Source organism: Heteronotia binoei, chromosome 17, assembly GCF_032191835.1.
Source record: "Heteronotia binoei isolate CCM8104 ecotype False Entrance Well chromosome 17, APGP_CSIRO_Hbin_v1, whole genome shotgun sequence".
Classification (NCBI taxonomy): domain Eukaryota; kingdom Metazoa; phylum Chordata; class Lepidosauria; order Squamata; family Gekkonidae; genus Heteronotia; species Heteronotia binoei.
Genome location: NC_083239.1, coordinates 9,004,358 through 9,075,680, shown reverse-complemented (window position 1 = coordinate 9,075,680; position 71,323 = coordinate 9,004,358). Strand labels below are relative to the sequence as shown.

Sequence of the window (71,323 nt, the reverse complement as noted above, 5' to 3'; positions counted from 1 at the left end):
ACCCTTCCTGAAGTCCCACATCATGCACCTTTGGGTCTAAATAGGGATAATGCTTGGCTTTTCATTACAGTGCAGGGAATGTGTGCATGTGTGCATGTATTTTTCAGTACATCATTGAGGCTTAGCAGTCCAGAAAATAGTCAGAATTCCTCTTTGGTTTGGGGTAGGTCTAAATGTTCAGTACCATAACTATCAGGATACAGGTTGCATTCTAATTGCAGCCGCAGGGCCTAGTAAGGAGAGGTCTTACAAAGAAAACACCACACCATCTTTTTGGAACAAAACCAGGCCACAGCTTTTATTGATCACATAAGAACATAAGAGAAGCCATGTTGGATCAGGCCAATGGCCCCTCCAGTCCAACACTCTGTGTCACATAAGAACATAAGAGAAGCCATGTTGGATCAGGCCAATGGCCCCTCCAGTCCAACACTCTGTGTCACATAAGAACATAAGAGAAGCCATGTTGGATCAGGCCAATGGCCCATGCAGTCCAACACTCTGTGTCACATAAGAGAAGCCATGTTGGATCAGGCCAATGGCCCCTCCAGTCTAACACTCTGTGTCACATAAGAACATAAGAGAAGCCCTGTTGAATCAGGCCAATGGCCCATGCAGTCCAACACTCTGTGTCACATAAGAACATAAGAGAAGCCATGTTGGATCAGGCCAATGGCCCCTCCAGTCTAACACTCTGTGTCACATAAGAACATAAGAGAAGCCCTGTTGAATCAGGCCAATGGCCCATCCAGTCCAACACTCTGTGTCACATAAGAACATAAGAGAAGCCCTGTTGGATCAGGCCAATGGCCCCTCCAGTCTAACACTCTGTGTCACAGAAGAACATAAGAGAAGCCCTGTTGGATCAGGCCAATGGTCCATCCAGTCCAGCACTGTGTCACATAAGAACATAAGAGAAGCCATGTTGGATCAGGCCAGTGGGCCATCCAGTCCAACACTCTGTGTCACACAGTGGCCCAAAAAATTATATATATACACACACACACTGTGGCTAATAGCCACTGATGGACCTCTGCTCCATATTTTTATCTAACCCCCTCTTGAAGCTGGCTATGCTTGTAGCCGCCACCACCTCCTGTGGCAGTGAATTCCACATGTTAATCACCCTTTGGGTGAAGATGTACTTCCTTTTATCCGTTCTAACCCGACTGCTCAGCAATTTCATCGAATGACCATGAGTTCTTGCATCATGAGAAAGGGAGAAAAGTACTTCTTTCTCTACTTTCTCCATCCCATGCATAATCTTGTAAACCTCTACCATGTCACCCCGCAGTCGACGTTTCTCCAAGCTAAAGAGCCCCAAGCGTTTCAACTTTTCTTCATAGGAAAAGGGTTCCAACCCTTTAATCATTCTAGTTGCCCTTTTCTGGACTTTTTCCAATGCTATAATATCCTTTTTCACAAACCAGGGAGCATTGGTGAAGCATGGGGATGGATCCTAGGAGACTGAACGACCCGCTTGCCACTCAATCACAGCATCCCACAGCCCGCCTGCTGGGGAAAAAACCCAGGAGTGATAAATATCACTGGTATCATAAGGGCGGGTGCTGCTGAGTGGTACCAATTTGCCACCTGGATTGAGCCTGGGCAGAGTCCCTAAGCTAGGTATCCCTGTTGGTGACTCAAACCCCTTAAGGGAGTCCTCAAAAGGGAGAGGTGAGCATGCAGGCCTGTCTCCCCCAAAAGGATCCGCCCAAATGTGCAAAACCACCACGGAGTGAAAAAGGGAGGAGCAAACCCCCTTTGATGCTCCCACCAAGGCTCTGAAGCCTGTAACCAGCAAACCACAGCGCCCCGAATGCTGAACAACCACATGTCCATTCCCCATTCTGAGAGATGAATGCCATCCTCCCTGTACAAAGACTTCCGCCAAAAAGGAATGTCCACATGCTTGATGATGGAACCACACAAGGCTGCAGTGATGTTTTGTGCACACTTGTAAACCTTCCTTCTTGCTATGTCCGCCTTCTCTGGGATGACAGCTGCTTCTCCGGCTCCAAGAGTTCTGATCGGAATAATCTGGTGTGAGGAAGGTTTGCTGCAAGGATCTCCATATCAGATGCTATTGTATGTCATAAAACAGAACACTTTGTGGTGGGCAAATCATTCTCTCTGAGCTGGATAATTACAGCATACCATGTTCAAAAACATGCTGAGATACCGCTTCCAACAGAGAAGACAAACATATTCCCCTATGGCCCAGCCAGGTATTGCAAACATTCCTGCCAAGTTCAAGCAATTCCCCTAACCAGACAAGGTGGCATACTGACCAGCCCAGTAGACAATACTGTGCCCAAAGAGCCAGACTGTCTTGAGCTGACCTCTACAGATGAAAAGAAGCAAAGCCATTAAGCCAAATGCGGATGAATATAGACCAGAATATCACAGAGTGCCAGCAGCCAATGGACTGGATTTTCATGGCAGGAAGACCGAATTTTGAGGCAGTGGTAGTAGCACTAATTTGAAAAGAGGGGGTACTGAATTCTGATGGAGTCGCAATCCTGCCAAGCATTTGCGCAACATGCTTGCAAATTGGTATCTAAATAGACAAGACCAGGGCTTTTTAGGAGCAGGAACACAATTCCGGCAGGCTTGATGTCAGGGGGTGTGTCCTAATATGCAAATGAGTTCCTGCTGGGCTTTTTCTACAACAAAGCCCAGTGCAAAACAGGGGTGTGGCCTAATATGCAAACAAGTTCCTGATGGGCCTTTTCTACAAAAAAAAAAGAGCTCTGGACAAGACCCACTAGCATGAATAAAGAATGCACCCAAGACAGGGGGACAAACGGCTACGTACTGATGGGTATTAGCAACTGGGCATGAGCAAAAGTAATTAAGGCACCTTTTCTCTGCTGGTCAGTCTTGGACTAGTGCAGAATTATGTGGAGTTTGCTGTCAACTGTATTTACATCCTTAAGTGAAAGGGAATGCTGGTCAGAGCTCCAAAGGTCCTCTGGGAATGGATCTGGGTCCTTCATTGCATTGGGGGCCAGATTCCAGAACCGCTCCTCCTGAAAGCGAGATAGCGCATCCGTGATGTCACTATTTTGCTGTGAAATAAATGTTACCGTTAAGGCAAGTGAGAACAAATTTCCGTAGGAGGTGAATAAGCTGCTCAGAGCTAGAAGTCTGGCGATTTAGGACACTCACCACGGCTTGATTGTCACACCAAAAAGTGACCCATGTGTTATAAAATTGCTCACCCCGAACGATTATGGCCACTAAAATTGGAAAACGCTCAAAAAATGTTAAGCCTTTCCAAATATTGGATTCCTGCCACTGTGCCAGCCGTTGCTGAACACACCAACAACTTGACAAATAAACACCAAAACCAAGGCTCCCTGCTGCATCTGAATGGACTTGCAAGGAATCCCTGGGCAAAATTGGGCACTGCCAAATGTTATCTTTCCAAGAAATGCAACCATACACCAAGATCAGCCTTAATCCCCTTTGTAATCCTAATATGGTGAGGGGCTAACACCCCTGCTGTGGAATAAGCAAAACATGTGGAGAAAGCCCTACCAGGTGCGACTATTTTACATGCAAAATTAAGACACCCCAACAAGGATTGCACCTCCTTCAATGTGCATTTTTTTAGCAACTGTCATTTTCTGGATCAATGAACAAAGGGTGACAAGTTTATTGTCCGGTAGCCTCGAAATGCCCAACTCTGAATCCAGTAATATGCGCAAGTATGTAAGTCGTGTCAAAGGGTCCTCCATCTTTTCTTTGACAACGCAGCGGGACTCCCAATTCAGATGCCAATGATTGAAAAACAAGAAAGCAAAAACCCCACGTGAACCAGCTTCTATATCCAATTACATAACAAGAAAAACCATTCAAATATAAATAATTGTATTTAACCCACATATATCACTTTCATCAAAACAACCATAATACTCAGTCCTTTGAACAAAAGGAAGCATTTACACCAAGAGTTCTTTTCCTTTATATGGTAAAATTGTCCAGCTTCTCCATGTAATCCTGGTGTGATATTCCCAATGATTCATGTCTCTCAATGGATGCAGCCAAATTTTCAAAGAGGAAAGGGACAAGGTTGTACTAATACCCTTGTTTCGCAAAAGCTTTTTCAAGCTATAAAAGACCTCTTAGCAAAGAATTCTTCAAGCTGCAATAAATCCCTTGGTAGAGAGCATAGTCAAGCTGTAATAGACATCTTCGCAAAGAGCTAAGATTATTAGTACAACCTTGTCCTTTCCTCTTTGAAAATTTGGCTGCGTCCATTGAGAGACATTCATCATTTGGACTATCACACCAGATGCCGACAAACCATCCTGCAGCTCTCAGCTTCCAGGAAGCTGAGTGTCAAGCATGTGGTTTCAATAACGAGTCGAGTTTGATACAAAACTACGTTTATTGATAGACCGATACTTTCAGTGCAACAGATTCTTGAGAGTGATGCTAAAGATACATTTATACAATACTTTTAAGGCTTACTTCAAAAGGATTCCAAAAGGTGGGGGCGAGGGATGAACTCTCACACATAAACTATCATAAATGTCTACATTCTCATGGTGTTATCAGGACTCCGTCCTTGCTCTCCCCAGATGTGTCACGCTCCGTAACAGGAATGTATGGGAAGGTACTGATTACTCTTTCTCAAGTTAGTTTCGTTTCTCTCTACTTCTACTTTGCAAGCAATAAAGTAAGAAGGGGAAGGGAGAAAGAATAACAGAGCTAACAGACCTTGGTCCTCCATGATATTTCACAGACCAGCTTTATGGAGGACCCTAAAACAATCAATTACCAATGGAATTTTACCATGCTTGACACTGAGATCCACGGGGTGGGGGGAGTGGGTGCCTGGCGGCATCCTGTAGACAAAGTGGCACCCCATGCAGCTGCCTACCTCACCTACTCCCTCCTGCCAGCCATGGTAATCATCTAGACCAATGTTTCCCAAAGTGGGCAATATTGCCCCCTGGGGGGCGCTGGTACAATCCAGGGGGGCAGTAGTACCCTTGGGTGCAATTGGGGGATGGTGAATAAAAATAAGGGGGCAGTGGAAGCTTAAAGGGAGAGGAGAGAGGAGAGGAGAGGAGAGGAGAGGAGAGGAGAGGAGAGGAGAGGAGAGGAGAGGGTGGGAGGTGTCAAAACACGTTTCTGGGTCCAGAATTTCTAATTTAGAGAAAAATTCCAATTAACAAAAATAGAGGATTCCTTTTTGTCTGTTACTTAGTGCGAATTCACTCAATTAGACTAGTAATGAGGACCAGAACTCCGTCCAATTAAAATATAAGAAAAATGCAGTTTATTTACAAGACAGAATAAAAAAATAGAGGTGTACAGACAAACAAGAAACACAGAAACAAAAAACCTTACTAGTCTATCCTAGCCAATACTTGTTACAGATAGCAGCTTCTCAAGGTTGCTTGCAGTTTCTCTCTCAGCAATACAGTTTAAATCAGGACAGTGGAAGCACTGAGGCAATTGCACAAACCTCTCTGAAGAGTTCCAACCTGTGGCTTTCTCCTCACAAAATTTTCTGTAGAGTGTCACACTTCTTACAGTCCTCTGGATACCAGTTGATTGCTTCTGTTGATTTCAGCCAACTGCAGTGCCCCAGACTCAGTGTCTTCTGCAGGGCCAGCGCATGGGAATAGGCAGAGTAGGAGACCACCTTGGATGCCACCCTGCCAGGGGGTGCTTCTGGACGCCCCCTTACTCTCTCTTCCCATGTGGCACAATTGTGCCAGCCAGCAGGCAAGCCGAGAGCCCTGGGCGGTTTTCTTTGCAGGGAAAACGTTGCCTTTTCCTCGCAGGACAAACGTTGCCTACGCTTGTTGAAGGCTTCCAAGGAAGCCTCTGAAGAGCACCCCATTTTACTGCTGCCTGCTGCTTTTGGGTTTTGGGCGGCACCTTCCCACTGCACTAGTTGGAGCTGACGAGCGCAATGGAAAGGTGCCGCCCACCCAACTGCTTTCAATCCGAAAGCAGCAAGCAGCAGTAAAACTGGGCACTCTTCGGAGGCTTCCTTTGAAGGCTCCGACAAGCACAGACGTTTGCCCTGTGAAGAAAAGTGGCATTGCGGCAGCACTTGTGTGCGTCACCCAGGGCTCTGGGCTTGCCTGCTGGCTGGCGTGATGACATCATCACCAGCATGCGAAGAATATCTCCCCTTAGGAGCACACCGGGGGGGGGGAGTGCGTGGGGTTCTGCCTAGGGTGGTAGAACCCCTAGTGCCGGCGCTGGTCTTCTGTTCCTCTTCTTGAGTTTTCATATTTTACTAATCCACTTATATCCCTGACTGGCTGTCAAAGAGCTAGAATTGTGCAACCAATCATTGGTACAAAACAACCAACTTAGCTGGGCCCATCTAGATCTTCTCCTGTCAAACTAGATGGCCTCCTGTCAGTTGGAATTGAAATTTTCAAAAATTCCCTGCGAATGCAAACGTTACTATAGTTGATTTGATAAAACAATTTTAGAATGTCACGCTTCGAAGTGCCTTCTTACAACATCTTTGCTTACCCTGTGTGCAAATATGTCACTGCATCTTTTAGTCCACTTCTTGGAAGGTAGATTTCCAGGGGGGCGCTGAGTAATTTTTTTTTTTCAGAAAAGGGGGCGTTAGGCCAAATAAGTTTGGGAACCTCTGATCTAGACAATGTGTGACAGGTGGGCTATTCGCCCTGCCCTTCACCACAAACTCCAAAAATGAACTTAAGGCCTCAAAGGTAGCTTTCCAGGAACCAGTGCTGGCCTGTGGGCGCGTGGCACCCGACACCCCTCAGCCACACACACACCCCCAGGCTGATCCTTACCCCTGCCGCCGTCCTCCTTCCCTTCGCGGTGCTGCTCCATTGCCCCCCCCCCCAAGCTGATCCTTACCCCCACTGCTGCTGCCACCCTCCTTCCCTTTGTGGTGCTGTAAGCCAGCGCCGCACTCCATTCCCCCCCCCCCGGGGCAGGTCTTTACCGGCTTCAATGTAGCTGGCGCGGTATCTTATCCTTTGAAGAGCCTGCGGGAGGAGAGTTCCTGGAACAGGGGGTGGGGGAGCGAAGTCTCCTCTCGCAGGCCCTTCAAAGGATTAGAAGCTGCGCCAGCCGCATCAAAGCCACTCGTGGCTCGGCTCTGGGGGGAAGGGAGGGGGCGGCGATGGAGCACGGCGCTGGTTTGCAGCACTGTGGAGGGAGGAGGCAGGGGGAAGAGGGAGGCAGGCAAACTAAGCGTTTGCCATGGAAACCGGGAGGGGGGGGAGCCCGATTTGGTGCCCCTGCCTCCCGACGCCCTAGGCAACCGCCTAGTTTGCCTAGTGGGTGAGCCAGCCCTGCCAGGAACCTTCTCAAGAAGCATCACTGATTGTAATGATGCTGCTCCAGATAATGGGCTCTGTGGATCATTGCCTCTCAGCAGTAATTACACCATATTTCACAGCATAAGGATCAGGGATTGTGCATGGATCATGGATCTTTCCCACATTCCTTTCCCTCAGAAGCCATTTCTGAATCTGGGAAAGCTGGGTAAGGGCTTGGACTACATGACCTCCAAGGTCCCACCCAGCTCTCTCACACTATGACTTTAAGACCCCAAACACTCCTTATGCAATGAGCAAAATGTTCATTTAAGTAAGCAGTAGGTGCTGTCTTCCAGCAGGTGCCCACGACAGAAGTTTGTACACTCATTCCCACCCCTGAGGATAGCAGGGATGGGTCAGGAATCATTCATTACACCTGGGAGGCAAAGATTACATAACAGACCAGCTGTCTCTCTTCCACTTTTAGGTAGTTCCTGCAACTCGTGAACATGCAGCACAGCTCACACGTCAGAATTTTTTTAAAAAATGTAACAATATTCTCTCTTGGAGCAGTCACGTGGTACCAGAAGTTCAACCCAAAAGAGCCCAGATGATAAACAGCAATGCTTTAATCTGTCCAATCTTTGACAGTCTGTAAGTGGTCATTATTCTCCTTACAGGAAAAAAAGCTGCTTGCTTGAGCATACAGATTGTGAGAGGTTGTCATTTCTGTTCTCTTCCCACACACACAAAAAAAACCCCTCCAAAACCTTACATATCCTTCTCTATCATTTCACCTTCTTGCGAAAGCAATATAATTTTACCAAGAAATGTCTACCTGCTTGCAATTAGAACTGCTTAGACTCTACAACATGATCCGCAGGTACTTGAGCATGGATAGGTGTTGTCTATCCACAACCTGTTAAAAAAAACCCTGGTCCGTCTTTATTTTCAGCATCTTCAGAGCTTGAAGAACTCTGCTCTTTAATTCAACCTATTCTCACAGTAAACTAGCTTAAAGTGGAGTTATTGCAATATGTACAAAGCTTGGATTTTTTTTAACGCCATACCTCCAAACCTATTATTAGCTGCAAAAGGCTAAGGCAGGGGTCTGCAGTCCTACAGCCAAATGTAGCTCACTGTTGGAGAAGGACTATTGGAGAAGTAGGTTGGATGGCTGAGGAACCAGAATATGACTAAAGGGCTTCTTAGAGATATTTTACAGAAAGGGAAATCATACAGGTGAATTGCTACCAGGAATCCAAGCATGAACCATGTGCACATTTATACCAGTGCACTAAAGCGATTGTGCTAGGTACTCCAGTGATATCGTGACACTGTGAAACCTTGTGGGTGACCCTTCTTAATAAAGAGCTTAATAAAGAGCTTAATAAACAGCCTAGTATTTGGGCTGCAGGAACTTCCATTGATTATGAATCGACTGAGCTATCAGTAACATTAATATGCTCACTTATGCAAACGGGCTCCCTTGACACTGGCTCATTGTTGATCACTAGCTCTGAATGTTGTAGACAGCTGGCTCTTGAATTATAAAGAAATAAGGGCACAGCCCCTTCGTGCTTCTATCCAAAGCTGGATGAAGTGAATGGGGATCAAGCAAGACCACTGGACAGCATGTACATGGCTCCCATTCATTCCAACAGCACTTGGATAGGAGCACTGTATCACCAATTGTGAACCAAAACACTACCCTGTGGAAACCGAATGGCAAACAAAACACCATCTATGTCCAAAGTGCTATAAAAATGTTTTAAAGCTTCCATCAGCTAACTAGCAGCACGGGGAGGGGGGTGGTGGAGTTAGCTCTCGTTACATTCAAAACTGTTTGCTTTCCTTTAACCAGGAAAATATTTTCAAGATAAGAAGCGATGCTATTTCTGTGTGCCGGACTCTGTGCATTCAGGCCAGTAAGAAAGCCCTGTGATAAGTTAAGCACTCTACAGGAGGCCATGAAAACACTTACAATACAATCATCGGCAATGGAGTTTCTTAGTCCAAATCAGTGCAATGTTCAGAACAACTGAAGGAGCAGTTCAGTTTGCCTCTGGCTTGGGGCACTTCCAGAGCTAATTTTCCCCAGGTGATAACAGAAGGTTTCCTATATGTATAAGGGCAAAATTAAGGCAGGTGTATTGGATCTAGTTCCCCATGACTGAGAAAGGGAAAGCAGTCAAGGAATTATAACTAGTAGTGTGGGCAAAATCTTGAGCTGGAGCTAGCGAGAAAGTTTCTGGTGACCATGTGAAGACATCTGGTAAGACATCTGTCCTTCCACAATACCAGTTCTTCGAGTCTGACCTTGTGGTAAATCACATGCAAGCCAGTCCACATAACACTGGTTGGCCTCCTTATCAACCAGAGTTTCCTTCTTGACAGATGCAATCAGGTTTTAGAAGCAAGGAGAATGACTGGCCATTTCAGTTGCCAAGGGGCCACCAGTGGCTATGAGCAAGCTGAGCAGAGCAGCCTGTGCAATACCGATGGTGCCACATAATCCATTTGGCTTAGCCTCAAGCCATAGTGATGGCACCTTGTGATGCCACTAAGGGCACTCTGCTCCGCTTGGTCCAGGGCTCATTTAATGTCCCAGTCTGCACGCTTAGAAGGGGCGATACCAGGATACAGAAAACGAACTGGTGTCAGTGTTACACGAGCCCAGCAGAAATGGTTCTAGATTCTGAAGAGACACGGCACTCTTACAGGACCAGACTCAAGATGGGCAGAAAATAACCGCCTAAGAACACAGCTTGTATTTTCCTTCTGCTTCCCAAGGGGTAGCCTGGAGACCCATTTCTCCCCGGATCTCTGATGCAGACATAGCCCGGATCTCTGATGCAGACATAGCCCGGATCTCTGATGCAGGCATATCTCCATGCCAATATTTCCTAAGGATGACATTTGCCCTGAGAATCAGACACTGCCTAGGGAGCGCAAATGGTTTTCAGGTGGACAATGACTAAAAGAAAATCCAGGACACCTACATGGGAAGTCAGCAGAATATCGGTTACGGTGCAGCACCAGGATCTGGAAGACTCAAGTTCCAATCCCCACTCTGTTGTGGAATCTCACTGCATGACCTTGGGCTAAGTCACACAGACCGCCAGCCTATTCAGCCTCAATGTTGTAAGGGTAAAATGGAAGAGGGGGGCTGTGCCACCCTGAGTCCCTTGTTGGAAGAGCAGGGTAAAGTTTCGAGGTTAATAAATGTGGTTGTCATTAGCATGGGCAACTTCAGCAGCAGTCAATCCTCCACGGGCCTCGGCAAATGTACCACTTCCAAGGCCACAATGCGACACACACCCAGACTCCCTTGGTAGAGTAGGGTTGCCATGTCCAGTTCAAGAAATATCTGGGGACTTTGGGGATGGAGCCAGGAGACTTTGGGGGCGGAGCCAGGAGACATTAGGGGCGGAGCCAGGAGCAAGGCTGTGACAAGCATCATTGAACTCCAAGGGAGTTCTGGCCATCACATTGAAAGGGACAGCACACCTTTTTAGATGCCTTCCTTCCATAGGAAATAATGGATAGAGGCACCTTCTTTGGGGGCTCATAGAATTGGACCCCCTGGTCCAATCTTTTTGAAACTTGGGAGATATTTTGAGAAGAGGCACTAGATGCTATACTGAAAATTTGGTGCCTGTACCTCAAAACACAGCCCCCCTAGAGCCTCTGATATCCGCGGATCAATTCCCTAAAACTGCCGGAGATCTAGAGCTGTGGGGGCTGTGGAGGGGTGGGGCTTCCCCCCCCCCCCCCGCCGGCTAGCTGGCTGGGGGGCGGGGGAAACTTGTAAAACCAGGTGATCCCCCGCTGGGAGCTGAGGATTGGGAAGCCTACGGTAGAGGGCCTTTGCTCAGCAGGGCACTGAAGCCAAAGGAGCTCCACAGCCCCGGGCCGTTCTAAGGGAGGCCTCTCCCCGGAGACAGCGGCGCCCCTTGCAGGCTCTTCTTGAAAGGCGACTCGGGCGGCTCCGGCGCTCCCCCCCGGCCGCGGCGCATGCGGCACTCCGCCCAGGGCACGCAGCCGCCGAGTCCGAGCGCGGAGGCGAGCAGGGCCGGGGCTCGCGCTTTCTTGTAGCGCCGCAGGCTCTTCTTCAGCCGCTGCCCGCGCGCCGCCAGGTAGACCTCGGCTTGAGCCGCGCCGCTCCCCAGGCGGCCCACGCTCTCGGCGCGGTCGGCCAGGCGGAGCTCGGCTTCGACGAAGACGCGGTGCAGCTGCTGCACGCGGCTCTCCAGCTCCGAGACCAGGCGGCGGCGCCCTTCGGCCTCCAGCAGCTGCCGGCGAGCTTCGGCCAGCTCCAGGGCTCCCCGCACGGCCGCGGGCAAGGACGCCGCCGAGCCGCCTCGCCCCTCCAGCTCTCGGCCGGCGGCAGCAGCCCCCTCCTCCGCCTTGGCGGCCTCGGAGCGAAGGGGAGGGCGCGGCGTCGTGGCTTCGCCGCCAGGGGCCGCTGCGCCGCGGCCGGCCATCCGAGGCGGGCGTGTTGGAGACGTCGAGGAGACGTGTTGGAGCCGGGGACGCGAGCGCAGCTCCGCTCTCCTTGCAGCCGGGGAGCCCAATGGAAACGCCGATTCCTTGCGGGAAGCGCTCCCGGGCTTGGCGCTCTTACCTCCGAAATTGCAGCGCGGCCGAGCGGTGGGCGCCCTGGAAGGCGAGGCTGCTCCAGCCCGGGCGCGCCGCGTTCGCTCTGCTGCGCGAGAGGCGCCGGCGCCTGCCTCGGAGCGCTCTTATAGCGGGATGGGGGAGGGCGCGGAGAGAGGCTTCCCTGGGCCAGTCACGGCGGCTGCGGGAGCATCACTCGGGCTGCTGAGCCCCACCCGGGGCCCTCCCCGCTCTGGCCGACGCGCAGTTCCTTCATTCTGCCTGGTCTGGCTGGACGATGCGTCGCTTTTGCACACGCCCACTGGGACGCTCTTCGCTGCTGTGCCGGCTCCTCCCTTCAACCGATAGTTTCGGGGGGAAATGAATGCGTAGAAGACACCAGATCAGATTTTGAGGGGGGGCGCACAGGTGCACTGACGTCACAATTGCCCTAAAACACTCGCACGTGGGAAAGACCCCCTCCCCTCGACTTAGGGTTGCCAATGTGGGAGGGGACGGTGGCTCAGTGGTAGAGCATCTGCTTGGGAAGCAGAAGGCCCCAGGTTCAATCCCCGGCATCTCCAAAAAAGGGTCCAGGCAAAGAGGTGTGAAAAACCTCAGCTTGAGACCCTGGAGAGCCGCTGCCAGTCTGAGAAGACGATACTGACTTTGATGGACCAAGGGTCTGATTCAGTATAAGGCAGCTTCATATGTTCATATGCTTCATATGTTCAATCCCCAGGTGGGGGCAGGGGATCCCCCCGGTTTGGAGGCCCTCCCCCCCCTTCAGGGTAATCAGAAACGGGGGGGGGGAGGGAAATGTCTGCTGGGAACTCTGTTATTCCCTATGGAGATTTAGGGGAGGGACGGTGGCTCAGTTATAGAGCATCTGCTTGGGAAGCAGGAGGTCCCAGGTTCAATCCCCGGCGTCTCCAAAAAAAAGAGTCCAGGCAAAGAGGCGGGAAAAACCTCAGCTTGAGACCCTGGAGAGCCGCTGCCAGTCTGAGGAGACAAGACTGACTTTGATGGACCAAAGCTATGATTCAGTATAAGGCAGCTTCATATGTTCATATGTTTGGGGAGGGACAGTGGCTCAATGGTAGAGCATCTGCTTGGGAAGCAGAAGGTCCCAGGTTCAATCCCTGGCATCTCCAAAAAAAGAGTCCAGGCAAATAGGTGTGAAAAACCTCAGCTTGAGATTCTGGAGAGCCGCTGCCAGTCTGAGAAGACAAGACTGACTTTGATGGACCAAGGGTCTGATTCAGTATAAGATATGTTCATATGTTCATTCCCATAGAAAATCATGGAGAATTGATCCGCGGGTATCTGGGGCTCTGGGGGGGGGCTGTTTCTTGGGGTAGACGCACCAAATTTTCAGTATAGCATCTAGTGCCTCTCCCCAAAATACCCCCCAAGTTTCAAAAAGATTGGACCAGGGGGTCCAATTCTATGAGCCCCAAAAGAAGGTGCCCCTATCCATTATTTCCTATGGAAGGAAGGCATTGAAAAGGTGTGCCGTCCCTTTAAATGGGATGGCCAGAACTCCCTTTGGAGTTCAATGATGCTTATCGCAGCCTTGATCTTGGCTCCACCCCTAATGTCTCCTGGCTCCACCCCCAAAGTCCCCAGATATTTCTTGAATTGGACTTGGCAACCCTACCTCGACTCCGGTTTAGTACCTTTCCTGGAGTGTGCTAGGGGCCGTAGGGAGCCTGAGCTGCTTTAGAGGGAGGAAGAGAGAAGGGGTGGAAATCGAGTGGAGAGAAGGTATTACTTTGATGTGCTTGACTACAGTTAGATGGCTGTGGTGTCTGTCCTGACTCTGTCCTGCACTGTGTACACACCTTAAATGGCTCAGTCAGAACCAGAGACCATCATTTTGAAAGAATAACCAGGAGCTATTACAACAAATCAATGCACTTCCATCTTAATTAGTGTCGCCCATTCATTGTTTTGGCATGGAAATGTATTTGAATTTACAGTAGTGCGATGAGGATGGCTTTTTCCCATTGCTTTTAGCTGATTATTGGCAGTGGCTGATAATCAGGAAAATAGATCTGCAGGGGGGGGGATTATTTATGTAACCTTGATGTGAGCATATAAAACCCCCGTCACATGTTGTTATCTGTTTTGCCCCCACCCAGATCCTGTTATCTGTTTTGCCCCCACCCAGATGGTTTTTATCATGAGTTGGTTCTTTAGTGACCTCATCATCTGGATGACAGGCTGAAGCGCAGTTATAAGTATACTGACTTTATTCCTTGTCTCTTATGGCCATTTCTTGAACAACTTTGCACAACTAGACTGTATCAGAGATTCCTTTGGCACTTGCTTGGGCATGTTTCTTGGAGCACTCGTGATGCTGTTCTTTTTCCCTTGTTGATTTTTTTAAATTTTTGTTAAGCATTTAACAGGTTTTAAGCACCTAATATTTCAGGCAAGAGTTATGTGCAAGTTATGCAAAGAGAGCAAGAGTGCCATCTCGCACACAGCTGTCTCTGCATTATTGGCTGACATGAAGCTGCATTTGATTAAGACCCTTGGTCTGTCAGAAGAAGAAGATTTTGAATTTATATCCCGCCCTCCACTCCAAAGAGTCTCAGAGCGGCTCACAATCTCCTTTCCCTTCCTCCCCCACAACAGACACCCTGTAAGGTAGATGAAGATACTGGATTTATATCCCGCCCTCCACTCTGGAGAGTCTCAGAGCGGCTCACAATCTCCTTTACCTTCCTCCCCCACAACAGACACCCTGTGAGGTAGATGAAGATATTGGATTTATATCCCGCCTTCCACTCCAAAGAGTCTCAGAGCGGCTCACAATCTCCTTTACCTTCCTCCCCCACAACAGACACCCTGTGAGGTAGATGAAGATATTGGATTTATATCCCGCCCTCCACTCCGAAGAGTCTCAGAGCAGCTCACAATCTCCTTTACCTTCCTCCCCCACAACAGACACCCTGTGAGGTAGATGAAGATATTGGATTTATATCCTGCCCTCCACTCCGAAGAGTCTCAGAGCGGCTCACAATCTCCTTTCCCTTCCTCCCCCACAACAGACACCCTGTGAGATAGATGAAGATATTGGATTTATATCCCGCCCTCCACTCCAAAGAGTCTCAGAGCGGCTCACAATCTCCTTTCCCTTCCCCCCCACAACAGACACCCTGTGAGGTAGATGAAGATATTGGATTTATATCCCGCCCTCCACTCCAAAGAGTCTCAGAGCGGCTCACAATCTCCTTTCCCTTCCTCCCCCACAACAGACACCCTGTGAGGTAGATGAAGATATTGGATTTATATCCCGCCCTCCACTCCAAAGAGTCTCAGAGCGGCTCACAATCTCCTTTACCTTCCTTCCCCACAACAGACACCCTGTGAGATAGATGAAGATATTGGATTTATATCCCGCCCTCCACTCCAAAGAGTCTCAGAGCGGCTCACAATCTCCTTTCCCTTCCTCCCCCACAACAGACACCCTGTGAGATAGATGAAGATATTGGACTTATATCCCGCCCTCCACTCCAAAGAGTCTCAGAGCGGCTCACAATCTCCTTTCCCTTCCTCCCCCACAACAGACACCCTGTGAGGTAGATGAAGATATTGGATTTATATCCCGCCCTCCACTCCAAAGAGTCTCAGAGCGGCTCACAATCTCCTTTACCTTCCTCCCCCACAACAGACACCCTGTGAGGTAGATGAAGATATTGGATTTATATCCTGCTCTCCACTCCGAAGAGTCTCAGAGCGGCTCACAATCTCCTTTCCCTTCCTCCCCCACAACAGACACCCTGTGAGGTGGGTGGGGCTGAGAGGGCTCTCACAGCAGCTGCCCTTTCAAGGACAACCTCTGCCAGAGCTATGGCTGACCCAAGGCCATTGCAGCAGGTGCAAGTGGAGGAGTGGGGAATCAAACCCGGTTCTCCCAGATAAGAGTCCGCACTCTTAACCACTACACCAAACTGGCTCTGGCCAGGGTCTGGACTGTCTGCTCTGACTGGCAGCGGGTCTCCAGGATTTCAAGGGAAGGTCTTTTGCACCACCTTCTACTTGATGGTTTTAACTGGAGATGCCAGGGATTGAACCTGGGGCATTCTGCATGCACAGCAGATACTCTGCCATAGAACCACGGCCACATCCCTTAAACAAGTTCAACCAAACACTTTCCCCCCCTGCAGTTAATCCTGGTTAGTTAAGCAGTTCAAGATATTTTTGATGGCTGGCCAGCTCTTTCTCTGCGTCTTGCAAAATGCAGGGGGAAATGCTGCAATGAGATTCAGGGAGTTTCATCACCAAGCTGCCTCTTCAATCCATCTCTGCTGTCCTTCAGTTGTGAAAAGGAAGCAGAAGCGAGGATGAAACCTTGGCAACTTCCTCAGGCGGAGGTTTCTATAGAGATCCGTGCAGGGCCAAAGGAAAAAATACCGGCCTCTGGAGGGAGCTGTTGGCAGTTGCCCAACCCAGTGTGTATCTTTGTACTATTTTAGTCACCCGTATCTCTCAATATGAACAGAAGCCCTCGAATCCTGCTGTGAAGCCCTTTGGAAAACAGGGCTCTCACTCTGAGTGAGCACGGTTAGGTTCATGCTGCAAAACAGCCCCCCTGCAAACTGCTGCTGTGGTAGATTCACGCTGCAACCCTTGACACATTGACACAGAAGCAAGCAGCTTCAGGTTACATTAAAACCTGAGGGACATTAAAACCTAGGGGAGGGACGGTGGCTCAGTGGTAGAGCACCTGCTTGGGAAGCAGAAGGTCCCAGGTTCAATCCCTGGCATCTTCAAAAAAGGGTCTAGGCAAATAGGTGTGAAAAACCTCAGCTGGAGACCCTGGAGAGCCGCTGCCAGTCTGAGAAGACAATACTGACTTTGATGGACAAAGGGTCTGATTCAGTATAAGGCAGCTTCATATGTTCAAAAGGAACGACAGACAATACCTAATGATTTCTTAAAAAATATTTGCCTCTAAGAGGTTTTTTTTTTTTTTACAAGCTTCAGGTTAGGATGGGGTTGTGGGGGAGGTCCCTCAATTAGCTCCCTTCAGCCAAGAGGAAAGGCAAGATATGAATTCTTAAATAAATAAAAATCTGGGACGGTATTGTGAGTCTATGGAGAGAGGTGGGTTGCAGAGGTACACACATCCCTTCGTGTAGCAAGAAAACTGGCTCAGCTCCACCTCAGGTTTTTGCTGTTTAAATTCAAGCAACAATTGTGTGCTCAAAACGTTCAGATTTTCATTCCCCCACAAAAAAACCTTGAGAAAATCAGCCGCTATTACTCTAGATGCTCCAAGTTTATCTGGTTCTATTGCTCTCCTGAAAAACAGCCCATCTGTCAGCATGCCTGTATGTGCTGTGAAATACAGCATCCTTCCACTAGATGCTCCACCTGAACATGTCTGCCAACAGCTTGGTTACATAAGGCTTTATTAATAAGACTGAAAGTGGGATGGGTTGGCAGGAGATCAGAGGCCCACTCAGAACAAGAGAGAGATGTTTGTGTGGCAGGGAAATGTCACCAGTAGTTGCAGACTCTGTCTAGCTGAATGCGAAGTAGCACTGGCAACCCTTCCCCTCCGAGCTGCAGAATATATATTTTAAAAAAATACTTTGGCAAAACAAAAATACACTATTTTTTGTTTTTAAATAATATAAGAACATACGAACGTAAGAGAAGCTGTGTTGGATCAGGCAAGTGGCCCATCCAGTCCTACACTCTGTGTCACATAACATAAGAGAAGCCATGTTGGATCAGGCCGGTGGCCCATCCAGTCCAACACTCTGTGTTACATAAGAACATAAGAGAAGCCCTGTTGGATCAGGCCAACGGCCCCTCCAGTCCAACACTCTGTGTCACATAAGAACATAAGAGAAGCCCTGTTGGATCAGGCCAATGGCCCCTCCAGTCCAACACTCTGTGTCACATAAGAGAAGCCATGTTGGATCAGGCCAGTGGCCCATCCAGTCCAACACTCTGTGTCACATAAGAACATAAGAGAAGCCATGTTGGATCAGGCCAGTGGCCCATCCAGTCCAACACTCTGTGTCACATAAGAACATAAGAGAAGCCCTGTTGGATCAGGCCAATGGCCCCTCCAGTCCAACACTCTGTGTCACATAAGAACATAAGAGAAGCCCTGTTGGATCAGGCCAATGGCCCATCCAGTCCAACACTCTGTGTCACATAAGAACATAAGAGAAGCCATGCTGGATCAGGTCAACGGCCCCTCCAGTCCAACACTCTGTCACACAGTCGCCAAGAATCAGGTGCCATCAGGAGATCCACCAGCAGGGCCGGACTCCAAATACCCTCCCACTGCTGCCCCCCAAGCACCAAGTATGCAGAACATCACTGCCCCCAGGCATAGTGTTCCATCTGTACCTTATGGCTAATAGCCACTGTTGGACCTCTGCTCCATACAGAGGCGGCATGGCTGCCTAGGCAGCTCCCTAGGGCACAGGCGGGGGCACTGAATTGGGCCCTCCCCCCACCCTTTCTCCTGGGCAATTGATATCACCCTCTGGGAGCTGGGCAGAGGCCCCCTTGGGCAAAGCTGGAGGGCACACACAGCAGCGTGGCGAGGCTCCACTTCCAGAAGGCAGAGCTACAGCCAGCAGGCAGCCTCTCTGTGCTGCTCAGAGCCTTGCCACACTGCCCCACGCGCCCTCCAACTTTTCCCACAGGGGTGGCGTGGGTGGGGCGCAGGACCTTACCTAGGATGCTAGATGCCCTCGAGCTGCCCCTGGCATTATATGTTTCTCTGAACCCCTGTTGAAGTTGTCTATGCTTGTAGCCATCACCATTTCCTGTGGCAATGAATGTGTAGTACATCATACATCATAGCAGGCTCTGTCTTAAAAGAGGCATTCCCTCCTTTGAGAGATGAGAGAATGCCTCTTCTAAGATGAGTCACTTTTCTTTTTTTCATTCCAAATAATTATTGTATAGTTATAGATGAGTCACATTTCATGGCAGTCCTGTCTTAGAAGAGGCATTCTATTGTACAAGACAAGAGAGAATTCTTGATCTTAGATGGTTCCTGCTAGCTACACTTTTTCTAAATATTTATGTTAGAAAGGTCAAAAACTACCTCTCTTCCCCCAAGAATATTGTTGCTAGCCTCATACTGATTATTAATTAAGTCAGATCAGGTGTTGAAGTATTATGAGAAAGAACAAGTTGGAACTTCAAACGTGAACTCTCTAAGGAAAAAAAAAGGTAGACAACTTTTAAAAAGCATTGAATTTGGCCTTGAAGCAATAAATATACCGTATAGCTACTTTTATGAACAAACAACTGGCCCACTAATAGAAACCGGTCCTCACTATGGCTGTAAGTTAAAACACATACGCAATTAAAGCTTGCGTAGGATCATCTGGAGTTCAGCAAGTATCTTTCTCATTAACTCGCTGCAGTCTTCGTCAGACAGGGCCCGATCATGTCTTTTGAACCCTTGTTATTTGAAATGTATTGTTCATTTTGCTCATTAAGTGTCCGGAAGTAAAACCTTGATCTGTTGGTTTGAAATAACCGATTTGAAACATTTTGTCAGTAGTAAATTTAAAACATCATTATCCAAAAAAGCACTAACAAGTGTGACTTTCTGTGCCAACTGTAAGAAGATCAAAGAGGTTTATTGATACACACCCTCCAGGTTTTAAACAAAGACATTTCAATTGAGCATGCTCAATGATGTCAAAGGAGGTAGTCAGGGCCGCCCCTAGGGCGTGTGAGACCCCAGGCAGACTCACTGCCCGCTGCCCCATGCCCCTAGGGACCCTAAGCGGGCACACACACACACCAGGCCGGGCTGCATCGGGGTGAAATCGGGGGAACACCTGCCCTTAGTGGGAGACTGGGAACCCTGTGTTAAAATTTCAAAGGTACCCACAGGATCAGAAAAGGTAAGGGACCCCTGCTCTAGATTATGATAGATGGACAGCAGTGGCTTGCTGGCTCCCATCATGGCGGGGACTACCTTTTTAAAGAAAGAGTTAGGTATGTTCAGTTCCATATATGTGGGGGGCCTGCTAGGGAGGACAGAGACAAACTTCTGCATGGTGGGAAGGATATGGCCATGGACTGGGAAAAGGAAGAAAGCTAATAATTTCCAGGTTTTTTTAGTGGCTCAGTTCCAATATTTCCAAAGTAGGTGGAGGTTCCAGGGAGCCATGTTGGTGCAAAGACAAATCTAGAAATAGATACCATTCATTATGGAGACGTCTATAACATCAAACTATTTTGAAGAGCTTGGGAGGCGGGCAGTTTGAAAATCTTACTGGGGAATCTTAAGCAGAGTTACTCCCTTCAAAGTTCATTAAAGTCAGTGAGCTTAGAATGGTGTAACCCCTCTTAGGACTGCACTGTTGTTGGAAAATGTTTAGTTCTATTTCAAATGTATCAGATATTTATTTAATATTGTTGCTTGCTGTTATACAGGCCTGATGTGTTAGGAGAAAGGAGGCTTTACAAATGTTTTCAGTAGAAATGCAGAACAAGATCCCCTGTTGAGAGGAATGAAATAATGAAATGAGCTGAAACAAACATAAGGTACTTTCCAAAGAAATAACCAAATGTAATGTCTTAGTGATTGTAAAAACGCAAGCAGCAGAACCAGGTATGCAAAGCACAAAAATTTAGTAACCATAGAACAGGTGTATTAGCCATTGTTAAAATGCAGAAGCAAACAACTGTAGTAAAAGAAATGACACGGTTGAACAGGCCATGACAACAGTAAAGATTAATAGCAGTAGAGACTAATAAGTAGCAAGTACACAGGCGTAATCAAGTAATGAATATTAACTGACACACCCTACTTCGGAGAAAAGTAAATTTAAATGCACATGCAATGTATGTAACGGGAGGGGTACATATCAAGGAGGGAGTATGAAGTAGGCGGTTGGATAGGCTGTACCTTCCGAGTACCTCAACCTATGGGGAAAGGAGGAGGGATTCATCGGCCGGGAGTAGAGGATAAAAGGGTATGTATGGAACTGATCAGGGAGCTCGTTGCAAAGCGACTCCCCTCTTTCTTGATATCAATAAAGTCGTATATTTTAAAGGAGACTCCCAACTGACAGCTCTTTTCTTTGAATCTCCTGGAGAGGCTGGGAAAGGCGGACACCTTGTCTCTAACACTGTGAGGTAGATTAGGTTGAGAGTATGGGACTAGTCCAAGGTCACCCAGAGTTGAGACTTAAAGTGGAGTCTCCTGGATCAGAGTCCAACAGTAACTACCACACCATGCTGATGTGGTGTTGTGGGAATTTTAGAGTACCTTCAAAAGTCTAACAAGAACCTATGGAAAAACATCTTTATAGGCTATAAAATTATGCCCTCTCCTACTTTCATCTTGAGGCTGAATTTTCCAAACACTACATTGAAATCTCGTTATAGGACAGCCCTGAGGAATAAGAGTAGCTGCCCCTGGATACAAGGTTAATAAGTAACAAGCCTCAGGGGAACAGGTTTTACCAATCCAGAAAAACAGTGCAAAGCAGTAGTAATCAAATCACACCCATAGGCGGTGATTTTTTTTTCCCCTTACTGATCTCAGCCCAACCCCCTTAATAAGCCGTTTCCAGAAGCCAATTTGCTCCAGGGAAACAAACAGCAAAGCCATCTGTTAATCTTCAATGTTTTCCAGAGACAGTTACATAAGCCACCTAAAAGAAGAGAGACCTCCAAACTGGAAGCGAAGGTGAAAGAAATAAAAATGGAATTGGGGGGGGGGGGGGAGCAGATCTATAGCACCTGAAATATCTGCTTATTCATAAGAATGTCGTCCTCCTCTGGCTGTTGCTTCCGTGTACTCTGTCCAACAGCTCCAGGGCTTATGAGGTGCCTCTGCAACAGATAAATGAAATTTAGCATGCTGATATTTTGTATGCTAAAAATCTGCTCATCATCCCCGGGCCCAAGGAAGTGCGTCTCAAGGCAACTAGAGACAGGGCCTTTTCCACAATGGCCCCTATGTGGTGGAACCAGCTACCGGAAGAGGTGAGGGCCCTGCGGGACCTTGCTCAGTTCCGCAGGGCCTGTAAGACAGCCCTCTTCCGGTTAGCCTATGCCTGATGAGATAATGTAGCTACCAGATTTTTGTGTTTTTACTGTATAGTTTAATGTTTAATTTTAAGGTTTTTAGGTTTTAATTGTCTGATTTTAGAGGTAATAACTTGCTCTGATTTTACTGTTTTATTGTTTTATTGCTGTTGTAAGCCGCCCTGAGCCACTTGTGGGAAGGGCGGGATAGAAGTCACCAAATAAATAAATAAATAAATAAAATAAAAAGAGATAAAGGACTTTGTAGGTTAATGATCCCATAGAGATAGCTGTGTTAGTTGCAGCGAAACATAGCAGCAGTTCAGTGGCAAGTTAAAGGCCAACAAAACTTTTTCCAGCCTTAGCTTTCTAGAGTCAGAGCTCACTTCATCAGATGCGGGTCAAATGGTTTATTTACTTCATTTATACTCTACTTTTCTCCCCTGGGGAGACCCAACGTGACTTGCATTTAACCGAGAGAGAGCTGCCCCTGGACATCATATGGAGCACCATGCAGAGTACCGATGGTCACCATCGAACTTTCAGAACCGCTATACTGTACTGTATTAATACAGCACCATGAAATGTTTTAAATAATTTAAATATGTAATTATGTTTTATATGTTTTATTGGTTTTTAATGGAAGCAATGTGATGTTGTGAGCCGCCCTGAATCCACTTGCGGAGAGGGCGGGATATAAGCTTAACGTAATAAATAAATAAATAATAAATTGCAACAACCCTCCCCCCTTTCTCCTTTTTTTAATCTTCAGAACAACTCCATTAGGTAGGTTATACTGAGTGTGTGTGACTGGCCCAAGGTTGCCCAGCAAGCATCCATGGCAGTGTGGGGATTTGAACCTGCATGTCCCAGATCATAATCTGCCATTCCAACCGTGACATCATTTCTGCTCCATTCTGCCCTGCTGCATACATCTGATGACATGAGCTCTGACTCACAAACGCTTATGCTGGCATAAATGTTGGTACAGGGCTGCATTCCTCTAGGTGGGCCTGGAGATCTCCTGCTTTTACAACCGATCTCCGGCTGGCAGGAATCAGCTCCCTTGGAGAAAAATGGCTGTTTTGATGGGTGGACTGTATGGCATTGTACCCTGCTGAAGCCCCTCCCCTCCCCAAACCCCACCCTCTTCTGGATCCAGCCCCCAAAGTCTCCAGGTTTTTTCCAACACAGACCTAGCAACTGTATCTTTATGTTTATTATACTTCATAGAAAGCTAGCCTTTCTCACTGAGATTCAAGGTGGATTACAAAATATAGAGTACAATTTGATCAAACAGTGTAAGACAACCAATAAACAATGCAATAGGGCTAAAATTACAGAACTGGAAAATGATGGAAACAAATTAGATTTCTGCTTAAATTTAATCTCTCCAGGTTGAATATCCCTGGGTAAATATTTTTGACTTTACAGTCAAATTGTTTTATTCTGAGCTTCTGATCATAATGAGACCTTCCAGGACACATCTTTTTAGCCAAGCCAGCAGGATGAAATGGATAGAACCTTTTCCATGTAGCGTCTGTTTTATAATGCAAAGCTCCTTTGATTTTTTTTTCTCCCCTGCATTCCACTAGTTGGGCGAACTGACATTTATTGTGAATAAAATTCTGTGATGACACACTGGTAAAATATCTTTGCTTTCTGTCAGGCACAGGGTTTTCGTAGACAGCATTTCAGTGAGTTTTATTTCATGCTTTCAATTCCCTCCCTCCTGCTGAAACATGGCATTTAGAACTGATTTCTGGAGGGCTGCAGAGTGTTATTCTATAGTCTTCTTCAATCATTCATAGATATTAAGTCTCTCCATGCTACTGGTAACAATGTGTTTTGGATTTCTGATTGATGCATGAGACCACACCACTGGCACCAAGTTTGCATCAAAGGTCAGCACAATATTTTTTTAAAAAAAATTATGTAATGCTTGAAAAGTGTTCTAAGTCATTGTGAGCTCAGCAAAAACGAACCAGGAGGCTTGTGGCAGGAGTCTTTTGATCTCGGTGGTCTTTACAACAATCCTATAAAGTAGATCTCTAATCGTGTCCCCAGATTGAGAGAGTAGGAAGGAATAGTGGGGCTGAGGGGTGAGGAACAGTCGTTTACCTAAGGCCCTTTTGTGATTTCCTAAGGCCGAGATGACATCTGGCTTGTTGCTAGTCTTGTAGTTATTATTATGTTACACTGACAGTGCAATTCTGAGCAATTCTGTACTTAGGATTGCACTTTAAAATTCTCCATAAGTTATGTGATCTTGTACGGTGATGGTCACATTGAGGGGCCAGAGTGCATGAGAAACAGGATGTCTGTGTCCATGATCCTTTGCACTGGAAAGGTATACATTTTCTCCATAGTGACAGAGTTCCCCACGATGTTCTGATGGGAAACTAGAGGACTGTGGACTGGACTCTAGGATAGTTAGGTGGACAGGGAATTGGTAGCATAGTTAGGTGGATAGGGAATTAGTTGTAGAACTGCACTCAAAGAGTAGCTGTCAATGTAACTTCATCTGAATGGAGGGAGATGTCCAGTGGGGTGCCGCAGAGCTTGGTTCTGGCCAGGTACTTTCAATATTTTTATAAATGATCTGGAGGTGGTTGTGGAGGGGCTACTCATTAAATCTGCAGATGGCATTACATTGGGAGGAGCAGTGAGCACACCAGAAGATAGAGATAGAATTCAACAAGATCTGAACACCCTGGAAAAGTGGGCGGATGTCAACAAGGTGCAATTCAACAAGGATAAGAGCCAAGTTCTACATCTGGGTAACAAAATGAGCAATGCGCATGTTGAATGGGTGATGCACTTCTGGGTAGCATTGTGGGTGAACAAGATCTCGGGGTATGGGTGGACCATAAATTAAATATGAGCAGCGAGTATGATGCGATATGAAGATATGAAGCTGCCTTATACTGAATCAGACCCCTGGTCCATCAAAGTCAGTATTATCTACTCAGACTGGCAGCGGCTCTCCAGGGTCTCAAGCTGAGGTTTTTCACACCTCTTTGCCTGGACCCTTTTTTGGAGATGCCGGGGATTGAACCTGGGACCTTCTGCTTCCCAAGCAGATGCTCTACCACTGAGCCACCGTCCCTCCTACATATGAAGCTGCCTTATACTGAATCAGACCCCTGGTCCATCAAAGTCAGTATTGTCTTCTCAGACTGGCAGCGGCTCTCCAGGGTCTCAAGCTGAGGTTTTTCACACCTATTTGCCTGGACCCTTTTTTGGAGATGCCGGGGATTGAACCTGGGACCTTCTGCTTCCCAAGCAGATGCTCTACCACTGAGCCACCATCCCTCCTACATATGAAGCTGCCTTATACTGAATCAGACCTTTGGTCCATCAAAGTCAGTCTTGTCTTCTCAGACTGGCAGCGGCTCTCCAGGGTCTCAAGCTGAGGTTTTTCACGCCTACTTGCCTGGACCCTTTTTTGGAGATGCCAGGGATTGAACCTGGGGCCTTCTGCTTCCCAAGCAGATGCTCTACTACTGAGCCACTGTCCCTCCCTCCCAATATTGGGGTATATCAACAGAGGCATCCAAATTGCAAGATATCATAGTCCCGCTGTACACTGAATTGGTCAGGCTGTACCTGGAATATTGTGTGCCATTCTGGAGGCCTCACTTTGAAGTGGGATGTGGACAGAATGGAGCAGGTGCAGAGGAGAGTGACAAGGATGATCAGGGGCCTAGTGACCAAGGCCTTTGAGGAAAGGCTGAAGGATTAATCCAATTAAGCCTGCTATTGCCATTCGTCTACTATTGCCATTCAACATCTACAATCACCTTTATAAAGTTTACATCTCCAGTACCTGACGTCATGGCCCAGCCCAACAAAATGACATTTATGTCAGATCCGGCCCTTGTAACAAATGAGTTCGACACCTCTACGTGTAGGGCTTCATTCACCAGCAATGCTTGGGGTAGGCACTGTCAGTTATCACGAGGGCAGGAACACTCACCCCTTAAATAGTTATTATGGAGTGGCTAGGAAAAAACACACCACCGTCCATTGCAGAATACAAATTGGAGCTTGTAAACATGAATGCATCATGAGTCCTCCCACTCCAGCCAACCTCTGCATTGATGAATTGGCCAGTGTGATACACTACCTCCTGGAGAAGCAGAGGAGGAAAATAATGTTGTTTCCATACTGACTGATTTTCCTTCCAACGGCTAGAATGGTGATGTGCATTCCATCAGTGGTGCCTATGCAATGTAGGAATCCAAGGCATGCAAAGCCATCCATTATCTGTAAAGAACAAAAAGGAGAACATGAGGACACCTCCCTGGCTGCTGCATCAGGAACTATGTTAAGCAGTTGATTTCAACTTTCTCAATATGTTTCAGTTTATTTCAATTTATATCCCGCCCTTCCCGCCGAAGAGGCTCAGGGCGGCTCACAACATATAAAATCTAACATAAAATTTGGCTTTAAAATACATCAATTTACAACAATGGCTTTAAAAATACATCAATTTAAAACAGTAGAATAATAAAACGTATAGAACAAGCAATCTGCCAAAATGATACACTACAACCTTCCATAAAGTTTCCAATGTCAGTTAGTTATAGGCCAGTCGGAACAGGGCTGTCTTGCAGGCCCTGCGGAACTGCCCAAGGTCCCGCAGGGCCCTCACCTCTTCCGGCAGCTGGTTCCACCAGCAAGGCGCCATTACCGAAAAGGCCCTGTCCCTGGTGGATTTCAGACGGGCCTCCTTTGGCCCAGGGATTACAAGCAGGTTTTGAGAACCCGATCTCAGTACTCTTTGGGGAACATGTGGGGAGAGACGGTCCCTAAGGTAGGCAGGTCCTAGGCCATATAGGGCTTTAAAGGTGATAACCACCACCTTGTACCGAACTCGGTATATTATTGGCAGCCGGTGCAGATCCCGAAGCCCCGGCTGAATGTGCTCCCGTCTTGGGAGCCCTAATAACAGCCGGGCAGCGGCATTCTGCACTAACTGCAACTTCCGGGTTCGGCACAGGGGCAGCCCCATGTAGAGGGCATTACAGTAGTCCAACCTCAAGGTGTTTCATAGCTATAACAAAGTACATGTAATCACTCTTAGCATGCCTAGTGGATGTTATTGCGTTGTTATAGTTACATAATAATGTAATTGGATTATATATTTTTTTTAATTTCCACGCTGATCTTGTTGCCCAGGCAGACAACCTTCATATACAATTCAGCCTCCAACACAAAGCAGACCTCAAGGACGATTTTGCCCATCGTGGATAATCCAAGTCCAAACCGCTGTCCAACTTGGCAGTAGATATTACCGTTGACCAAAGCTGTCCCACCAGTCATGGCTTTTGGGTAGACCCAATAGCATCATGGAGAACACATGCACGACTGTTATATGTGTGTGTGTATACACACAAACACAGATGTATGTAACTGTGCTCACTGTACCCCATTTCTCTGTCTGATGAAGTGTGCATGCGCATGAAAGCTTACATTCTGAATAAAACTTTGTTGGTCTTAAAGGTGCTACTGGATTCCAACTTTGTTAAGCCCACAAACACACTTGGGCACAGAGAAAGACAATAGAGGAGGTGCTTTCTCTTCCACAAATGGTGCAGATAGGCTAAAGAGACATTCAGTGAAGATGTGAGGCAGAGAAGGAAAACATTGCCCCTGGAAATCAAGGCAGCAGTCAATCCAAGCATTCTACACAAATGGGTGTCTGTCATGTCTGCTGATGTGGAAAACAAAACAACAAAGAACTGATGCACACTAGAGAACCAACAGCAAGGAACAGAGAGTTCTTATGGCAAGCCGGGTATTTAAAATTTAAATAGACCTGAAATTCCCCTCCCCTTTCCATTGGGATTTTGGAAGCCAATCAGCCTTTTCCTTTCTAAAAAATTGCAGTGACATTGTAATGCCACTGAGCATGTGCAGAAAAAGTAGGCAAAAAGCATGGAGTGGGTCCAGTCTTGCAAAACATTGAAGAAAGAGCCCTATTGCAGAAGGAGTGCTGTGAAGTCCAAATATCTGATAGAAAATCAAGTAAGTAGAAAAAAGAAGTAGAAGAAGAAGAAGAAGATATTGGATTTATATCCCGCCCTCCACTCCGAAGAGTCTCAGAGCGGCTCACAATCTCCTTTACCTTCCTCCCCCACAACAGGCACCCTGTGAGGTAGATGAAGATATCGGATTTATATCCCGCCCTCCACTCCGAAGAGTCTCAGAGCAGCTCCTTTCCCTTCCTCCCCCACAACAGACACCCTGTGAGGTGGGTGGGGCTGGAGAGGGCTCTCCCAGCAACTGCCCTTTCAAGGACAGAGAGCGGCCTACAATCTCCTTTCCCTTCCTCCCCCACAACAGACACCCTGTGAGGTGGGCGGGGCTGGAGAGGGCTCTCACAGCAGCTGCCCTTTCAAGGACAACCTCTGCCAGAGCTATGGCTAACCCAAGGCCATTCCAGCAGGTGCAAGTGGAGGAGCGGGGAATCAAACCCGGTTCTCCCAGATAAGAGTCTGCACACTTCACCACTACACCAAACTGGCTCTCCTGTACTGTGTAAGTCTGTACTGTGGAAATGGTCTCTGTGATTTTATGTACAGTTGCTTTGACTGCAAAAAAGTAATTAAAGCTAACCCCTTCCAAAATGACCTAGCAGAAAACAACAAATTAAATAAGTTTTCTGAAGCAAAGAGGAAAATTTAAAGGACAGTAGTCTTGGGAATCTTCAAGAGTATTATGCTGGGTTGATTAGTATAACAACTTTAACGCTGACTACCCATATTTGTTGTTATCCTGAAATTCTAAGGCAGGGTACCTGCTGTGATTTTCCCCACAAAGTGGTAGGAGGGTTATGAATTTGGTTAGCAACCAAAAAAGCGGGCAAAAGCAAGAAATTTTGAAAAACACCTCATTTTCTGTCATGTGCTTTCTGTATACAGCGAGCTTTATTCAGGGGTTGTGTCACATTCTGTGATCCTGCACAAGTCTGGGATTTGGGGTGAGAAGGATTCTGCCATTATTTTATCCCAAGTATTCAAGGCAAACTGAATAAGCAGATGCACCAGAGGAAAAAAAATCACAGCTGGGCAGTTGCTAAATCATGGAACACAAAAAGCTGATTAAACGTGCTCTTGCTAAAAGCCAAGGTCCAAGCTGTCTGGTATAAATCTGGATTGACACTGACCTGAAAATCCACATTAATTCCAAAAGGTACCAACAATCAGCAAAAGCAGCAATCAGCTTCATACGTCCAGGACTATTTGTTTCATGTGTTTGGTACTTTAGTTATTTCACCCATCTTCCAAGGTGTTCAGAAGAAGAAGATATTGCATTTATATCCCGCCCTCCACTCCGAAGAGTCTCAGAGCGGCTCACAATCTCCTTTCCCTTTCTCCCCCACAACAGACACTCTGTGAGGTAGATGAAGATATTGGATTTATATCCCGCCCTCCACTCCGAAGAGTCTCAGAGCAGCTCACAATCTCCTTTCCCTTCCTCTCCCACAACAGACACCCTGTGAGGTAGATGAAGATATTCGATTTATATCCCACCCTCCACTCCAAAGAGTCTCAGAGCAGCACACAATCTCCTTTCCCTTCCTCTCCCACAACAGACACCCTGTGAGGTAGATGGAGATATTGGATTTATATCCCGCCCTCCGCTCCGAAGAGTCTCAGAGCGGCTCACAATCTCCTTTACCTTCCTCCCCCACAACAGACACCCTGTGAGGTGGGTGGAACTCCCTTTGGAGTTCCAACCCCAAAGTCTCCTGGGGCTGGAGAGGGCTCTCAAAGCAGCTGCCCTTTCAAGGACAACCTCTGCCAGAGCTATGGCTGACCCAAGGCCATGCTAGTAGGTGCAAGTGGAGGAGTGGGGAATCAAACCCGTTTTTCCCAGATAAGAGTCCGCACACTTAACCACTACACCAAACTGGCTCATAAGAAGAGTTTTCTTATGAGGTACATTAGTCTGAGAGATTGTGTGATTTCCTCAAGGTCACCCAGAATATCTCCTCCTCTGCCATGTAGTGCATTGGATGACCTTGGGCTAGTCACAGTCTCAAAGTCTAACCAACCTCACTGAATAGTTGTATCGATAAATCAAGGTGACAAATAACAGCCTGTTTGAGCTTGTTGCAGGAAGGGTGGGATATAGGGTTGCCAGGTCCAATTCAAGAAATATCTGGAGACTTTGGGGGTGTTTCCAGGAGCCTTTGGGGGTGGAGCCAGGAGCAAGGGTGTGACAAGCATAACTGAACTCCAAAGGGAGTTCTGGCCATCACATTTAAAGGGACCACACACCTTTTAAATGCCTTCCCTCCATTTGGAATGAGGATAGGGGCACCTTCTTTTGGGGCTCATAGAATTGGGCCCCCTTGTCCACTCTTTTTGAAACTTGGAGGGTCTTTTGAGAGGAGGCACTGGATGCTATGCTGAAAATTTGGTGCCTCTACCTCAAAACACAGCCCTTCCAGAGCCCCTGATACCTGTGGATCAATTCTCCATTATACCCTATGGGAATTGGTTTCCATAGGGAATAATGGAGTGTCCAGCAGGCATTCCTCCCCTTTCTGATGACCCTGAAGCGGGGGGAGGACCTCCAAACTGGGGGATCCCCTGCTCCCACCTGGGGATTTAGCAACCCAAAGAGTAACGTGGAAAAGAGAAGGTATACAGCACACAGCATCCACGAAAAACCAGCCTCAAATATGAAAAATATTCAAAGGTTTATCACAAATAAATAATTTAGACAAAAGTGCATCAATCACACCCGACCCAAAGTCCTTTCATATACGTTTGAAATCCTTATGCTTTGAAGTGTAGGTCCAGGGTAATAGACAAGCCGTGAAGTAAGAGTCCAACATTCCCGAGCTTCTTTCAACAGTAGCTGGCGTAGAGACGACTAGCAGCAAAGCACAAATCCGCAACAGGGATGCACATATTGCCCTGTTTCACTGAGGCTTCTACAAGCTTCCAAATTATTCAAATCCTTCATACATGGCATACAACTCAAAATTTCTGCGGAATATCAACAGAAAGTGAGTATAAATGGGCAATCTTTGCAGTGGAAGACAGTAAGCAGTGGGGTGCCGCAGGGCTCAGTACTGGGTCCCATGCTCTTTAACTTGTTCATAAATGATTTGGAGTTGAGAGTGAGTAGTGAAGTGGCCAAGTTTGCAGATGACACTAAATTGTTCAGGGTGGTGAGAACCAGAGAGGATTGTGAGGCACTCCAAAGGGATCTGTTGAGGCTGGGTGAGTGGGCGTCAACGTGGCAGATGAGGTTCAATGTGGCCAAGTGCAAAGTAATGCACATTGGGGTCAAAAATCCCAGCACAAATACAAGTTGATGGGGTGTGAACTGGCAGAGACTGACCAAGAGAGAGATCTTGGGGTCGTTGTAGATAACTCACTGAAAATGTCAAGACAGTGTGCGATTGCAATAAAAAAGGCCAATGCTATGCTGGGAATTATTAGGAAGGGAACTGATAACAAATCAGCCAGTATCATAATGCTCCTGTATAAATCGATGGTGCAGTCTCATTTGGAGTACTGTGTACAATTCTGGTCACCACACCTCAAAAAGGGGATTATTTATAGCATTGGAAAAAGTGCAGAAAAGGGCAACTAGAATGATTAAAGGTTTGGAACACTTTCCCTATGAAGAAAGGTTAAAACACTTGGGGCTCTTTAGTTTAGAGAAACGTCGACTGCAGGGTGACATGATAGAGGTTTACGAGATTATGCATGGGATGGAGAAAGTAGAGAAAGAAGTACTTTTCTCCCTTTCTCACAATACAAGAACTCGTGGGCATTCAATGAAATTGCTGAGTAGTCAGGTTAGAATGGATAAAAGGAAGTACTTCTTCACCCAAAGGGTGATTAACATGTGGAATTCACTGCCACAGGATGTGGTGGTGGCTACAAGCATAGCCAGCTTCAAGAGGGGTTTGGATAAAAATATGGAGCAGAGGTCCATCAGTGGCTATTAGCCACAGCATATTATTGGAACTGTCTGGGGCAGTGATGCTCTGTATTCTTGGTGCTCGGGGAGGGGCAAATTGGAAGGGCTTCTAGTCCCACTTGTGAACCTCTTTTTTTTTGGCCGCTGTGTGACACAGAGTGTTGGACTGGATGGGCCAATGGCCTGATCCAGCATGGCTTCGCTTATGTTCTTAAGTTCCACTTCTTCACTGAGAAGCCTGGCATTTGAATTCATGCAAATAAAATGTATGTATATTCCCACATCCCAAATTTGGAACAGTGCTATTGCTATGTATAAATCGTGGCAGGGGTACGCTCCTTCCACTGTCTGCTAAATGTAAAGAAGGGTTATGATTCTGTCAGTTTGCCAGGCTGACCCTAAATAATTTCCTCTGGCTTGTCCATATGAAGACTTCTTCCTTCCCTCCACAGTATTGCTCATTCCGGTTCCATTGACAGCCCTCCAGTGGAATGACAGATGCTCTGCCCAGTCAGGCACCGTTGTAACTGCTCTGCCACTTTTAGCTTCGCCTTATCACATGCTGTGTCAGTAACAACTGTTCCATCCTGACCAAATCTATCTCTTTGCAGGCCAGGTAACCCAGGGAATGTGAGTGTTTTCAAGCAAGGTGACCTGCTGGAGCTAAATTAGGCTGAAAGTGGAACCTGCTTGTCCTTGATTCATTTACTCTGGTGTGTGGGAAGATTCGAGAGTGCAGAGAAATGAAAACTGTTCACAAGTGACAGTGAATGCATGAAGAATCTGGGTATGGGTGTACACTTGATTGTTCTTTTTACATATGTTGAATCATTCTCATGTTAATTCAGCATATGTACAGCTGAATGCGTGTCAGGGATAATCTAGGCCAATCCTGCACTGAATAGTGGGGTGGACTAGATGGCTTGTATGACCTCTTCCAACTCCATGATTTCATGATATATATTTATTTAGGTACTGGCCCCTGGTTTAGTTCATTAAGTGAACGTGTATTGGCTCGTACAAACAGGTTGATCCGGGGGTGTCAAACATGCAGTTCAGGGGCCAAATTAGGCCCCCGGAGGGCTCCTATCAGGCCCCTGAGCCACTGGCTGTCATCTGCTTCCTTTTTCCTATATCTTGTCTCCTTCTGCATAACAGCTTGCTTTGCAAGGCTTACTCAATTGCACAGGAACTACAGAGCAAAACCTCCACTGGCTGAGGCTCCTTCCTAGGGGAGGAAGGGGGGAAGAATAGCCTGCTTTGCCAGGCTCTCTCAATTGCACAGCAGAGCTACTGAGCCAAGCCTCTCTTTCTTCTATTGGTTAAGGCTCCCTCCCCCAGTCCCCTGGGGAAGGAAGGAAAGAGCCAGAGCTTCCTTTGCCCAGTTCCCTGGATCCCAGGGGAGAAATACAAAGAAAGCATCTTTAAGACCAATGAGTGCTAACATTTTAAGCATGTTTTAAATTTTTTAAAAAAACTATATTTGTGTTTGTTATTTATAAAATTTTTATCTCTGCTACCTAACCTTAAATAGGTACATACATGGTCCGGCCCAACAAGGTCTCATTTATGTCAGATCCGACCCTCATAACAAATGAGTTCGACATCCCTGAAAAGAATGGCTTGCAAAAAGCTTGGAAAACGGATGTTCAGGAAGTTGAAGTAGAAATGAGATTCTCAGTAAGAAACATTCTGCATATGGTACCTGGACACCAAATGGGTGGAGTGTATGACCCAACCATAAGAACATAAGAGAAGCCATGTTAGATCTGGCCAATGGCCCATCCAGTCCAACACTCTGTGTCACATAAGAACATAAGAGGAGCCATGTTAGATCAGGCCAATGGCCCCTCCAGTCCAACACTCTGTGCCACATAAGAACAGAAGAGAAGCCCTGTTGGATCAGGCCAATGGCCCCTCCAGTCCAACACTCTGTGTCACATAAGACCAGAAGAGAAGCCCTGTTGGATCAGGCCAATGGCCCATCCAGTCCAACATTCTGTGTCACACAGCGGCCAAATACACACACACACACACACACTGTGGCTAATAGCCACTGATGGACCTCTGCTCCATATTTTTATCTAAACCCCTCTTGAAGGTGGCTATGCTTGTGGCCGCAACCACCTCCTGTGGCAGTGAATTCCACATGTTAATCACCCTTTGGGTGAAGAAGTACTTCCTTTTATACGTTTTAACCTGTCTGCTCAGCAATTTCATCGAATGCCCACAAGTTCTTGTATTGTGAGAAAGGGAGAAAAGTACTTCTTTCTCTACTCTCTCCATCCCATGCATTATCTTGAAAACCTCTATCATGTCACCCCACAGTCGACGTTTCTCCAAGCTAAAATGGATATCTCCCTGTTTTGTAATACTACTGATAGGAAGGGTAGAAGTTGCCTGTTGTCATTAGGTCAGTGGTTGAACAGCATTCCTAATCTCACATAAATTTGTCAGCGGTGGGGAGGCTGGATTTCTCCTGGAATTACAAACTATCCCCAGACCACTGAAATAGTCCCTCTGGAGGAAATGACAGCTTCTAAGGGTAGATTCCATGGCATCCCCACTGAATTTCCGCCCCAAACCACCCTCCCCAGGCTCTGTCTCCAAATCTTCAGGAACATGGAAAGCCAGAGTTGGCAACCCTGCCACATGTTCTTCCCACTATGGGGTTAGGCGCCTTTTCCTCTTGCCCCTTACTGATTTCCCCTGGCTTCCTGCATTATTGAGTCCCTTGATTCACAAAACCCTCTAAAATTGAACAATCTCATGTACGCACTGTTCCCACCCACCCGAGAAGATGAGTCACTACCATTCAGAAGAGGAGTGACTCATTCTGCAGCAGAATACTAGCACAAATTAACCCAAATGCCCTTTATAAATGGTTTACTGCTGAATAACTACTAGATGCGGTTGTCCAACTCTAGCAAGGCATACGAAGTCGCCTTCTGCTGAGTTAGATCTTTGGTCCACCTGTACAAATACACTGGACCTCATGTAGGCTGTTCTAAACTCTGTCGAAAGAACCTTTAAAAAAACAACTGGGAAATGCCAGAGGTGGCATTTGGGATCCTCTGCATCCAAAGCATGTACTTTAATATAGAAAACGTTGTATTTCAAAATCCCTTAGCTACTGAATAGCCTGCAGGCCTCTAGTCTGAACAATTTTCAATAATTGTGTAAGACTACTATTTGCATAGCTTCGGTATAGAGAGCTTACAGTGAATTCGCTGCAGGAGTTATACAACTACAGATTTAGGAAGACTCTCCAGGCTGAAGCAGCTGTTCAATGCACAGTCATCTCTGTCAGGAAAGGAAACAGTTACTCCATTATGAATACAAGATATGGGAATGTCCCACAGAACTGAGAACCCAGGTGGAAAGAGTTATTAAAAAATTCTGTTGATATTTTCAAAGGAAGTTAGTTATGTCAAGGTAAATGCATTTTTTAAATGGGGGATATTTAATGCACTGGTTGGAAGATCTCTTAAACTTTTCCAGAAATGGTGGAGGTTATTAATTAGCACAGCCTGCCATCTGCTGGATGCACTCTTCCAGTTTTGTATCATTTCTTTAAAGATGTTTAATTTTTTGGAGTTTATTTAAACTCAAGATCTAGAAGTTCTTGTTATTTATTTAATCTATTACCCCCCCCTTTCCCCCCCCCCACTGGGGACCCAAAGTGGCTTACGTCTTTCTCCTTGCCTTTGTTTTATCCTCACAACAATAGTCCTGTAAAATAGATAAGGCCAAAGAGTGTGATTGACTCAAGGTCACCCTTATTTGACAGGCAGAGAAACAAAAAAAGATGCTGTGGCCCAAAAGCAGTCTCACACAAGTTCGCATCACAATAAGGTTCATAGAATCATAGAATTGGAAGGGATCTCCAGAGTCATCTAGTCCAAACCCCCACACAATGCAGGAAATTCATAAATACCTCCCCCACACTCCCAGTTACCCTTGTTCCATGCTCAGAAGATGGCAAAAAAAAAAAACCCTCCAAAATCCCTGGCCAAACCCTAGAAATAACAGAGGCTTACTAATTGTTACATACCAGGTTATATTAGTTACCAGTGCAGAGTAGCCAAAGTCATCACAGGAGAGGGTCTATGACCATCTGCAAAGCAACTGTCCTTAATGTTAAATAACTGCAACACATTCACACTACACTAAATAATGCATTTTGCAACTGAATTTTTGCTATTCTTACACAGTAAAAATCCAGTTGCAAAATGCATTATTTAGTGTCATGTGAACACACCCAACTGCCCCTACATTTTAGAAACAGATTTAGGATTAGATTTGTTACTATTATACGTAACATTACTACTACTGTGTGTATTAAGCTCCATCAAGTAACTTTCAACTTATGGCAACCCTGAGGATGACCTACAAACTGTCCTATCATTAACAGCCTTGCTCAGGTCTTGCAAACTAGGGGCCATGACTTCCATCTCAAAATGGATCTTCTTTTCTTGCCGCCTTCAACTTTTCTTAGCATTATTGATTATTTTCCAGTGACACTTGTCTTCTCACAGTATGACCAAAGTATCAGTTTGGTCATTTTAGCTTCAAGAACTGGGGTGGCCAAATGTAAGAGCCAATTAGGATAAATGGCAGATGTTTGAGACCTGCAAGACGTTAACATCTGGGAGGAGAGAGGAGGGAAGAAAGCAACTTTAAATTTACATGCATTCTCCATGCCAGCCAATAGGGCAGTGGGGGTTTCGAGATCCACACAATATGTGTGAAAGAGTCACATGTGGCTCCCGAACCAAAGTTTGGCCACTCCTGTTTTAGGGAGAGTTCAGTCTTGATTTGGCCTGCCCTAGAACATGTTGTTGGTTCATGGTATCCATAAAACTCTCCTCCAACAACATTTCAAATGAATCAATTTTCGTCTTGTCAGCTTCCTTCTCTGCCCAAGTTTCACACCAGTATATAGCACTATCTTGATATTGGTCGCCAGCAACACATCCTTACATTTAAGGCTCTTTTTAAGGTCCTTCCTGGCTGCCCTTCCCAGTTCAAATCTCCTTTTGATTTCTTCATTGCAGTCTCCCTCGTCATTGGTGACTGAGCCAAGGAACAGAAAACCTTGAACAATTTCAGTTTCTTCAACGTCAGCCTTGAAGTTGTATAATTCCCCAGCAGTCAGGACTTTTATCTTCTTGATGTTCAACTGTACTCCTGCTTACCTTCTGCTTCAACAGTCATTTCAGGACTTCACTATTTTCTGCCAGTAAAGTGGTGTCAACAGAACATCGCATATTGTTAACGTTCCTTCTAGGGATGGCAGCCTCCACATGGCACCTGGGGATCCCCCAGAATTATAGCTCTGTGGCACTGTACCTCACTGAGGTTCCATCCCCATATTTCCAGGAATTCCCCAACCTGGATTTGACAACCCTATCCCTCATCTCCTGCTGGTGACTTCAGGGGACCTGGCAACCCTATTTTCACTCCACCTTCCACTAAATCTACTTCACCTTCACTTACATGCTCTGCACATAGACTGATCAGAAAGGGAAATAAAATGCACCCTTGCCTGACATCTTTCCACCTCTTTGTTTCTTCATATTCTGTCTTGGCCAGAGTAGAGGTCGCACATCAAAACCATTGCATGTTGCGGCACACCCATTTCTTTTAAAACCAATCATAGGCTTCCATGATCCACACAGTGATCCACACAGTCAAAAGCCCTGTTGGAGAGCCAGTTTGGTGTCGTGGTTAAGTGTGCGGACTCTTATCTGGGAGAACCGGGTTTGATTCCCCACTCCTCCACTTGCCCCTGCTGGAATGGCCTTGGGTCAGCCAGAGCTCTCTTATCTGGGAGAACCGGGTTTGATTCCCCACTCCTCCACTTGCACCTGCTGGCATGGCCTTGGGTCAGCCAGAGCTCTGGCAGAGGTTGTCCTTGAAAGGGCAGCTGCTGGGAGAGCCCTCTCAGCCCCACCCACCTCACAGGGTGTCTGTTGTGGGGGAGGAAGGTAAAGGAGATTGTAGGCCGCTCTCTGTCCTTGAAAGGGCAGCTGCTGTGAGAGCCCTCTCCAGCCCCACCCACCTCACAGGGTGTCTTCTTGTGGGGGAGGAAGGTAAAGGAGATTGTAGGCCGCTCTCTGTCCTTGAAACGGCAGCTGCTGGGAGAGCCCTCTCAGCCCCACCCACCTCACAGGGTGTCTGTTGTGGGGGAGGAAGGGAAAGGAGATTGTAGGCCGCTCTCTGTCCTTGAAAGGGCAGCTGCTGTGAGAGCCCTCTCAGCCCCACCCACCTCACAGGGTTTCTGTTGTGGGGGAGGACGGTAAAGGAGATTGTAGGCCGCTCTCTGTCCTTGAAAGGGCAGCTGCTGGGAGAGCCCTCTCCAGCCCCACCCACCTCACAGGGTGTCTGTTGTGGGGGAGGAAGGGAAAGGAGATTGTAGGCCGCTCTCTGTCCTTGAAAGGGCAGCTGCTGTGAGAGTCCTCTCAGCCCCACCCACCTCACAGGGTGTCTGTTGTGGGGGAGGAAGGTAAAGGAGATTGTAGGCCGCTCTCTGTCCTTGAAAGGGCAGCTGCTGTGAGAGCCCTCTCCAGCCCCACCCACCTCACAGGGTGTCTGTTGTGGAGGAGGAAGGTAAAGGAGATTGTAGGCCGCTCTCTGTCCTTGAAAGGGCAGCTGCTGTGAGAGCCCTCTCCAGCCCCACCCACCTCACAGGGTGTCTGTTGTGGAGGAGGAAGGTAAAGGAGATTGTAGGCCGCTCTCTGTCCTTGAAAGGGCAGTTGCTGGGAGAGCCCTCTCCAGCCCCACCCACCTCATAGGGTGTCTGTTGTGGGGGAGGAAGGTAAAGGAGATTGTAGGCCGCTCTCTGTCCTTGAAAGGGCAGCTGCTGTGAGAGCCCTCTCAGCCCCACCCACCTCACAGGGTGTCTGTTGTGGGGGAGGAAGGGAAAGGAGATTGTGAGCCCCTCTGAGACTCTTCGGAGTGGAGGGCGGGATATAAATCCAATATCTTCTTCTCCTTCTTGTAATGTATGAAACACAAGCTGATTTACTACAACTACCAATAATAATAGTTAGGGTTGCCAATCCCCAGGTGGGGGCAGGGGATCCCCCGGTTTGGAGGCCCTCCCCCCCCCGCTTCAGGGTCGTCAGAAACCGGGGGGGGGGGAGGGGAGGGAAATGTCTGCTGGGAACTCTATTATTCCCTATGGAGATTTATTCCCATAGAAAATCATGGAGAATTGATCCGCGGGTACCTGGGACTCTGGGGGGGGGGGCTGTCTTTTGGGGTAGAGGCACCAAATTTTCAGTATAGCATCTAGTGCCTCTCCCCAAAATACCTCCCAAGTTTCAAAAAGATTGGACCAGGGGGTCCAATTCTATGAGCCCCAAAAGAAGGTGCCCCTATCCTTCATTATTTCCTACGGAAGGAAGGCATTGAAAAGGTGTGCCGTCCCTTTCAATGCGATGGTTAGAACTCCCTTTGGAGTTCAATGATGCTTGTCACAGCCTTGATCTTGGCTCCACCCCCCAATGTCTCCTGGCTCCACCCCCAAAGTCTCCCAGCTCCACCCCCAAAGTCCCCAGATATTGAACATATATATGAAGCTGCCTTATACTGAATCAGACCCTTGGTCCATCAAAGTCAGTATTGTCTTCTCAGACTAGCAGTGGCTCTCCAGGGTCTCCAGCTGAGGTTTTTCACACCTATTTGTCTGGACCCTTTTTTGGAGATGCCAGGGATTGGATCTGGGACCTTCTGCTTCCCAAGCAGATGCTCTACCACTGAGCCACCGTCCCTCCCCTTGAATATTTCTTGAATTGGACTTGGCAACCCTAAATAATAGCTGTCACCATAATCATTACTTTATTAAAGTAATGTAGGCTGCTGGGAGGAAGGGCTGAACAATAATGCAATTCATCCATGCAATAATAACATCTACCATCCTAATTTTGTTGCATTTGTTCCGAAGTTCACTCCGGCGAAGGGGGCGGGGGACGCCGGCGGGAGCTGCGCCAACGCTCGGGAAAAAAAAAAAAATGGGTGGAGCGCAGAAGTATATTAACCTCAGGAAGTTGGGGGAAACGCCTTTCCGAAAAAGTGTGTCCCAAGAAGCAACCCGTAGTGTTCACGTGATCTTACCTGGACTCAGGTGAGGGAGGGGCCCCGGACGCTGTTCACCTGGCTGGGCAGGTAATGCCAAGGCGGGGTGGAGGGGAAGCCCGTTCCCGAGCGGAGGGACCCTGTGCGAGTTGGGGAAGGCGACCAGCGCCGCCAGCCCGGGAGTTCCCCCGCTGTGCTCGCCTTTTCCAGCCCTCCCCCTTAGAAAGGATTAGACCCCGCCCAGCTGCTTTCGGTGAACTCCCCACCCCTTTCCTTTTTTTGTGCTTTACCAATACGCCTGAATTGTTTGCACGGCTTCTTTCTTTCTTTCGCCTTCCTTTCCTGAAGTCTTCCACTCAACTTTTGCAGTGGGACATTAAAAGCAGCTGGGTTTGCGCTGCGAGGAATTTGGTTGCTGCAGCTGTGCCATTTCTGTTCCAAAAGGAGAATTGCAGGTAATCTGTTTTTGTTCTGATTATTAAAAAAAAATCGTCTCTTCTTCCCAATTCTACACGGTTTGCTTGGAGGTCCTGCTGATCACCTGCAGGCTTTGCTCTTATTAAGTATAAGTAGGATCATGAATTAGGGCAGTGCTTGGTAAAGTCTTGGAAAACTGTTATTAGGCCAGTCGCCTTCCCCAGAAGTTGACTTTAATCACTACCACATACAGCCCCCCTCTTGCCCCACCATTTTCTATTGGGATGAGAGAAGCAGCTATTGATTCCTGTAATGTTTACTCCTGAGTATGATTACTCAAGGTTGCAGCTTCAGTGTAGCTCTTTAGCAATAAGTATAGATTTTAAAAATTTATTGTAGAAGCAGGTCTCTTTAACCAGTACCCTGTAGCTTCTGCCACCTATCAGAGTTACCCAGTCCAGGCTTTCCATACCTGCTTAGGCTTCACCCCACAACTGGGGAAAAGGTAGGAAGGTATAGGAACTCATTTCAGGGATGATGAGAAGCTCAAAATATGAATATCATAGCTTCCTTGAAATGAGAGACCAGAAGGTGACTCAGTGGTAGAGCATCTGCTTGGGAAGCAGAGGGTCCCAGGTTCAATCCCCGGCATCTCCAAAAAAGGGTCCAGGCAAATAGGTGTGAAAAACCTCAGCTTGAGACCCTGGAGAGCCGCTGCCAGTCTGAGTAGACAATACTGACTTTGATGGACCAAGGGTCTGATTCAGTATAAGGCAGCTTCCTAAATACCGAGAAGTGCCTCAAGAGCATGGACTTGGATCTGAGTGTATTTGACAGAAGGATTTCTGCCCACAGAGCATGATTATTATTATTATTTGCCTCACCCCCTCATTTGAAGTATGGAGTATTTGGTGCAGGGGGTGGGGGAGAGTCAAGAAAGCTGTACTCTTGCAGGCAGAAATCCTCCCTTGAATCCAAGCCATGTTCTGGTTCTTTGAAGATTTCCTAGAATACTTGGGAAGAATACAGAAATAAAATCACATCTCTTTAATTAATTACTGCAGAATATCATAAGTTTAATTTCTGGCCTTATCATTACAGCTACTCATAGGCTTGCATTGAAACAAATAATCTGTAAGGAGAAAAATGAAAACATGTTATGGTGCAACTAATCTATTGACACATTTAGGGTAAATCCTTCAGAGCATTCCTGGAACCAACCATTATACATTCTTCCAATTCGGTGCTGTTTCTCTTATAGACAAAGGAGGGCTGCCAAAATAAAGTAACAGTGATGTCTCTTTGCAACCTTGTTATAGGTTGGTTGCTGGCTTCAGTTTTGGAGCAAAAAGGATTTACACTAAATATTGGCACAAATGTCTGTTGTCTGTAGGAGTGATTGACTGGGCAGTGCTGGGAATTACCTGCCCAGGTATGGGGGGGGGGGGGTGGCTAGGAATTACCACTGGGGAATTTTTAAAGCGTCAACTAGGAGGGCTGGTTTGAGCTGAGTTATTTCAGAAGTATATACAAAGAAGATCCAGGAATGAGATTCCCCGCCCCCCCCCCCCCAATTTTGTTGGACAGTCTCATATGGAAGTCTCTCTGGTATACTGGCTTTATTTTATTTGTTTACTTCATTTATAGCCTGGTTTTCTTGCATAGATACAAAGGTAGATTGCATAGTGCAAGAGAATTTAGTCCAATAAAATGAGACATCCAACAAACAGCATGGAACTAGCACCTCAAAACTTAAAAACAATGAAAAAATATATATAGGACATAACGTACTGTACACGTTTTTAAAATGGAATGACAAAAACACAAAGCAGTGTAGTAAGAAAAAAAGGTAATAATACAATAAGCAATGGAATAGATGACAATTCTGCTGCCTTTTAAAAAGTATCTTCCATACTTTAGCAGTTCCTTGAGACTGCTCAAATTAGAGCCTAGCTTTTTAAGCTGCCTTTTATTACTCCTGCAAAGCTTTAAATTGTCATAATGCCTTTGCATTCTTCTGGACATTCCTTTGTCTATATCTAATTGCTAGAAACTGTTTAGATGCAAGAGTGCTCTGCTGAGCTACCTTTATGCAGGCATATCCTATAAACTCCTCCTTCCAAGCAGTTCCCATTTTGCATTGGTTTGTACAATATTACATATTTTTTCAGTATCTGTTAAATCTGTATCCACTTTGGAACAGCATTGTACAGTTCGTGATTCATCCTATTTATACATTTTAAAAGTTGAACCTCCCCAGTCAAGGCAGCTAATTACTTGTTACAATATAAAATTAAGCAAATATATCTTGAAAATCACAAACAAGCAGTAAACATTAACTGCAGTAAGGCTGGCTAGTCAGTCAGATGCTGTTCTGAACTTCAAGGTGTTCACTAACCTGGGCTAGATAACCTAAATGATTGTCTTGTCCCATATCATCTGCTTTAGAGGTGCTGTAGTTATTCGCCTGCCCTCAGAAGTTAAGTGGGTGGTAACTTGGAACAGGGCCATTTCTGTTGCACCCCGTTCATGGAATGTCTTCTTCCCCAGATGTGCTTTATTTTATTTACTGGTGCGGTATCAATGCTTCTGTCCCTCAAAATTCAGACACAGTTGGGGCACAGTTTTCCCTATTTTACTGTTGTTTTTAAGATTGCTTGTTCTAGGTGTGGCATGTTTTTAATAACTCAAATGCCAAAAGGGTTAAAACAAATCTCAAAATATATACAGATAAAAAGAAAAATGAGTTTTAATCATCCATTAATTTCAATAAAATAATGATTAGTAGATAATACACACCATAAAAGTTGCTCTAGTGTACATAAATCCCTTTATCAATATGCAAATAAGCTAATATAGAGCACATCGCCAAGTAACACATATTTAGTTGGTCAAAAAGTATGATAAAACCACAAAACATCAAATGCCTTTTGGCCTCAAGTGATGCAACATGTAGTGTCAAGCTAAAAGCTACTGATGAATACAGTAGACAGATCATAACTATATACAAATATATCCACAATTATCCTGTGAAAAAATGAATGAAAAAGAGGGAAAGGAAAAAAAATTACATCATAAAAAGCAAATCTCCATTCAGAATGTAATAAAACATATAAACAAACCTGCTTATATCAGACAATCTCTTCATGTTCAGTAGTTATTGTAGACTTGTAACTGAGTTGAAGTGGGGAAAATCCTTAAAGTCTACATAAACATCTAAAGCAAGGGTGTAGAACTCATGAGGACCAGAACTGACATAAATGAGACCTTGTCGGGCCGGGCTGTTTGTGTCATAATATGTAATGCCAGGTAGCAGAGAGATAAACTTTATAATGGACAGAGACACACGCAATCAAAGATTTTAACTGGACAAAGGAAGCTTTGACTCTTTCCCTCCCTCCCCAGGGGATGAGGGAGGACAGAGCCTCAGCCAATAGAAGAAAAAGAGGCTTGCCTCAGTAGCTCTGCTGTGTGATTGAGAGAATCTGGCAAAGCAAGGTCTCCCTCCTCCCCTCCTCAAGGGAGCAGCCTCAGTCATTGGAGAAAATAGAGACTTTGCTCTGTAGCTCCTGTGCGATTGAGCAAGCCTGCAAAGCAAGCGGTGACACAGAAGGAAGCAAGAGAGAGGGAGAAGAAAGCAGACTGGCTCAGGGGCCTGATAGGAACTCTCTGGGTGCCTGATTTGGCCCCCAGGCCACACGTTTGACACTCCTGATCTAAAGGATAATCCCAGATATCATAATAATCAATATAAATAAGGAACCAGACAGAAAATTACATATTAATTGATATTGCATTGTTGGAAAAATATGTAGATGTATCAGTAGGAGCAAATCCCTAGTTTCGGTGAATATAAAGTCAAGAAATGCTTAAAATAAATAGCATCCTAAATGAAGTTGGTAAATTGGTCATAAGAGCATCTCTTAGTAGGAATTATCACAGAAGGTGCCATCTAGGGTTGCCAGTGATGGAGATTTCAAGGCCTAGAATGATATTGCTACACAACTATAGAGCACTGTGACCAATACTGCTTTACCAGGAGTTCAGGCTGCATATTCCTCTAGTCCAGGAGTGCTGAACTCATTTGTTATGAGGGCTGGATCTGACATAAATGAGACCTTGTTGGGTCGGGCTGGGCCATGTGTGTACCTATTTAGCAGAGATATTAGGAGCCCCGTGGTGCAGAGTGGCAAGCTGCAGTACTGCAGTCCAAGTTCTGCTCACGATCTGAGTTCGATCCCAGCAGAAGCTGGGTTCAGGTAACCAGCTCAGCCTTCCATCCTTCCGAGGTTGGTAAAATGAGTACCCAGCTTGCTGGGGGTAAACTGTAAATGACTGGGGAAGGCAATGGCAAACCACCCCGTTAAAAAGTCTGCCATGAAAACATTGTGAAAGCAACGTCACCCCAGAGTCAGAAACGACTGGTGCTTGCACAGGGGATTACCTTTACCTTTTAGCAGAGAAAAAAAAACTTTTTTAAAGGACACAACATGACTCAAGGTTTATTTTTTAAAAACTTGAAACATGCTTAAAATGTTGGTCTTAAAGGTGTTTTCTTTGTATTTCTCCCATGGGATCCAGGGAACTGGGCAAAGGAAGCTCTGGCTCTTTCTCTCCCTCCCCAGGGGACCAAGAGGGGGAGGAAACTCAACCAACGGAGAAAATCGAGGTTTTGTTCTGTAGCTCCTGTACAATTGAGCAAGCTTTGCAAAGTAAGCTGTTATGCAGAAGGAAGTAAGAGAGAGGGAGAAGGAAGCAGAGAAGAGCCAGTTGCTGGAGGGCCTGATAGGAGTCCTGTGGGGGCCTGATTCGACCCCTGGGCTGCATGTTTGATACCCCTGCTCTAGTTTTACAAAGCATGGGGGTGGACCAACCGTGTTGCATAAGGGCAGGAAGTGGAACTGATGAAGAGTTAGGGTTGCCAAGTCCAATTTAAGAAATATCTGGGGACTTTGGGGGTGGAGCCAGGAGACTTTGCGGGTGGAGACAGGAGACATTAGGGGTGGAGCCAAGATCAAGGCTGTGACAAGCATAATTGCTCCAAAAGGAGTTCTGGCCATTGCATTTAAAGGGACGGCACACCTTTTCAATTCCTTCCTTCCATAGGAAATAATAAAAGATAGGGGCACCTTCTTTTGGGGCTCATAGAATTGGACCCCCTGGTCCAATCTTTTTGAAACTTGGTGGGTATTTTGGGGAGAGGCACTAGATGCTATACTGAGAATCTGGTGCCTCTGCCCCCAAAAACAGCCCCCGCAGAGCCCCAGATACCCACGGATCAATTTGCCATGATTTTCTATGGAAATAAATCTCCATAGGGAATAATAGAGTTCCCAGCAGACATTTCCCTCCCCTCCCCCCGCTTTCTGACGACCCTGAAGCGGGGGGAGGGCCTCCAAACCGGGGGGTCCCCTGCCCCCACCTGGGGATTGGCAACCCTATGTAGAGTGTCATAAAGGTGTTACACCACTTTAACCAATGTCTACTCCCTCATTGTAATAACTTTGAAACCTGTCTATTTTTTTTTCTTCTCTCACTCCCCCCTTCCATGTGCTGCTTAATAATGGATGAGCCCTCAACATAATTCATAGTATTATATAATATAGGTGGAATTTCAGTGTTCTGTAGCTGCTAGCCTGTCCCTGAACAGCAAACACAGGAGCATTTTTAAAAAAATCAAAATGAATTACGTAATATAAGAAAATATATTCAGAGTTCTTTGATTTGCATAATTTATACAGGTTTTGTATGAGGTTTTCTTGCAATGGAGTTTGGACTGCCTCAGCATGGAATGTTTAGATATTTATTTACTTTGTTTATACGCCACCTTTATCCATGGGAGGGGGTCTGAGTTGCCTATAGCAGTCTTCCCTTTCCCTTTTCTTCCTTTAAGTAACAATCCTGTAACTGAGAATATGCGATTGGCCCAAGGTCGTGTAACAAACTTCTCTGGCAAAATAGGGATTTGAACTTGGATCTCCTAAGGTGCGGTCACACGTACCATTAGTGACGACACAGCTCCGTCTGGCTGACGGATTAAATGTGTTCGTTCAGACAGCCACATCTGGCAATCGAGCGTTATCCGGGCTCATCCAGGCTTGCTACGCATGAATGGTGCATTAATTTGACAGTACATAAAGTCCGGCCCTTTTTCAAAACAGCGGCACAAGATCGGCTTTTTGTTGTTTGGACAGCTCACGCGCGATACTGCCTCTCACCTTTTTTTTTTTTTAAAGAAAGCCCCAGCAGACATGCGCATTGCCAGATCATCCGGGAATCTGAGGTGACGCTTCTGCTTCTCCAATCAACACAGGATCGGAGGGGGGGGGGGACGTTATCCCACTCTTCAGAACAGGAAAAAATTCTTTTTTTTCAATGTGGAGGATTTCAAGATATCATTGTCACTGCCAATTTCTAGGAAAATAATTCCTGGCAGTTCCGCGGTTTGAATCGGCAACGTTAATTCCGGAAACTTTCCCCCTTCCCCCCACCTCTGAAGAAAGTTTTGATTTCCCAGCTCCAAACAGTTGGGCGCATGCTCAATGGACCCCCTCCCCTCCCAGAAATCACCATCTGATTACGCATGCTCCAAGAAAGGAGCGTGATAGTATTGGATGTCTGATCGCGCACAACAGAATGAATCGCATTCTTGGATGCTCGTCTGAACTGCCCTGCATCGATTCAATATTCAGCAGTTCAGATTTGAGCGCTATACACCCGCTTTTAATGGTACGTGTGACCGCACCCCTAGACTGTAGTCCAAAACTCAACACTCTACCACACTAGCCCTCTGAGTTGCTTGATTTGCATTCTTCATATGGGTTGTATATAAGGTTTCCTTGCAATGCAGTTTGAACTACTTCAGTACAGAAGGTTTAGATACGTAGTGTGTGCTAAGAAGGCACGACTCTGACATTTCCGTTTTACTAAAGGAGGACAGAAGTGAACAGAGTGAGCTCTCTACCCTTCTGGGAAGCATTTTTTCTTCAGAGGAATTTACCTCTGTAGTTCTGTGAGATCTCAGGCCTCAACTAGATGTTGTCAGTGCCCTAGCATTCCCTGCCCCATTACATATGCCTAAAGGCTCTATGCCAGGGGTCCTCAAACTACGGCCCACGGGCCAGATGCGGCCCGCTGAGGACGTTTATGCGGCCCACCGGGTTATGGCAAAATCAGACCGGAAGTGACGTTGGACCTAAACTCGCGTTAGCAACGCGCACTTCTGGCACTGGGCTGAGGCGGCGGAGACAGAGTGTGAGGTGATACTGAGGTGAGGTGAGTTCCCAGGCCGGGGTGTGTGGTGTGGGGGAGGGAGAGAGATGCAGAAGACGGAGAACTGACGGCCCGCGGCCTTGTACAGTAACGGCAATCCGGCCCTCCAACAGTCTGAGGGACAGTGAACTGGCCCCCTATTTAAAAAGTTTGAGGACCCCTGCTCTATGCTACCAGCATCTATGACAAAATAATGCCATAGCTTATTCTGCACAGCTTTAAAAGAAAGCACCTGAGGTGTTATTCCTTATGCATAGATACTAGAAAAATATGGTTAAATCCAGTATAAATTTCCCAGTGGCAGGATCAAGTTTAGCTGCCTTTCCCACTGAAACCCTCTGATCTCTACAAAATGCTGTTCCTGCGGGATGGGGAACCTTGAGAAATGACACAAGAAGGTCTTCAGTGGGAAATTGCCAGTTTATCTGGATCCAATGGAAAGAGTTCTTTCAGTCTAAAGCAGCTTTTCCTCCACAATAAGAACAATTGAGTTGAGTGAAAGCTCCAAACTTTGCTTAGTGTAGGATGTGGACACCTTGTTCTAAAACAGATCACTAACCGCGTTTTGACATTTGCAGTATATAAAAATGGCAATCTGCATTGTATAGAACATTGGTGTTAATTTGCAAGAACGTTTGTGTTAATTTGTCTTAATGAATGCATCCATACACATTTCACCCATACTCAGAGATTTAGATGCTAGAGACCCTGAGGAACCTGCAAAGAACTGTAGTTCTACAAGTGCGATCTCGAAAAATAAAAATTGGAGCAGTGATCTCCCCCCCCCCCCCGGAAAGAGTCAGAAAATAGGGGCTATCCCTGGTAAATAAGCATAGCTAGCTGAAACGTCTTTTGTATATCTGCCGCATGGTGGAGGAGCCCTTTGTTTTCCCTGAACTGGACTCTGTCATCCTTTCACACATTTTTCTAGTAGAAGACGTAGGCAATTCCTGGCATGCAGACCAGAGCCAGTTTGGTGTAGTGGTTAAGTGTGTGGACTCTTATCTGGGAGAACCGGGTTTGATTCCCCACTCCTCCACTTGCACCTGCTGGAATGGCCTTGGGTCAGCCATAGCTCTGGCAGAGGTTGTCCTTGAAAGGGCAGCTGCTGTGAGAGCCCTCTCCAGCCCACCCACCTCACCGGGTGTTTGTTGTGGGGGAGGAAGGTAAAGGAGCTTGTGAGCCGCTCTGAGACTCTTCGGAGTGGAGGGCGGGATATAAATCCAATATCATCTTCTTCATCATCTTCAAACAGCAGCATACCAAATCACCTGCAATTGGTTATCAACCCAAGGGATAGAGGCAAGCCCTTGAGGTGCTGGCAATGAAACTGGGACTCAGCTTGCTTCTAGTATGTTTGGCCAGATACGGCTGCTGTGTAGTTGCATGCCCCGATTTGCTGTCATGCAAACATCTTCATAGGTAGATGTTGCAGGTCTTTTAACATTTAGGCCAAAAATGTTGCCTCCTCTTGGCCTGTAGAAAAGAGTTTATACCTATTTTATTGAAAATGAGCTTGAAAGAAAAGATCCAGGTGGGCAGCTGTGTTGTGTCTGAGGGTGTGCCTGTGCACAAAGCTCATACCTTGAATAAACTTAAACGTTACCACTGGACTCAAAATTGTTGAAAGAAAAGAGAAACCCTCTAGGAAATGAACATATGAAGCTGCCTTATACTGAATCAGACCTTTGGTCCGTCAAAGTCAGTATTGTCTTCTCAGACTGGCAGCGGCTCTCCAGGGTCTCAAGCTGAGGTTTTTCACACCTATTTGCCTGGACCCTTTTTTGGAGATGCCAGGGATTGAACCTGGGACCTTCTGCTTCCCAAGCAGATGCTCTACCACAGAGCCACCGTCCCTCCCCTAAATGACTTCTGGAAGAATGAAAACAGCTGTGTTGTGAGGTGGCCATCTTTGGCAGCTGACTTTGTGCATCATTAAAAGTGGCTGGGTATAGTTGCCAACCTCCAGGTGGCACCTTGAGATCTCTCACTATTATAGTTGATCTCCAGACAAGCAAGGTTGCTTGGGAGTGTGGACTCTATGACCTTGTACCTTGCTGAGGTCCCTCCCCAAGCTCTGCCCCCAAAATCTCCCCGTATTTCCCAACCCAGTGCTTCCCCTACGATGGGAAATGAGTAGATCTGGTTCCTAGATTATGAACTGCTAGGACAGGGGTGGTCAGACTTGCTTAATATGAGTAGAGTTGCCAAGTCCAATTCAAGAAATATCTGGGGACTTTGGGGGTGGAGCCAGGAGACTTTGGGGGTGGAGCAAGGAGACATTAGGGGTGGAGCCAAGATCAAGGCTGGGACAAGCATCATTGAACTCCAAAGGGAGTTTTGGCCATCACGTTTAAAGGGACGGCACACCTTTTCAATGCCTTCCTTCCATAGGAAATAATGAAGGATAGGAGCACCTTCTTTTGGGGCTCATAGAATTGGACCCCCTGGTCCAATCCTTTTGAAACCTGGGGGGTATTTTGGGGAGAGGGACTAGATACTATACTGAAAATTTGGTCCCCTACCCCCAAAAACAGCCCCCTCAGAGCCCCAGATACCTGCGGATCAATTCTCCATGATTTTCTATGGGAATAAATCTCCATAGGGAATAATAGAGTTCCCAGCAGACATTTTCCTCCCCTCCCCCCGCTTTCTGACGACCCTGAAGCGGGGGGAGGGTCTCCAAACCGGGGGATCCCCTGCCCACACCTGGGGATTGGCAACCCTAAATATGAGCCACACAGAATGAATATCAGATGTTTGAAACATCTGACATAAACAAATATTACACACATGTTCTTTATTAAAACTCTTTATACTTTCTTTGCGCAGAAAGATAAAACATATATGCATGCACTTTACAACACAAGCATGCTAGCATTCTAGCAAGGCCGGGCTGTAAAGTGGGAATAACAGTCCCCATAAGACTAGCTGGAAATAATGGTCACCATAAAACCAGCATAGGAAAAGATCCAAGTAGTCAGCCGTGTTGGTCTGAAGTAGTAGAACAAAATAGGAGTCAAGTTTCACCTTTAAGACCAGCTTAGCTTTATTCAGAACGTAAGCTTTCGTGTGCTCTCTAAGCACACTTCATCAGAGAAGGAATCCGGTACAGTGAGCTATGTGTGGCTTTGCTCACTGTACCGGATTCCTTGTCTAATGAAGTGTGCTTAGACAGCACACGAAAGCTTACGTTCTGAATAAAGCTGAGTTGGTCTTAAAGGTGCACTCGACTTCTGTTTTGTTCAGCATAGGGAAAGGTTAGAGAATTATTTTTTTGCACCAGTGGGAGAAGAAAACACACATGTACCATATAAATCACTGACCACCATGTGCGTCATCATTCATCTCTTTGCCTTGACACCAAGGTTAGTAAATACAACTCCTACAAGATCTATGAAACTAAGGGGGGACCCTATGCTGCCCTCTTTAATTCCGTCCCTCCTTCCAGTGGCTCTCTCAGCCTTTGCATTCTCTTTCCCCACTCTAGGTCTCCAGGTGACCTTTGTGGTGGAGGAGAAGAGCTTGCAAGCCTGCCTGTTTCCTCCTCCTTCCCTGCTTCACACGCGGTAGAAAGAGTCACCCACCCACCATAACAGCACTCAGAGGCTGACTGAGGTCCTGATGCTGAGCACACTTACTTGAAAGCAAGCTTTTATTAAGTTCCTCCTCGAGGTCCAGGAGTCACACATGTGGCTCCCAAGCTGCAGTTTGGCCACCCCTGTACTAGAACATTCCCTTGCAAAAAGGTGTTTGTGAGTATCTGTATCATCCTCTTCACCGAGGCTTGTGCTGGAAACATTTCCACGTGGCTGGTGTTAGTTGGCAAGACAGAGATTGCTGTTTCTTGCTTTGGGCACCAGAATGTCACTGGCAGGGTGGGTGTGTGCAGAGGAACACAGGCTGCTTTTGTTCTGTGGTTTATGAAAGTGAAACTTGGGCTTGCCAGTGTCATTGCGAATTCCCCCCTAACTTTTAAATGAGCCCCACTGGGATTTGCTTGCTGCCTCCAGGCACTAAGGAGCATACTTTTTTTTTTTTTGTCTTGTGGAAGCAATGCTTATATTGAGCCAGTTTGGTGTAGTGGTTAAGTGCATGGACTCTTATCTGGGAGAACCGGGTTTGATTCCCCACCCCTCCACTTGCACCTGCTGAAATGGCCTTGGGTTAGCCATTAGTTCTGGCAGAGGCTGTCCTTGAAAGGGCAGCTGCTGTGAGAGTCCTCTCCAGCCCCACCCACCTCACAGGGTGTCTGTTGTGGGGGGAGAAGATATAGGAGATTGTAAGCTGCTCTGAGTCTCTGATTCAGGGAGAAGGGCAGGGTATAAATCTGCAGTTCTTCTCCTTCCTTCCTTCCTTCCTTCCTTCCTTCCTTCCTTCCTTCCTTCCTTCCTTCCTTCCTTCCTTCCTTCCTTCCTTCCTTCCTTCCTTCCTTCCTTCCTTCCTTCCTTCCTTTCTTTCTTTCTTTCTTTCTTTCTTTCTTTCTTTCTTTCTTTCTTTCTTTCTTTCTTTCTTTCTTTTCTAAATGAAGCTAGCCAGTTGACTTTGAGAAGAATTCCCCTGAATTTATCTGGACAGGGTTTTCCTAAAGCGAGGCCTGGGAAGGCAGGCTGGATGCTTTTAGAACTGGAAAGGTAGGGCGGATGCTTTTGGGACCAAAAAAAAACCAAACAACAATCTGACCGATATGCATTTGGATGAGGATGTGCGGCAGTCTTGCTGAACTAAAGCGTCACCTTGTCCACTGTTTTCAAAGAACGCCCTGTTTTTTGGTTCTTCTATGTCAGTGGCAGACATGTATAGATTTGCCAGGTCTCTCCTGGCCATCAGCGGGGGATGGTGGGATGAGGGTGCCAGATACAGATTGGGAAAACTCCTGGAGATTTAGGAGTGGAGCTTGGGGAGGACATGGACCTCAGTAGGGTGCAATGCCACAGAATCCACCCTTCAAAGCAGTCATTTTATCCAGGGGAACTGACCTCTGTAGTCTGAAGATGAGCTGTCATTGAGGGGATCCCTCGGTCCCACCAGGAGGCTGGCATCCCTAGGACCAGGAATGTCTGACTGGCAGTCCAAAGCCCTCTTGTATGGCAGCATTTTGCTGATGCTCATAGATCTATTTATTGACTTCATATATGCCCCATCTTTCTCCTCAGTGAGGACCCAAAGCAGCTCAATCAATCAATCAATTTTTATTTATATCCCGCCCGGCAGGCTCAGGGCGGCTAACAACACAAGTCAATAATTTACATGATACAATATTTAACAATAGAATACAATTCAACAATTTAATTAAAACTCTATTAAAATTCTAAAAGCAATAAAATTAACTAATATGTTGGTGCTATTATACAGATGGTAAGCTTGCTCAGCAGTCTTTTTCTTGGTCGGTAAAGGCCATTCGGAAAAGGATGGTCTTGCAGGCCCTGCGGAACTGTTCAAAGTCCCGCAGGGCCCGCATATCCTCCGGGAGCTGGTTCCATAGGCGTGGAGCCACAGCAGAGAAGGCCCGAGTGCGGGTACTCTGTAGCTTTACCTCTTTTGGCCCGGGAATAGTCAGCAGGTTCTTCCCTGCTGACCTCAGTGCTCTCTGAGGTTCATACGGGGAGAGACGGTCCCTAAGGTAGGCAGGTCCTCGGCCATATAGCTCACATCCTCTTCTCATGTATATTATCCTTGCAATAACCCTGTGTAGTAGGTTGGCCCAAGGTCACCCAGCAAGCTTAGACAGCAAAGTGGGGATTGAAACCTAGGTCTTTTGGATCCTAGTCTGACACTCTAGCCATTAAAAGGCTACCTCTTTGAGAAGCTCTTGAGAAGGTCTTTAAGGGACATGTTTTATTTCCTAGTCCCTGCAGTTGCTGACCTCTTAGCATCTGAGCTGCCCACGCATACCATATCTTTGACATTCTTGTTGCTGATGCAGACTTCTTATGATAACCTGGTGATCTAGGATGGGACTGGGTTACTTTGGTGGCTAGAACTTGAAAAGCATGCAGTTAATTTTTGCCAGAGAATAGCTGTGTAATCTTTATGCAGTAAAAATAACAAAAAAGTGGGGTTTTATATTAAAGTGTTATATTAAAATTGGAGGTATGGTTCATGCACTGTAAATGCTTCTGGTGCAGGAGAAAAAATGACACACCCAGGAAGGGGGCATGCCCAGAGCAGAGCCCTTCCACGCTCGCTTCAGCACCAATCTCTTGGAATTTCACAATAAAAATGATTCAGGACAGGCAAAAGAAAGTTCTTCTTTGCACTTACCACGACTTGGAGAAGCAAATACCATATTGTATGAAGAGCCACTAGCCAAGTTCATTCAACAGCTATTATGCATGAGAATTGAGGGAGGAGATTAGGGCTGCCCACTATGGGTTGGGAAATTCCTGGATGAGCTTGGGGATGGTGGAATTTGGTGAGGGGCAGGAGTTCAGCAAGGATGTGATTCTGTCGTCTATCCTCCAAAGCAGCCATATCCTCCAGGGGAATTTATCTCTGTAATCTGAAGATCGGTTGGAATTCCAGAGGAACTCCAGGCCTGACCTGTAGGGTGGCAAATTCAAATATCTTTCCTTCTCTGGTTTCTTGAAGGCTCTTTGCTTGCACTCATGGATTGCTCTCCTTGCCAATGGGTGGGCTGGCCTCTGACATACTCCTGAAGCTGACAGGGTACAGACTTCTCCTCATAGGACTGTAGTGTCCTGTGAGTGATCCAATGCCAGTTCAAACAAGATGAGATTCTGTCTTAAGTGATCTGAACTTCCAGGGTGTATGTGATATGTAGGTATGGGCACAAACTGGAAAGATGTGGCTCATAATTGGTTTATGGTTTGTGGCTGAAGCATGAACCAAATCAAACCAGGAGGTTTGTTCAACTGGTTTGTTGCCTTGTAAACCCCATTGAAAGTGACTCCAGTCCCTTCAAACTGGGCTTTCTTGTGCAGTCCTTTTAAAGTGCAGTTGTTTTTGCAGCTTTTGTGGGAACAGAAATCCCTCCTTTCTGCTCTATCCACAACTTGCTTTGAAATTTTGTTGGAATTTGTGACGGTAGACCCAGCATGAACTTTGGTTTGTGAACCACAAACGGGGCAAAATTTATGACAGATTTTGCTTCATGTTTCATTTCATGCACATGCGTGTGCTTAAATGTGTGCTTATTTTATCCAGCAAGCAAGGACCCGGTTCTGATTGAAGCTGTGGTGGATGGGAGTTTTAAGCCTTCCCCCATATATGCTTAGGGTTGCCAAGTCCAATTCAAGAAATATCTGGGGACTTTGGGGATGGAGCCAGGAGACTTTGCGGGTGGAGCCAGGAGACATTGGGGGCAGAGCCAGGAGCAAGGGTGTGACAAGCATCATTGAACTCCAAAGGGAGTTCTGGCCATCACATTGAAAGGGACAGCACACCTTTTTAAATGCCTTCCTTCCATGGGAAATAATGAAGGATGGGGCACCTTCTTTTGGGATTCATAGAATTGGACCCCCTGGTCCAATCTTCTTGAAACTTGGGAGGTATTTTGAGAAGAGGCACTAGATGCTATACTGAAAATTTGGTGCCTCTACCTCAAAACACAGCCCCCCTAGAGCCTCTGATATCCGCGGATCAATTCCCTAAAACTGCCGGAGATCTAGAGCTGTGGGGGGTGGGGCTTCCCCCGCCGGCTAGCTGGCTGGGGGAGGGGAAACTTGTAAAACCAGGTGATCCCCCGCTGGGACCTGTGGATTGGGAAGCCTATATGGGCTATTGGCATGATGTGGCAAACAGCTATATTTGGCAGAATCATCTAATAGGGCCATCATTTGCATCTTTGATGGTGGGTCTTCCTATTTATGAAGCTGGAAATTAATTGCTAACAGAAAAACTGCTCACAAACATAGTGGGGAGGCTCCACTGATCCCTTGCCATCCTCTGCTTTAAATGTAAATGTGTGAAATGCATGTTCTTTACCTGCGGGTCTAATAATGCCCTGGAAATTCCTTGATTATGGATCTAACACTTGACTACTCCATTTTTTTTTCTTTGCAAGGACAGGATCTTCTGAAATGGATGTGGCAGATTCTTAGAACCTAGGTCCATCCCAGGGGAGGCAAGGCTAAAGGTAACTGATTTGAAAGAGAAGAATGTCTGAAAGTGGCAACTCAGGGTAGTTTGTTTAATCCTAGAGAGAAAATGGTGCTCATAATTCATGCCTTTTGGCCTAAGTCTAGTTCTGCATTTTGAGCCTGGGCTACATGAAACTTGGATAGTCAGTTGTCCTGGATCACAGTGGCCAGAGCCATCAATGATCATCAAAGGGGAGGGACGGTGGCTCAGTGGTAGAGCATCTGCTTGGTAAGCAGAAGGTCCCAGGTTCAATCCCTGGCATCTCCAACTAAAAGGGTCCAGGCAAATAGGTGAGAAAAATCTCAGCTTGAGACCCTGGAGAGCCGTTGCCAGTCTGAGTAGACAATACTGACTTTGATGGACCCAGGGTCTGATTCAGTAGAAGGCAGCTTCATATGTTCAATAGGCTGGTGCCCCAAAGTGTATTTTGTACCCATATAAGGACTTTCTTGGCCTCATGCTCACAGATACTTACGAAAATGCTCTTGAGGGAGGTGTTCTCAGCTGGTGTACCAAAGTAAGTTACACAAGAATATTTTGTAAAGTCTTTGAAAGTCTTCAGGAGCTATTTTCTGGCTTTTGAGTTTGAGGCCTTGCTTTTAAGCTGGTGGGGATGTTGACTTTTTGGGGATGCCTTTCAGCTTCTCTTGTCTATTGCATTAACCATAATCATATTTGCCAACTCCTGTTTTGGATGCCAGTGTGGTGTAGTGGTTAAGAGGAGTGGACTCTAATCAGGAGAACTGGGTTTGATTCCCCACTCCTCCACATGTAGCCTGGTGGGTGACCTTGGGTCAGTCACAGTTCTCTCAGAGCTCTCTCAGCCCCACCTACCTCACAGGATGTCTCTTAAGGGAAGAAGGAGGGAAGGTGATTGTATGCACTCTGGGACTCCTTCAGGTAGTGAAAGGCAGAGTATAAAAACCAACTACTATTATTATTATTCTACACCTCTCTGATCCACAGCTTGACTATCACACAGTTTTCACAGTGCGGCGGAAAGGACATTGAGAGGGAGAGAGCTTAGACTATAGGGGAAATTCATAGAGGAAGACGATTCTGGATGTTTGAATGCGTGTGTGCGCACATGTGGTAGTTATTGGTCAAGCTGCCTGAGTTTGATATGGAGTCTTTCTCTTTCTTTTCCAAAGGAAGTCTAAAGGACAGCAAGTCATGCTTGGCAGAAGAGGGTATTCTTACAGCGAAAGCTACATCTACCACCCCCCTCGAGATGTTGTGCCCCAGAGGATCGAGACTCCTAAAGCCGGTGACATCAGTCTTGAAGTGTCCAGTGGCTCCACGCCAGAGCTAAAGCAGAGCCGCAAGCCGGTACGGGGGAGGCGAGCATGCAAGGCTGATCCCAGAGACTCACATGGCAGGGAAGGGGAAAACGCCAGCTTTATCTCTAGCACTCCAGAGACTTCCCAGCCCCCCTGCTGCCCCACCCTGTCTCGGGCCTGGAGCACTTACCGAACCATCTTCTGCTATATCGTGACTTGTGGGGGCTGCTTTAAGGACTGCCAGACCAGCATCCCATACCCTTACAATGAGACTTTGACAGATGATGGGAAGTCCCAGGAGTGCAACGGGCGTTTGCCAAACAGTCCTGCCAGTAGCTCCCCTGCTGAAAAGAATGGGAGCCAAGCCAAAAAGACCAACATAGGGAGCAGCTTCAGCTACCCTGATGTAAAACTGAAAGGGATCCCGGTCTTCCCAAACCGGAACCCTAGTTCCCACACAGACTCCGATTCGTGTTACAAGGAGCCTCTGCCAGACAAGACCTCCCATAACAGCATAGAGAAGCAACCTCTGCCCAGCAGCCATCGAAGTTCGGAGGAATACTACTCGTTCCATGAGTCGGATCTCGAGTTCAGTGAGCTGAGCTCTATGTCCAGTAAGGAGATTGATGTCTTAATCTTCAGGAAACTGACTGAGCTGTTCAGTGTGCATCAGATCGACGAGCTAGCCAAATGCACTTCAGACACCGTCTTTCTGGAGAAAACCAACAAGATCTCAGACCTCATCAACAGTATCACCCAGGACTACAATCTGGATGAACAGGATGCTGAATGCAGGCTGGTCCGGGGGATTATACGCATCAGCACACGCAAGAACAGGGTCCAGCCCCGCATTTCAGTCCCTACCCTCCCAAGCCCAAAAGAGAACACAATGCGCTGCAATCCACCCGATAGTGGCAACGAGACAATGGTGGCATCAGTGCTCACAAGTGAAGAAGGTATACGTGGAGCAAAATGTGACAGCAAAAATGACTGGGGGGGGAGGGGGGGCTGGCATCACATGTCCTCTAAAATGTCTAGGGCTTGTTATTTAAGGGAAGTCATAGTGAAGGTTTATCAAATGAGTCCCTTGGAGAGTTTTCGCTCTTTGAACATATGAAGCTGCCTTATACTGAATCAGACCTTTGGTCCATCAAAGTCAGTCTTGTCTTCTCAGACTGGCAGCGGCTCTCCAGGGTCTCAAGCTGAGGTTTTTCACACCTTTTTGCCTGGACCCTTTTTTGGAGATGCCGGGGATTGAACCTGGGACCTTCTGCTTCCCAAGCAGATGCTCTACCTCTGAGCCACCGTCCCTCCCCTGACTGGCAGCGGCTCTCCAGGGTCTCAAGCTGAGGTTTTTCACACCTATTGGCCTGGACCCTTTTTTGGAGATGCCAGGGATCGAACCTGGGACCTTCTGCTTCCCAAGCAGATGCTCTACCTCTGAGCCACCGTCCCTCCCCTGACTGGCAGCGGCTCTCCAGGGTCTCAAGCTGAGGTTTTTCACACCTTTTTGCCTGGACCCTTTTTTGGAGATGCCGGGGATTGAACCTGGGACCTTCTGCTTCCCAAGCAGATGCTCTACCTCTGAGCCACCGTCCCTCCCCTGACTGGCAGCGGCTCTCCAGGGTCTCAAGCTGAGGTTTTTCACACCTATTGGCCTGGACCCTTTTTTGGAGATGCCAGGGATCGAACCTGGGACCTTCTGCTTCCCAAGCAGATGCTCTACCTCTGAGCCACCGTCCCTCCCCTGACTGGCAGCGGCTCTCCAGGGTCTCAAGCTGAGGTTTTTCACGCCTATTTGCCTGGACCCTTTTTAGTTGGAGATGCCAGGGATTGAACCTGGGACCTTCTGCTTCCCAAGCAGATGCTCTACCACTGAGCCACCATCCCTCCTACATATGAAGCTGCCTTCTACTGAATCATGCCCTCGGTCCATCAAAGTCAGTATTGTCTTCTCAGACTGGCAGCGGCTCTCCAGGGTCTCAGGCTGAGGGGAATGAACATATGAAGGAGGGGAATGAACATATGAAGCTGCCTTATACTGAATCAGACCTTTGGTCCATCAAAGTCAGTATTGTCTTCTCAGACTGGCAGCGGCTCTCCAGGGTCTCAGGCTGAGGGGAATGAACATATGAAGGAGGGGAATGAACATATGAAGCTGCCTTATACTGAATCAGACCTTTGGTCCATCAAAGTCAGTATTGTCTTCTCAGACTGGCAGCGGCTCTCCAGGGTCTCAAGCTGAGGTTTTTCACACCTCTTTGCCTGGACCCTTTTTTGGAGATGCCGGGGATTGAACCTGGGACCTTCTGCTTCCCAAGCAGATGCTCTACCACTGAGCCACTGTCCCTCTTTGATAATACTAAGACTCCATGGATTGCCTGGTGGTGGGTGTTTTTAACTATTCTGAACTTCTTATCAAATCAGACAGAAAAGATTCCGTGCATGGTGTATAATTTAACATCTGCCATTCATCAACCTAAGCTGCAGTGGGTGGAAGTCTATCAACAGTAGTTGGGCATGACTGTTAAATGTCTGATCCTGCTAAATGTCTGATCCTGGGGGGGAAACAGCATGGGATGATTGCTGTTCTCAACCCCCTGCTTGTGGGCCACCTAGGAACATCTGGCCAGCTTCTGTTGAGAACATAATGCTTCCTGAGGAACCTTTGCTTCAGTCTAGTTCTTTTATTCTTATTAGATGGGTATGAGTGGGATCCAACTGATATGTGTCCCCCGACCCAGGCTGAAGCACTGTGTAAGGGGAGGAATGAGGGAGCAGTCTCCCTTCAAGGAAACTTCTCTTTTCACAAGGCCATCATGCCTGCCTACCTCATGTTGGTGAAAGTACCTTGCAAGTGCTTGAAAACAGCATTGATTTGGATCATGCAAGAACTCACAAGGGAAGCCATCTTCTTTCAGCCCCACAAATAGGGTTGCCAATCCCCAGGTGGGGGCAGGGGATCCCCCGGTTTGGAGGCCCTCCCCCCGCTTCAGGGTCATCAGAAAGTGGGGGGAGGGGAGGGAAATGTCTGCTGGGAACTCTGTTATTCCCTAGGGAGATTTATTCCCATAGAAAATAATGGAGAATTGATCCGCGGGTATCTGGGGCTCTGGGGGGGGGGCTGCTTTTTGGGGTAGGGGCACCAAATTTTCATAGCATCTAGTGCCTCTCCCCAAAATACCCTCCAAGTTTCAAAAAGATTGGACCAGGGGGTCCAATTCTATGAGCCCCCAAAGAAGGTGCCCCTATCCTTCATTATTTCCTATGGAAGGAAGGAATTGAAAAGTTGTGCCGTCCCTTTAAATGTGGTGGCCCAAACTCCCTTTGGAGTGCAATGATGCTTATCACAGCCTTGATCTTGGCTCCACCCCTAATGTCTCCTGGCTCCACCCCCCAAAGTCTCCTGGCTCCACCCCCAAAGTCCCCAGATATTTCTTGAATTGGACTTGGCAACCCTACCCACAAACTTGTGTATAGATAGCGCAAGCTTAAAATACAGCCTAATCCCTAAAATAGGATTGTCTTAAGAATAACTAAAATGTACTTGAAACACTTCATAAATTGAAAAGCCCTACCTGAGCACAATAACTAAAATTCTGCAAATTTATCACATGGCGAATAATGCATTCTACATGTGTTACGCATGCATTTGTTTGGGTCACTTACATTAACAAGCTGGTTTACTAGATACAAGCATTGGCAGACATGGTGTATACTTCTCTCAGGGGTTCCTCTGTGCTGGGATATGTCTCCTGCCCAAAATGAAAAATAGCACAGTGATGAAGTAGCACAATTGGAGTGTGTCTGATGGGATATTGATGAAGCTGTGTAAGGCCAAGAGAATTAAAGGCTGTGCTTTATTTTACTTACATCCCACCTTTCCTTGTATCACAAAGCAGCTTACAAATCACAATTAACAGTCACAATTTAAAGTGAAAAAATATAGCCCCTTAAAAAGCCCTGGTAAGTAAAATGGTTTTGCAGCATCTCCTAAAAATTTCTGAAGATGGTGCCCCACTCACTTCCTCAGGGATACAATTTCACAAGGTGGGAGCTACCTACAACCACATACTCTGGTTGATGCCCAGCAGCCTACTGCCATGGGAGCTCAGTGGGAGACCTTCGATGACTGCCCCATCTCAACACAGCTTACCTCTCTGGTTTGTTGTGAGGCTAAAGTAGGGAATGGAGAGCCAAATGACCTCCTTAGAGGAAGGGCAGGCTAGAAACATGCAAGAGAGCAGCTTGTTGGGAAAGCAAGTATGGGTCCTAAAATCTTGAATAGGGTATCTGGAGGCAAAGTGGTACTTCAAGAAATAAATGTGTCACTTTGCCCCTTCCACTGAAAGTTTTAGATTTCCAAGAATCTCCTGCCCATTGTTAGTTTTTTAAGCAAAATGGCAGGAGAGAAATAATTAAATGCAGACATAATACAATACCCTCAAATTCAAAAACAAAGTCAGCAGTAAAAAACGCAGTTCCCCTACCCCCTTATGTTTATGATATGCATAAATAGGGTACGTAAATAGGGTAAGTAAACAGGTTCATAAAATATGATATTAGATGAATTTAACTTGCTAGTGAGTTTTGTAAAAAAGGATATGAGCAGAACAGAGCCTGTGTAGTGGTTTTGTAAAAAAGGATATGAGCAGAACAGAGCCTGAGTAGTGGTTAAGTGGGTGGACCCTTATCTGGGAGAACCAGGTTTGATTCCCCACTCCTCCACTTGCAGCTGCTGGAATGGCCTTGGGTCAGCCATAGTTCTCATAGTGCTATTGTTGAGAGGGCAGCTTCCGTGAGAGCTCTTTCAGCTCCACCCACTTTATAGAGCGTCTGTTGTGGGGGGAGGAAGGTAAAGGAGATTGTAAGCCACTCTAAGATTCAGAGTGAAGGGCAACGTATATATCCAGTATCATCATCATCTTTCTTCTTCTATTTTGTTAATCTGTAGATTAATCATAATAGTGGGAGATCTCCAAGTGCCGCTTGGAGGTTTGCAACTCAAGGACGAATTCTGTACTGTTATACTCCGCCCTCCCCAGGCTCCACCCCTAAAAGCTCCGGTAATTCCCCAACCTGGAATTGGTAACTCTGAGGCAGGGGAACAATAATTTCCTGGGTTAAATCATTTCCTGATACAGAAATTTCCGAAGAGCCAGGCCATCAGCATAATGTAGTGGTGTTAAAGTCTTGGGTCTAGGATAGGGTTGCCAAGTCCAATTCAAGAAATATCTGGGGACTTTGGGGGTGGAGACAGGAGACTCTGGGGGCAGGGCCAGGAGACATTAGGGGTGGAGCCAAGATCAAGGCTGTGACAAGCATAATTGAACTCCAAAGGGAGTTCTGGCCATCACATTTAAAGGGACGGCACACCTTTTCAATGCCTTCTTTCCATAGGAAATCATGAAGGATAGGGGCACCTTCCTTTGGGGCTCATAGAATTGGACCCCCTGGTCCAATCGTTTTGAAACTTGGGGGATATTTTGGGGAGAGGCACTAGATGCTGTACTGAAAATTTGGTGCCTCTACCTCAAAAAACAGCCCCCCCCCCCAGAGCCCCAGATACCCGTGGATCAAGTCTCCATTATTTTCTATGGGAATAAATCTCCATAGGGAATAACAGAGTTCCCAGCAGACAGTCCCCTCCCCTACCCCTGCTTTCTGACGACCCTGAAGCGGGGGGAGGGCCTCCAAACTGGGGGATCCCCTGCCCTCACCTGGGGATTGGCAACCCTAGTTTAGGATCTGGGAGGCCCAAGTATAAATCCCCATATTGCCACTTCAGTTTGCCAAGTGATCCTAAGCCAGTCACTCTTTCTCAGCCTAGCCTATCTCACGGGGTAGTTTTGAGGCTATAACAGGGAAGGGCGGAGTCATGTATTCTCCCTGATCACCTTGGGTAACAATAGGTAGGATAAAAATGTGCTATATAAAATTAAGATAAAGATTAAATAAAGAGATGTGCAATACAAATCTGAGACCCTCAGGCTTCTCCACAAGACTGCACCTCCGTGAAAGCCAAGCAAGCAAACATGGTCAGCAGGGACACATTTTTGTGTGGTAGAAGCCTAGCAAATGAGATCTTGAGCCAAAAAATCAATAGGTAAATTATGCTTGCAAAGCAAACCCTTCTGTCATTCTGATAACATGCTTTTTAAGGACAAAACTAATGGATGGACTTGTGCTTGAACTCTGGAGAACAGTGAATCTCACTTTGTGTAACACATCTAAGTTTTTTTTCTTCCAGGTTCCTATTTTAAAAAAAAAAAATAATGTCTTTAGGCTATGAAATCTCATGATGCAATAAACAGGCTGCAAAACAAACAGTAATGCATAAAACAGTGACATAATCCAACAGCGAGGGATTAAGCAGAGGAATAAAAATAGGTTTATAAGAAAGCAGTGTTAGCAGATCACATAAAATATAAGCAGAGCAGCGGTGGTGTACGTTATATGCGAGAGGTCAATCGGCAGATAAAATCAATGGACTATTAAACACCCTCACAAATATATACAAGACAAGCACAAGAACCAATTCCGGGTAAAATCAGTTTTGTCTCTGCCCCCCTTTTTTTTTAACCATTCATTAATTTATTGTGAAAATGAATGTGCCAGAGATTGCAAAGTGCTTAGAAGTATAAGATATGTGGTAGAAAAACTTTACTTATTCCCCAGACCAGGCAAGGGCAGAGAAGATGCTGCTTGAACACAGGGTATCAACTAGTTGTTTTGTTGAAAATGTTAGCTACCTCTCGGGATGGGGACATCTGCAGTGGCTCACAACATTCAGTCAACGCATTAATTGCACTTAATAAATGTAACTTAATATCCTTCAGAGATAGGGTTGCCAAGTCCAATTCAAGAAATATCTGGGGACTTTGGGGGTGGAGCCAGGAGACTTTGGGGGTGGAGCCAGGAGACATTAGGGGTGGAGCCAAGATCAAGGCTGTGACAAGCATAATTGAACTCCAAAGGGAGTTCTGGCCATCACATTGAAAGGGACGGCACACCTTTTCAATTCCTTCCTTTCATAGGAAATCATGAAGGATAGGGGCACCTTCTTTTGGGGCTCATAGAATTGGACCCCCTGGTCCAATCTTTTTGAAATTTGGGGGGTATTTTGGGGAGAGGCACTAGATGCTATACTGAAAATTTGGTGCCTCTACCCCAAGAAACAACCCCCCCCAGAGCCCCAGATACCCGTGGATCAATTCTCCATGATTTTCTAAGGGAATAAATCTCCATAGGGAATAACAGAGTTCCCAGCAGACATTTCCTTCCCCTCCCCCTGCTTTCTGACGACCCTTAAGCGGGGGGAGGGTTTCCAAACCGGGGGATCCCCTGCCCCAACCTGGGGATTGGCAACCCTATTCAGAGACCCTACCTGCATATATTGCACCTTGAGCCCCTCCCCCTTTGTCAACCTGGGTTTTTGAAGCAACATTCTCCCAGCATGGGAAGCTTGCAGGAGCCCTTGGGTTTTCTCTTGTGCTACCGCAATGCAAGCACAAGTATCTCCTTCCTTGGCATGACTGGACAAGAAAAATAGCCTCTGGAAAGAACTAAGTTAAGCAACTGGATCCGGTAATTGAGAACTAAGAAGCCCAGGGAACCTTGAGCTAAAGTCCACAACCTGGCCACAGACTTCCTGCCCAAGTTTCTGTTGTTCACCCTCTGTTTTTTTCCATCTGAAAAACTGGAAGCTGGAATTATTTTCAAGATGTTTGTGGAAATGACTGAGGGAAGAGTGAGTTCATGGCAGGTGGGAGATCAGTACCTCTCAAATGATTTCCAGCTGTAGTGTTTGATCCAAGTCTTGGACCTGTTGAACTTTATTGCTGACAAGCATGATTCTCTGCCCCCACTCTTCCACCGCAGCCCAAAATGCTCCTGAAATACTCTTCTGAAGGGACAAGGAACCCTCAAGCAGTTTGAGGAAGGAGTTGGAGGGTTGCTAGAAATTTGGGGAAACAGGTAAAAATTGCCCCTCTATGGACACAAATCTAGCTGATGGGATCCAGCAAATTATATTTGTCTTTCACGCGGCATACACATTTTTCTCTTCCCCTTCTTGTTCTTGCAACAGCCTTGTGAGGTCGGTTAATTTGACAGGTTCCAGGTTACTTGGTGTACTTCCCAGCTGAATGGGGATTTGAATTGGGTCTTCCAGGCCCTCATCTGGCCCCCTAACTACTATACTACATTGGCCTAAGGGTCTGGATACCTAGGAGCTGGCATAGCTGCCGCATGTTGCCCACCAGCAAATCAGACTTGGCTTGTGCTTATGTACCTATACAAAATGTAATGTGTAGAGTGGCCCTGAGTACACATCTTTTCAGTCTGTCTGTTGTCTGCCTTCCAGATTTGTCTGTTCAGATTTCTCAAGAAACCACGGCAGATATGAAAGCCAGGGTTATGAGGCGTGAGGTGTACAACACAACAGGTAATGACACTTCAACCTTTTTGTCTGTTCTTTCCTTTTATTTGAACAAACTTTGAAGAAGAAGAAGAAGATATTGGATTTATATCCCGCCCTCCACTCCAAAGAGTCTCAGAGCAGCTCACAACCTCCTTTCCCTTCCTCCCCCACAACAGACACCCTGTGAGGTAGATGAAGATATTGGATTTATATCCCGCCCTCCACTCCGAAGAGTCTCAGAGCGGCTCACAATCTCCTTTACCTTCCTCCCCCACAACAGACACCCTGTGAGGTAGATGAAGATATTGGATTTATATCCCGCCCTCCACTCCAAAGAGTCTCAGAGCGGCTCACAATCTCCTTTCTCTTCCTCCCCCACAACAGACACCCTGTGAGGTAGATGAAGATATTGGATTTATATCCCGCCCTCCACTCCGAAGAGTCTCATAGCTGCTCACATTCTCCTTTCCCTTCCTCCCCCACAACAGACACCCTGTGAGGTAGATGAAGACATTGGATTTATATCCCGCCCTCCACTCCGAAGAGTCTCAGAGCTGCTCACAATCTCCTTTACCTTCCTCCCCCACAACAGACACTCTATGAGGTGGGTAGGGCTGGAGAGGGCTCTCACAGCAGCTGCCCCTTCAAGGACAACCTCTGCCAGAGCTATGGTTGACCTAAGGCCATTCCAGCAGGTGCAAGTGGAGGAGTGGGGAATCAAACCCGGTTCTCCCAGATAAGAGTCTGCACACTTAACCACTACACCAAACTGGCTCTCCCAGTTGAGCCCAGTGGCACCTTTAAGACCAATGAATTTTAATTCTTGGCATAAGCTTTTGTGTGCCACTGACTCCAACTTTGGTCTGTTGTTTGAGACCAACATGACTACCCACCTGAATCAATTATCCTTTTGTCTAGGAAAAGTATCTGCTGAAACCCTGAATGCCCCCTTCTGCCCCTGCAGTATGTATAAATCATTCCCTGAGGGGCCATATAGTTTCTGGGTTTTTTTTTTTAGTTTAACTATAAATATTCCGGCACAAGTAGTCTAAATGTCAATACTGTTCATATTTGTTTTGGTTTGGGGTTGGAATAATATCTAACAGTCTGCAGACTTCACAGAGCAAGCCTTTCCCACTTCCTTCTTCTGTGATCCACTGAGCCTTTCCGCCCCAAAGTTGGCAGCGCCTGCAGATTCTCAGGACCAGCAGTGGGGCAAAAATGGTGGTCTGGAGCAGAAGGGAATAATCACCATCCACTCTGCCACAAGAGGGAATGCTGTCTTATTGGAGGGACTGTGCGGTTGGATGAAAGCCAGTGTGATCAGCGTAGGGTTGCCACGTCCAATTTAAGAAATATCTGGGGACTTTGGAAGTGGAGCCAGGAGACATTAGGGGTGGAGCCAAGATCAAGGCTGTGACAAGCATCATTGAACTCCAAAGGGAGTTCTGGCCATCACATTTAAAGGGACGGCACACCTTTTCAATGCCTTCCTTCCATAGGAAATAATGAAGGATAGGGGCACCTTCTTTTGGGGCTCATAGAATTGGACCCCCTGGTCCAATTGTTTTGAAACTTGGGGGATATTTTGGGGAGAGGCACTAGGTGCTGTACTAAAAATGTGGTGCCTCTACCTCAAAAAATAGCCCCCCCCCCCAGAACCCCAGATACCCGCAGATAAATTCTCCATGATTTTCTATGGGAATAAATCTCCATAGGGAATAATAGAGTTCCCAGCAGACATTTCCCTCCCCTCCCCCTGCTTTCTGATGACCCTGCCCCCACCTGGGGATTGGCAACCCTAGATCAGCAGGGCTTACCAGGGTCTTGAGATCAAACTGCTGATTGATGCTGAGGCTCTTTACTTTTTTGTCCATTCCTGGTATCCTGTTTAGTTTTTGCTGTAATACAATAAAAAGTTTTCCACCAACAAAAGCAGTAAGTTTTTGCAGTCAGGATCAGAAGTAAACCTTCTCCTGCCTTTTAAGCACTGGGCACTTTGTTCTTTTTGGTAATATAGTCAGGCTCTTAAAAGCTGGGCGGGGGGGGGGTGGAAATCTTTTGCCACCGATAGTGATGAGAAGTGGGGATTTGGAAGGACAACTTGGGGTGCGAGTAGAGAACAGTCATTTATATACAGTTGACTTGTTGAGTTTATTGTGTGTCTGCCCAAGTGTTCCTAGATAGTGGTTGTATTAACTTTTAAGCATGTTTGGCTACTTGTCTTTGTCTCCCTTCTGTTTCACTTTGATTTGTAATACCTGCCCTCCCTGACAAATTTTCTAGCTAGGGAAAGCTGCTAAAGTGTATGACTTATGCAAGGTTTCATAATGTATGCTTTTTCTGCTAGCCACAGAGAGAGGCAAAGAGCTAAGCAAGGTACTGAAGCTCTGACCACTAACCCTCCTCTTCCATTTTCTGCTGCCTTCTGAGATCTCACTAGGCATTGCCTGTGTACTTTCATGCTTTGTTTGCGCAACCCTGAGACCTAGAAACCTGCTCTTGGCTTTTTTAATGAAAGCTTGAAATTCTCAGGATGCTGGGTGCTGGGCACAAAATTGGTTTCTATGTACCTAGAGGCTCTAAATGGCCACGGCTGTGACTGCTGGCCCTGACATGCAACAGGGAATCTAACATTGTCTCCAGAATAGAGAATCTATGGTTTCAGTGGCTCTAGTTTTAAAAGGCAGGCTCTAGTCCTCATGGTCACAGACTTTTGAGAGGGCCACAATTCTTCTGTTGGATAATAAAGGGCTGCCCCAAAACTGTATGCCTTTTGACAGTTAATTATTCCTTCCCTCTTTCAGGGCCTTGAAATGATGCCATGGTTCTCCTCCCTTATTTGGATTTTTTTCCCCATGTGACCTTTGGTTTTAGAGCTTAAGCAGGGTTACCAACCTCCAGGTGGTAGCTGGAGATCTCCTGGGATGACAACTGCTCTCTAGGCAACAGAGATCAGTTCACTTGGAGAAATGACTGTTTCGGTCTCTCTCCTCCCCAAACCCTACCCTCCTTAGTCTCTACCTCCAAAATCTTCAGATATTTCCCAATCCAAAACTGGTATCCCTAAGCTCAACTGACTATCACAAGACCTGCCTTAACCACACTTAACCATGACTGACTATAATGATTTTAACAAGCCTCTAGTTAAGCTTGTAGTGAAGCTGTATTTCTCTCAGCTTGATGCCAGAATGGCTGGGTGCAGTTCTTTGGTCTTAACATGGAATCTCAGATAAATTATAAACAGGGCTTTGAGCCTTCCCGACCTCCACAATTGCACTGAAAGGAAAATTAAAATGAGTTTCTAGCTATTATTGCTCCAAATATAAGTGTGATGAAATTTTAAAGGGGTGGAGTAGGACTTCTGCCCTCGAGGTGGGGTTTCAGGAGCATCTTTGCACGCAGGTCCTAACCTTGATTCCAGCACCTACCACTTAAAGGGTCAGTGCTGAGAAGACCTTGCAAAGACGCTTCTCATTGGAAGAGACAGTACAGAGCTAAACAGACTAGAGGTTTGACTAGGTAAAAGCAAGTTAATGTGATCGTGTAAAACGGAGGAATTCAGACAAACAAAATAAACATGCTTCAAAAATCATAATTCAATTTCTAAAGCTGTCTGTTCTGCACTGAATTTGAGCTCTTTGGTGCAATTCATGTAAAGCCCTGGTTATAGTGCAGCGGTCCAGTTTGGCTTAGAGTATAAACTTTTCCTGGCTTATGTCCTGTGTCCTGTGTGCACGCCATTCAATTGTTGTTTTCTCTCTCTGTCTCTCCAAGGGTCTCCACTGAGCAGAGGATCCTCTTTCCAGGACACGGAGACCGATTCTTCAGGGGCTCCGCTACTTAAATATATTACTGGGAGAATGGACCTTGGGAGCGCACACACGGCGAGGCCCAGCGCCTTGCCTGCCACAAGCTCTCCATTTTGTAAATGACACGTATGCTGCCATCGTATTTTGTTTGTATTTGATTTTGAGAGTGCCTCATGTGGCGGAGATGTACCATAGAAACAATACGACAGGAAGAAGAGACTGGCATTTGGCTGTGCCTTCGGAGTACTGCCCTGATCTTGTTACTGCTTTCCGAGTTCAATTCTGCTTCAAACTTGCCTTCAGATGACCAGCTGGTGCCTTGCTAATTATTCCCTGGATCACTTTTCCACTCTTTCAGCAACAGACTATGTTGAAACGATGGGGGGAGGGGGGGTTGCACATGTCTAATTGTTCCAGAGGTAAGATATAAGAACTCTTGCTGCAGGCCATTCCTGCAACTTGCGATTGCCAGCTTGATGGTGGTTGGTAACTGATGTTTTTGATCCGCATCTGTGATTTTTTTTTAAAAAAAAATTATTTGCCAAGGGTATCTTACCTGTGCATTGGATGGACTTTCATCTAGAGAGCAAGTGATGGGGAGTTGGACTTTAAGCCCCCTTTAAACTTTAGCCTTTTTCCATGAAGCTGCTAACCGAAAAAACAAAACAAAGCCAGTTGGTTTGGCTGCAGGTAAATTGAGCAAGGTTTGTCTTCATTGAGACCCCGGTCTCTTTGTAGAAGCACAGTTCCCAGGGTTCATTGGCTAGAAGCTGTGATGATTAAGCTAGCTGGAAAATGGTTAAAAAGTGTAGACAGGCGTGCCAGAGAAACTCCTGAATTATGGAGATCAAGTACACATCTTTTAGAGCTGTCTCAAACTCTTGTTGCCTCTACTTTAAGGGCCAAATTAGGTGAGATGCTGGTGAGTTCACGGATATTTGAGCATTTGTTATTGTTCCTTTAATATTGGTCCAGGTCCTCAATTTTGAGACTGAGAGGAGAAGGAGACATGTTTTCTCATGCCGGTTTCCTTTCCTGAATCAGCCCTGTGGAGGTTCTGATACAAGTTTGTTCCATTGGAGCAAATCGCAGCCCTGCGGGTCTGTTTCAGGTTGGGAAGATAGTGTGGACGGGGGGAGCGGAACCATAATGCCAAGATCTTGATCCAAACTGATGTCCTTCATGCCTATCTTTTTTTGTTTGTTTGTTTGCTTGTTTTAAGCTTGGGAACCGTGCATAATTACAGTATTTTTTTCCCTAAGTTTATCCTAGATGGTAAAGAGCTGAAATAAAAATCCAGAGCTCTGTCAGAATGACCCACCTCAATCGCAATCATAAGTCTTAAATTTTTGCAGCTGCGCAGAAGAGCTCTGCGTGGAGCTGTCTACCAATAAATCTGTTTTCTCACAATAGTGCTTGAGTGTTTAAATGAAACATATCTATCGTGCACGGCAGGGCACAAACGGCAGCCCTCCCAGATGCGCCCCCCTTTGTGCCCTCCTCTCAGCTAGTTATATTCTTTAATTATCTCTGCTGTGTGTCTTCAGCAGAGAAGTTTACATACTGTTAATGAGAGAGATTAAAATCATTAGGGTTTGTAGAATCTTTCGGGATCAAGTGCCGGGTTCTACTGGAGAAAGTTTTCCTTCCAGACGTTTCGTTCTCAGCTGCGGAGAACATCCTCAGTGGCGTTGCAGCCGGAGCAGGCGCTCTGACCTTCTTGGCTGCTGTGCATTGAGTGGGGCCAGGGCTGCTGGAGAGCTGCTATTTCTAGGCTGGAGGGGGTGTGATGAAAGGGCAATTGGTTTGTCCACATAATGCCACTGAGGATGTTCTCCGCAGCTGAGAACGAAACATCTGGAAGGAAAACTTTCTCCTGTAGAACACGGCAATTGATCCCAAAAGATTCTACAAACCCTAATGATGTTACCAGCCGTGAAAACCTAAAATCTTTGAGAGATTAAAATCTTCATTGCATGCCAGAAATGCACACCCCATCCCACCCACTGACTCTGCCCAGCTTCTCCACCTGGATGTAAGTAACCTTTCAGAGGAAGTCTG

At 46.5% G+C, this 71,323-nt stretch overlaps 2 protein-coding genes across 5 annotated transcripts; one reads left to right on the top strand and one right to left on the bottom strand.

Moving 5' to 3' along the window:
• Positions 1–11,200: 11,200 nt before the first annotated feature.
• On the bottom strand, positions 11,201–11,789 carry TRNP1 (TMF1 regulated nuclear protein 1). Its single transcript, XM_060258542.1, has one exon. The coding sequence runs from the start codon at positions 11,765–11,767 to the stop codon at positions 11,201–11,203; it is 567 nt and encodes a 188-aa protein (XP_060114525.1). The 5' UTR covers positions 11,768–11,789.
• A 28,123-nt stretch (positions 11,790–39,912) lies between these two features.
• KDF1 (keratinocyte differentiation factor 1) lies at positions 39,913–70,672 on the top strand. Of its 4 annotated transcripts, none has more exons than XM_060257974.1 (6): positions 39,940–40,005; positions 40,326–40,411; positions 55,677–55,743; positions 56,900–57,984; positions 65,394–65,474; positions 69,228–70,672. In XM_060257974.1, exons 4-6 carry the CDS (start codon positions 56,922–56,924, stop codon positions 69,383–69,385), a joined length of 1,302 nt encoding a protein of 433 aa, XP_060113957.1. In that variant the 5' UTR covers positions 39,940–40,005; positions 40,326–40,411; positions 55,677–55,743; positions 56,900–56,921; the 3' UTR covers positions 69,386–70,672. The 4 variants fall into 4 exon arrangements, with proteins under 4 accessions (XP_060113953.1, XP_060113954.1, XP_060113957.1 ...); XM_060257975.1 differs by having other exon boundaries at positions 40,305–40,411; XM_060257970.1 differs by lacking the exon at positions 40,326–40,411 and having other exon boundaries at positions 39,913–40,046; positions 55,672–55,743.
• Positions 70,673–71,323: the final 651 nt, after the last annotated feature.

Bases quoted from the DNA above. Each gene is read 5' to 3' on its own strand.
- KDF1 (XM_060257970.1), top strand. From the start codon at position 56,922: ATGCTTGGCAGAAGAGGGTATTCTTACAGCGAAAGCTACATCTACCAC. The intron at 57,985-65,393 runs GTATACGTGGAG...TCTGCCTTCCAG, and splicing joins AGTGCTCACAAGTGAAGAAG to ATTTGTCTGTTCAGATTTCT. The intron at 65,475-69,227 runs GTAATGACACTT...TGTCTCTCCAAG, and splicing joins TGAGGTGTACAACACAACAG to GGTCTCCACTGAGCAGAGGA.
- TRNP1 (XM_060258542.1), bottom strand. From the start codon at position 11,767: ATGGCCGGCCGCGGCGCAGCGGCCCCTGGCGGCGAAGCCACGACGCCG.